This window comes from Nerophis lumbriciformis, linkage group LG04 (genome assembly GCF_033978685.3).
Source record: "Nerophis lumbriciformis linkage group LG04, RoL_Nlum_v2.1, whole genome shotgun sequence".
Lineage (NCBI taxonomy): Eukaryota > Metazoa > Chordata > Actinopteri > Syngnathiformes > Syngnathidae > Nerophis > Nerophis lumbriciformis.
The window spans coordinates 29,329,529-29,392,500 of NC_084551.2; the positions used below are offsets into that span (position 1 = coordinate 29,329,529).

General features: G+C 39.4%; 1 protein-coding gene across 1 annotated transcript; it reads left to right on the forward strand.

Annotated features, from left to right (window-relative positions):
- The first annotated feature begins 31,633 nt into the window (after positions 1-31,633).
- On the forward strand, positions 31,634-51,645 carry oprd1b (opioid receptor, delta 1b). Its single transcript, XM_061951794.1, has 3 exons — positions 31,634-32,030; positions 40,872-41,227; positions 47,506-51,645. The coding sequence occupies exons 1-3, from the start codon at positions 31,789-31,791 to the stop codon at positions 48,033-48,035; spliced, it is 1,128 nt and encodes a 375-aa protein (XP_061807778.1). The 5' UTR covers positions 31,634-31,788; the 3' UTR covers positions 48,036-51,645.
- The last annotated feature ends 11,327 nt before the right edge of the window (positions 51,646-62,972 follow it).

Here is a 62,972-nt window from a genome sequence, read left to right on the forward strand (position 1 = left end):
CTGAACTAACACCGTAAACCGGAAGTGCCCAAACTGATGACGCGCAGTATTTTCCCATCGCCACAAGGTGTCAGTAATAGTCCACAATCAAACGGGCATAACAAAAACTGTTTTATTTTAGATATGTAATCCTCCATGTTAAAAGTTCAGGCGAGAGGGAAAAATAAACGATCGCTGCTAACTGTTGCTGCTTGTTGTCACTTATTCTGCAGCCGAGTAGTTGCAAGACTGATATCTGGGATCACTACTGCCCACTACCACCAGGAGGCGGGATTACTGCGAGCCTCAGCCAGTGCGTCTTCGCAGCAGTTTTATGATTGCTCAGCACAAGAAATACGTTACACACATACAGTTGTTGACAAAATACACTGTACATTATATACCTCAGCTAACTAAACTATATAAATGCATAATATAATTCATATAGCCAGGGGCGCTGAAAAGGGGGGGTAAAGGAGACGGATTCTAGGGGCCCATGATGGAGGGGGGCCCAGAGAGGCCCCTAATGATGATGAAATTATAATACAGAAAAAATAATGACACTGTGTTGGGGGCCCTGTAAAGATTCTTTTCATGGGGCCCAAAATCCCTAGCGGCGCCCCTGCATATAGCAATACGGTCTCACTGCACAGCAGGCCAGCATGTTAGCCGAGTCATTGCGCAATCCATGGCGAGGCTCAACTGGCTGCTGATCCCCGCAAGTCTCTTAGTATTTGAACGACAAATGTGAAAATTCAGCGATTTTTAATAAAAAATAATCTAAAACTGGTGAAGTCTAATGGAAAATAACTTTATAGTATAATCACTGGATACATATAACAATTTAATTAATTGTTTTTCTTTTTACATTTTTTTTCTTTCCATGATGGCACGTGAGGCACCGCCTCACCTGCCTCCCCTGACTGCACGTCACTGACATATATGTAATGATAACTTGAAATTAGAGATGTCCGATGAATGTTTTAAAATGTAATATCGGAAATTATCGGTATCGTTTTTTTATTATCGGTATCGGGTTTTTTTTATTTTGGTTTTTTTTTATTAAATCAACATAAAAACACAAGATACACTTACAATTAGTACACCAACCCAAAAAACCTCCCTCCCCCATTTACACTCATTCACACTCATTCACACTAAAGGGTTGTTTCTTTCTGTTATTAATATTCTGGTTCCTACATTATATATCAATATATATCAATACAGTCTGCAAGGGATACAGTCCGTAAGCACACATGATTGTGCGTGCTGCTGGTCCACTAATAGTTCTAACCTTTAACAGTTAATTTTACTCATTTTCATTAATTACTAGTTTCTATGTAACTGTTTTTATATTGTTTTACTTTCTTTTTTATTCAAGAAAATGTTTTTAATTTATTTATCTTATTTTATTTTAACAATTTTTTTAAAAAGGACCTTATCTTCACCATACCTGGTTGTACAAATTAGGCATAATAATGTGTTAATTCCACGACTATATATATAGGTATCGGTTGATATTGGTATCGGTAATTAAGAGTTGGACAATATCGGAATATCGGATATTGGCAAAAAGCCATTATCGGACATCCCTACTTGAAATACAAAAGAAAGCAGATAAATGGAGGGGAAGAAATAGAAGCCAACTATATTAACCTTGTAGATTGTTATAGTAATAGGTTTAGCTTTGTCAGTGTGCCATGTGTTAATATATGTTTGATGAAACGTGATTATATGCATGAGTGTATGTATGCATATGTACTTGTATATGTACAGTATGTGTATATGTATGTTTGTACAGTGAATGTATATGTACATGTATGTGTATATGTATGTTTGTGCAGTGAATATGCGTGTGGATGTACGAACTTTGAGTGTGTGTGTATGTATGTACTGCATTTGTGTATGTATGTGGGAGCGTAGGTACCTATGTATGTATGTATGTATGAATAACTGTGTGTATGTGAGTATATATGTGTATTTGTATGTACAATATATTTGAGTTGTGAAAATATTCTATTCGCTGAGTATTTCCCCATTGGTAACGTATACTATATATTTCTGCTGCACACAACTGCATGCTACAATGGAGAGTGTAATTTATTTCCACATGTCAAACCATGTGTGCAGATTATTAGGAAGGGAACAGCTTTTTCTTTCAAGAGTAAAAACTAACAATGTGCTTAAAAGGATGCAGTGTTGTTTTTATGTGTAGGCTCCTGACACTGCAATTAATGGCTCTGCCTTGTTGACACTGCCCACTCCCACACGTACGCCAGCCCACACACACTCTCGCAGCAAAGCCATTCCGGTTCAACACAATTCCGACTCCCAAAATGAATCAGATTCCTAGACGCACAAATATCGCACAAGAGCACAATAAACTAAACACCGCCTGCTGGTTTTGTCTGTTCTATTTTCTTACCACTTCCTCTTTTTTTTTAGTTTGTTCATCTAAGTCAAGCAGTAGCAAATATCGATCAGGCATAAATACGTGTCTTGCATTTATGAGGAACACAAATAAATGATTCAGGTAAACGGTCCACTGGGGATGGCTGAGCTGCTACATTGCCAATAAATCAGGTTTTGGTGTCACACCACTTCTATTCAAAGTGGACTATATTTGCATTAGTCCACTGCAGCCTGAGACAACATGTGTCTCTCCCATATGGGCTCTGGATGAGACCATCAATGGCGCATGATCCTCCCATCTGGAGGAAACCAAGTGGGTTGTCCTTAGAAGCCAATGATAAAACGTCCCAGATGGGAACCACCCGGGTGAGCTGGCCTGGTCAATAAAGTGAAAATCCACCAGGGGAGCATTAGTGACAGTCTAGGATCAACTACTCAAGCCAATCAAGGCGCAATATGTCAGTCTGTGATAGTGCAGTGTCCTGAAATGAATAGCCTGTCACACGCAAAGGTTGAGCAAGCAGTTTTTAAAAAATTGTTTTACTTTCTCTAGCAGAGTTTCTCTGAGCTTATACGGCCTACGTGGAGGACGAAAATGTCAAGACATGCATGGCTTTTCTCTGACCTTTTGAAAGTTCTGAAGCACATGTCAGACTGTTTAAAAAACATCAAATGAAACTGCTGGTGAGAAGCCCAATGTTCTCCTTTCTTGTCAGAAATGCACCAGAGAGATTGTAATACATTACAAAACTTTAAAAAAACATTTCCGTTTTCTTACATTACATCATTCTAATTCTGAATATAATATTAATATGCCAGTCAAGACACTTTTATTTTTTTTAACTTTTGAAGCACCTTTCTTCACAGATTGCCCCATATGTTTTTGAAGAGTCAAATGTCAACGCGGTCCCCCTCCAGTCCTGTAGGTGGTGATAAGGCACATTAAAAGTAGTTGATAACTGCACACAAAATGCAGAAAAAAGCATCCAAATGTATATGTTATGGTCTCACAGGATTGCTGTTGACGTGTCCCCAGGATGCAGAGACTGCTGACGATGTGCAGGTAAGACAGTCCGCTTATTAGGTACCAGCATGCTTTAAGTCATACAGGTCAAGCGGGAACTAAGCTCAATAATCGGGAATACAATATATTAGACATATAGTCTATTCAGTAACATAATTGTAAAGCTGCTAGAGGAATTAAGAGGCTGATTAAAACAAATTCAATTTACGCTTTTTGGTGTCCTTTTTTTTTAATGACATTTGTTTTTCTCACATAAAAAAAAACTTTACGCATGCATTTTTTTGCGTCTTTAGTGGAGTAATTAAGTGCAGTCTCTCTCCAATAAGTGCAATATTGGCTGTAAAAAAAAATAAAAATAAAAAGTGGTGTCAATGTACACCATTTTAGCCCAGTACTGAGCTTGACTGGGCTAAAATGCCCATAAAAAAGTAATGCATGTTTTCTGCTTGCTTGGAAACATAGCAAACACCAAAAGTAGGGGCATGATAGCATGAGAGTGTCTCCTTGGTGATGCCTCGTATAGTAAACGCAAAATCCTCATTTAAATAAGGCGGTCTGCGCCACTTTTCAATCACACATGCAGTGTTAGTAAACCGCACGCAATTCGCCTACAAATAGTACACACTATTTTATAGATTGCACACGCCAAATACCATGTGGTGTTTGGATCTTAGTAAATCAGGCCCTATGTCTTTGAGGAAAATGTTTGGCTACAATATAAACTAAAATAGTACAGTTGTTTAATAAATACGGCTTTAAATCTGTCACGATTACAGCATTTGAAGCGATGCTAAAATAGCAGTTATCTTAATTGGCTTTTAAAGGGACGAAGCAGTGATGCTGCTGACCACTCACCACGTAATAAAAGTTTAGCAGAAACAAAGTATAATTAAAGCTGCAAGCAGCAATGGACGGGACCGATTATTTACGCTGATGTTTCCTGCTTTCACCCATTTAACATAACTTTACCTGCTCATTACCTATCTTCTCTGCATCCTGGGGTCACACTGGTGCTTCCTGCCTTTACCCATTCAACATATCTTTACCTGCGCATTACCTACCTTCTCTGTATCCGGGAGGTTTTTTTTGATTGAGACTTTTATTAGTAGGTTGCACAGTGAAGTACATATTCCGTACAATTGACCACTAAATGGTAACACCCAAATAAGTTTTTCAACTTGTTTAAGTTGGGGTCCACTTAAATTGATTCATGATACAGATATATACTATCAGATATACATACTATAATCATAATACAGTCATCACACAAGATCATCACATTGAATTATTTACATTATTTGCAAGTCTAGCTGGTGTTTCCTGCCTTTACCCATTCAACATATCTTTACCTGCACATTACCTACCTTCCCTGCATACCTTCCTGCCTTTACCCATTCAACCTATTTTCACCCGCACAATACCTACCTTCTCTGCATTGCCTCACCCACACCTGGGCTTCCTTCTTTCACCCATTCAACATAGCTTCACCCGCACATTACCTACCTTCTCTGCATAGTGGGGTCACGCTGGTGCTTCCTGCCTTTACCCATTCAACATATCTTCACCCACACATTACTTACTTGCTCTGCATCCTCGGGTCACGCTGGTGCTTCCTGCCATCACCCAGTCAACATATCTTTACCTGCAAATTACCTACCTTTTCTGCATCCTGGGGTAAAACTGGTGCGTCCTTCTTTGACCCAGTCAACATATCTTTACCTGCACATTACCTACCTTCTCTGTGTCCTGGAGTCAAACTGGTGCTTCCTTCTTTCACTCAGTCAACATATCTTTACCCGCACAGTACCTACCTTCTCTGCATTGTGTGGTCACGCTGGTGCTTCCTGCTTTTAAGCGGCCATCTTGAGACGACAGCAGCGCAGTAGCATCAGCGCAGCGGTTCTTTGAGGGCTCATAAAATCCAAACCATAGCAGTAATTAAAACTCTTTCATCAACTTTTAATCAAAAGGGTTCAATCTCTCTCCTGTGCTAATTTGAAGCCGACACGACAAACGCGCTTTGAGTTTTGGGGTTTGGTTTTTTGATTAGATCACAATTTTCGCCAGTCCTGATGTGTGTGTCAAATTTGGTGAGTTTTGAAGCATGTTAAGGCGGTCAAATTACAGCTCAAAGAGGCGGCGGAATAATAATAATAAAACGCTAGAAATACAATAGTCTTCTGTCCCAAAGGGACGGCGACCGTGTGGGTGATCAGTTGCTGAAGTCACCAGTCGCCTGATCATGACACCTACTCCTAGTCACTGTGGCCGTAAACAACCGCGTAGTGTTTATGCCAGGGGCGGACTACAAAGGCATGACCAATCCAAGTGAGTGAGTCTGTTATTCACATGTTCAAAACGAGTTTCCAACATGGTTGGAATATTACGTCGATTCCATTCAAAATCTGTGCTTGGTTGTCAGTGTTGCTTTTTTATGTTTCTGTAAGCCATGCACATTTTAATTACTCAAATTCCCCTTTGGACAGGGCCAGCATGCTGTAAATTGTGAACATACAAGAAAACTTGTCTTTTAGTAGTAAGTAAACAAACAAAGGCTCCTAATTAGTCTGCTGATGTATGCAGTAACATATTGTGTCATTTATTATTCTATTATTTTGTCAAAATTATTAAGGACAAGTGGTAGAAAATAAATTATTAATCTACTTGTTCATTTACTGTTAAAATCTGCTTACTTTCTTTTTTAACATGTTCTATCTACACTTCTGTTAAAAATGTAATAATCACTTATTCTTCTGTTGTTTGATACTTTACATTAGTTGTGGATGATACCACAAATTTGGGTATCAATCCGATACCAAGTAGTTGCAGGATCATACATTGGTCATATTCAAATTCCTCACATGTCCAAGGACATATTTCCTGAGTTTAGAAACATAATATGAATTTTTTTAAAACAAAAGAAAATGTTGTGATGCCAATAAATAGACGTAATCATAGTAGTATCGACTAGATATGCACCTGTAATTGGTATTATTACAGTGGATGTCAGGTGTAGATCTACCAATGGCGTTTGTTTACATTTTGATGCCGGTGAGCTACGGTGTGTAGTGGAGCATGTTTAGCTATTCCTCGTCCTGCAGGGATGATACTTGTAAGAAAATTACTTTATTTGTCGCCATTGAGGTGAGGATTAGTGATTTAGAAGTAGCTAAAACCTGCCGACGGCGGATGGACTTCAGCCGCTAGTTAGCTAGCCATGTCTTAAATCACCTCTTCCTGAGGGCGTTTCAGTGTTACCTTTATCGTCAGTTTTTAAGCCAAAATGCGTCCATTCTCCCTTTTCTATCTACACACCTTGTCTGCTTGTAAGTATTCCGTGATCGTGTGCTACTGAACATGCTCCTCTGTTCGTAAACCAGCAATGACTCGACGTGACTTCGACGCGGGCGCGGGGGCGGTGGGGGGTGGGGGGTGGGTGGGGGACCGGTACGTTTCAGAGGCGGTATAGTACTGAAAATGCTTCATTAGTATCGCGGTACTATATTAATACCGGTATACCGTACAACCCTAGTCAGTACTGAATCAACTTTCCATTTGCACTTGCACAATGCTAACAGCACTTGAAAAAACTACCCGAGATCCGTTGTCAAAGACTTTTCAGGGACTTTGAGTCATTCTGGGCTGCAGACGGGTTAATTGCATTTTTTTTAAATTAATAATGATGGATTAATTTGATTAACCGCGTTCATTTTGACAGCCCTATAGTCACAATACAATGTTCCAAATATTCAGTATACATATGAAGTACAAATTGAACCCTAAGCACATGTCTTGTCAGTCCTCAGGGTTCGGTTCTTGGCCCTGCACTCTTTAGTATTTACATGCTGCCGCTAGGTGACATCATATGCAAATACGGTGTTAGCTTTCACTGTTATGCTGATAACACCCAACTCTACATGCCCCTATAGCTGACCAACACGCCGGATTGTAGTCAGCTGGAGGCATGTCTTAATGAAATTAAACAATGGATGTCCGCTAACTTCTTGCAACTCAACGCCAAGAAAACGGAAATGCTGATTATCGGTCCTGCTAAACACCGACATTTATTTAATAATACTACCTTAACATTTGACAACCAAACAATTACACAAGGCGACTCAGTAAAGAATCTGGGTATTATCTTCGACCCAACTCTCTCGTTTGAGTCACACATTAAGAGTGTTAATAAAACGGCCTTCTTTCATCTTCGTAATATCGCTAAAATTCGTTCTATTTTATCCACTAGCGACGCTGAGATCATTATTCATGCGTTCGTTACGTCTCGTCTCGACTACTGTAACGTATTATTTTCGGGTATCCCTATGTCTAGCATTAAAAGATTACAATTGGTACAAAATGCGGCTGCTAGACTTTTGACAAGAACAAGAAAGTTTGATCATATTACGCCTATACTGGCTCACCTGCACTGGCTTCCTGTGCACTTAAGATGCGACTTTAAGGTTTTACTACTTACGTATAAAATACTACACGGTCTAGCTCCAGCCTATCTTGCTGATTGTATTGTACCATATGTCCCGGCAAGAAATCTGCGTTCAAAGAACTCCGCCTTATTAGTGGTTCCCAGAGCCCAATAAAAGTCTGCGGGCTGTAGAGCGTTTTCTATTCGGGCTCCAGTACTATGGAATGCCCTCCTGGTAACAGTAAGAGATGCTACCTCAGTAGAAGCATTTAAATCCCATCTTAAAACTCATTTGTATACTCTAGCCTTTAAATACCCCCCTTTTTTTAGACCAGTTGATCTGCCATTTCTTTTCTTTTCTCCTCTGCTCCCCTCTCCCTTGTGGAGGGGGGGGGGGGCACAGGTCCGGTGGCCATGGATGAAGTGCTGGCTGTCCAGAGTCGGGACCTGGGGTGGACCGCTTGCTTGTGCATCGGTTGGGAACATCTCTGCGCTGCTGACCCGTCTCCGCTCGGGATGGATTCCTGCTGGCCCCACTTTGGACTGGACTCTTACTATTATGTTGGATCCACTATGGACTGGACTCTCACAATATTATGTCAGACCCACTCGACATCCATTGCATTCGGTCTCCCCTAGAGGGAGGGGGGGGGGGGGGGTTACCCACATATGCGGTCCTCTCCAAGGTTTCTCATAGTCATTCACATCGACGTCCCACTGGGGTGAGTTTTTCCTTGCCCTTATGTGGGCTCTGTACCGAGGATGTCGTTGTGGCTTGTGCAGCCCTTTGAGACACTTGTGATTTAGGGATATATAAATAAACATTGATTGATTGATTGATTGTCACAAATCTGACTCCATGCAAATAGCAACTCCATTTTTACCAGTCTGCATTGTGTTTCCTCGCTCTAGTGAAGTCGGCGTAATGCTTCCCTAGCTTTCCTTTGCTCTGATGAGTGATGTGTGTAATCATATTGCCTGTACAGACTAATCATGAGTGATTTTCCCCAATGGCAGACAAACAGTCATAACACAACAATACTTTCCTTCTATTGCCTCCCATTTGTTCAAACCTATTTTTGGCATGGAAAAAATCCTTTTATCAGGGAGCACTGTGCTACAAAACATACACACACATAGTCCTTCACTTGGGGTGTGACCAGCCAAACTGTACACACTCGCCTCCATGTGACGGAAATCAAAGTTTTATCTGGGCTGCCGTGTAGATGGTTTCATGTCTGCTGTCCCATTTGGACTATTGTGGCTGAGATTGAGTGTTGTGATCAGTCCAGTGTCAGCGTGTGGGTTTAACTGTCAGCTCTCTAATGTACCGCCAAGCACTGTGGAGATGTTGGAGGCTGAATTCAATGAGACGCGTGTGACGAGAGGCGTCTGTTTGATAACCCTGCTGACCTGCCCGCCCCCACAACAAAGCTGCCTTTTCCCTCATCGAGCATACAATAAAAGGCACACTCTTCACTATGCAGGAAATGTTGCCTTTTGCTGTGCAGTCTGTGCGTGCACGTCTGGCACTTTTCGGCACCTGTGGCAAAGTTATTATCTGAGCCATTACTCCTATTAATAAAAGGTGCACACAAAGAAAGGCTTGCGAGCTAGAAAAAAAACGGAGCAGAGAGGCTGGCAGAGAGCAGCGCGAGAGACAAAACGCATAAGCAAACAGAACAATGGCTGCATGTGACGGGAACAGAAAGAAATGAATCACAGGGCAAAGAACAAAGGTAGGGAGCCGTTTAATACAGCAGTCGAAAAACAAGGAAGATTTGAAAAAATAACACGGTAAAAAAAACGTGCAAAATTGCAGGACAGGGCAGACATTTCTTTAAATTGACCTCCCATACACTTCAGGACTGGGCTCAGATATGACTCATAAACAATCATGTCTGTGTACATAGCTTGTGTCCTTATTGTATCTTTTTGCATAAAGACATGTAGGAGTGTAACAATTGATGGATGTATAAAAAAAGATTCATTTTCTATTCCTAAATTTTGAGTTAATCGATCTGTGCTTGGCAAGTTGGCAACATCCATCCATCCATCCATTTTCTACCGCTTATTCCCTTCGGGGTCGCGGGGTGCACTGGAGCCTATCTCAGCTACAATCGGGCGGAAGGCGGTGTACACCCTGGACAAGTCGCCACCTCATCGCAGGGCCAACACAGATAGACAGACAACATTCACACTCACATTCACACACTAGGGCCAATTTAGTGTTGCCAATCAACCTATCCCCAGGTGCATGTTTTTAGAGGTGGGAGGAAGCCGGAGAACCCGGAGGGAACCCATGCAGTCACAGGGAGAACATGCAAACTCCACACAGAAAGATCCTGAGCCCGGGATTGAACTCACGACTACTCAGGACGTTCGTATTGTGAGGCAGACGCACTAACCCCTCTGCCACCGTGCTGCCCAGTTGGCAACATATCGATTTCATTATAGGAAAAAGAAAACATTGGATTTAAGAGGGGAAGACTTTAGATGAAGATTGGCACTTTTGAGGAAAAGAACATTAATCGTTATCTAACTCTGTCTGTGGCGTCATAAAAAACAAACATGGCAAATACCTGTGGTGGTCAAGATAGGTCATACCACATGGAAACCCCACAAGAAAGATCATTAATTATAACACAAAAACCTTTCAGCTACAGCACAGTTGTTAAAGCCACAAAGGCTAAAAACGACACATCATAATAATATAAAGCCACAACTTAACTTAAAACAGAAAGGATGCAACGGACAAAACGGAAGTGACAGCGGAGCAAGGCACATACCACGAAAGGGTAAAACCCTATCAGTATATTAGTATTATTGAAAAAGTATCAATCAATCAATCAAAATTTACTTATATAGCCCTAAATCACAAGTGTCTCAAAGGGCTGCACAAGCCACAACGACATTCTCAGCTCAGATCCCACATCAGGGCAAGAAAAAACTCAACCCAATGGGATACAATGAGAAATCTTGGAGGGGACCGCAGATGTGGGGACACCACCACCACAACCCAATATTATTTCAACATTCTTGGCTGGCGTTAGATTCATTCTGCTTCAGTACGGTGCAGACTAGCAGTGATACTCTTACATACCAAGTTGGCAACACACTCGGTTAAGTTTGTTTGTTTTTTCTTCAATTCAATGAATATCAACCATTTCTTCTCAACACTGTCCTTCATACTCCAGACATTTCTTCCTTCCCATGGTTGGAGAAAGTAATGTCAATCTCTAACTATAAGCCAATGCTAATGCACCAACTAATGGCGAAGATACTACTCAGGACATTTGTATTGTGAGGCAAATGCACTAACCCCTGTACCACCGTGCTGCCCTGGCGAAGATGCTTGCAACTCAAAATGTTGCTTGTAACTTAAAGCATAACAATTAGCCAAGAGACACATCTTATCTCAAAACCCTCACAAGTTGGGGCACTCTTAAAGGGAACTGCAGTTTTTTGGCATTTTGCCTATCGTTCACAATCATTGTGAAAGACATCCCGACAGATGTATTTTTTGTATTTTATGCATTTTAACTCGTAAATCAACGTAAGTAAAAGTCCGCTTACAGCGCAGCCAATGGGAGGTCCTCTATTCCTCCCATAAAACCCAATAAAAAAACATCCAAAAACCACCAACAATATTCCATTTACATTTTCTGACTTGAATATTAACCAAGTATTAGTGATATAGTTATTATAAGCGCTAACTCAAACTATTAATAATGACGCCGTGATCACTAGCGTATATGCTAATGTTGACATCATCAAGTGGTAACCTGTTTCCTCGCTTCCTTGCTTGTGAAAGTTCATTGTAGATCATAAATCATGCCTCTCACCTGGATAGTAGAAGGATGAGAATATAATCCGACAAGTTGGCACACTTTGACAGCCAATTTAGACCAGGCAAATGCGAGAGCGACACAAAGGATTATGAGTCATTCTTCATCTACAACAAGATTCTATCAGTCAGCATCCTAATGACAGCAGACATTGTACAACAAGTGATGTTTTATTATGTTTGTTGGCTCTCATAAAGTCTGCAGTGAGTTGTAATCAGTGATGTTGAAGAAAAGCGAACGTGATGCAATTTTTTTAATTAATGTTTAAAATGTTCAAAATACGTAAATATTAAATGTTATTATAAATCTTCCCGTTACTAAATTACATATATGTTTGCGTCATGTATATAAAACCTTAATGGAGGTGTTTGTGGTTTTTTAAGGGCTTTATAGACAGAATAGATTGGTTCTCCTAGGCTCCATTGTGGGTAGATTTTTTTTATCACATTTATTTAGTATTTAGAATACATTAAAAAAAAACAACAACATGTGTGTTCTTGTCTTACATAAGGATTGCGAATGATAGGCAAAATTCCCCCAAAAAGTGCAGTTCCCCTTTAAGTTGAGGTACCACTGTACCATTCTTTAAAATAAGTCAAATGAAATGTTATCACATTAACCATCAGAAAAGCCTAAAAAACATTCCTAAAAGAGCACAATTAAAACTCTTAAGTGTCACAACCATGTCTTCTAATAATTGCTCGTTATCGTTGAAGCCAAAAGGAACTATCTTCAGCTGGAACAATGAAAATAACACATCATGCTCTCTGTTCTTCAGCCTTTTGTTTGTTTTTGGTCTGTGTGGTTGTTTATACATTACAGTATGTGGATTTAATAAAGGTCATGTTGTACCATGCACATAGATGCGCACCTACATCTGAGAGTCAAAGTTCTCTCTGCTCAAATGAACAATTACTTGGAAGAAAAAGTCTGAAACATATACATTCATACTCCATACATACAGACAAATTATCTACATTTCATCCATCCATCCATCCATTTTCTACCACTTATTCCCTTTGGGGTCGCGGGGGGCGCTGGAGCCTATCTCAGCTACAATCGGGCGGAAGGCGGGGTACACCCTGGACAAGTCGCCACCTCATCGCAGGGCCAACACAGATAGACAGACAACATTCACACTCACATTCACACACTTGGGCCAATTTAGTGTTGCCAATCAACCTATCCCCAGGTGCATGTCTTTGGAAGTGGGAGGAAGCCGGAGTACCCGGAGGGAACCCACGCAGTCACGGGGAGAACATGCAAACTCCACACAGAAAGATCCCGAGCCCGGGATTGAACCCAAGACTACTCAGGACCTTCGTATTGTGAGGCAGATGCACTAACCCCTCTTCCACCGTGCTGCCCTATCTACATTTCAATTACTTTTCAATCAGGGGTAAATTTGAGATCAGTCTCTTTTACATATTTTAGGGAACCAACCCATACTTCCTGAAACTTCACAGGACAGCCATTCAATGTCAGCCTAATATTTTCCAGTTTAAGAAAATAAAGATCATCTATATAACAGTGTGTGTGACAAAGAGGTATTGCTGCCTTCCAATTTAACACAATGAAGACACAAAGCTAGCTAGCTGCTAAGCTAGCGAAGCTCAACTTGTCCCGGTCCGAAGCTACAGTGCTGTTCGCCGCTCAAAAGTAAACTAGCTGCTAAGCTAGCGAAGCTAAACTAGTCCCGATCCAAAGCCACTGCGCTGCGAAGGCGTCAGCTCCCTCACGCCACTGCTACTCTTCGCCTATTGCGCCGAAGACAACAAGAACTGGACTCTGTGAAAGAAACAACGTGAGTATGACTCCCGTGTTCTTCGTGCACCGTTCCCATGGATAGGTTGGCCCTTCTAGAAGGCTGTGTCCGCCAGTTAGAGCACAGTAATTTCGTAACTTTAGATGCCGTGGACACGTTTGCTAGCGTTAGCTGTAGCAAGCTGACTAGCCCAGTTTGTAGCAGCTCTAAGCGGCCTACAAGCCACGGTGAACCGGTTGAGATGCATAATAGATTTAGCTCTTTAGCTAGTTCTACACCCCAGAATACCGGACACCACACTTTAGTTATAGGGGACTCCATTACCCGGAACCTACAGCTTAGTAAACCAGCCATAATTAAGTGTATTCCCGGAGCCATAGCACCCGACATTGAAGCTAATCTTAGGGAACTGAATCGCAACAGGCATAGTAAAAACGTACGACAGGCTAATCGCACCACTAGCTACGCAAACATAGTTGTACACATCGGCTCCAATGACCCTAGGATGAGACAGTCAAAGATTACAAAGAGGAACATAGCTAGGACTTGTAATCTCGCTAGAAAGATGTCTCGAAATCGAGTACTTGTCTCTGGACCCCTGCCTGCAAGAGCCAATGATGAGAGGTATAGCAGAATAGTCTTGCTTAACAAGTGGCTGGCTAGTTTTTGTTGAGAACAGGGAGTAATGTTTATTGATAATTTGTCTCTTTCTGGGGCAAACCGGGCTTGCTGAGGAGGGACAGCCTTCACCCTAATTGGGAAGGCGCCATTACTCTTGCTAGCAATATAGATTACTGATTGAATCACACTTGACTACTGTAGAGCAAGCTCGGACACAGGCAACTACAGTGCCTGTTAGCCTGGATGAGGAGTCAGGAAGCGAGATCTAACCAGCGCCAGGCTGGAAAATTCCTGCACACATAGCATTTCTCGTAGAATAATACTTAACTCACATAATGTTTTTTCTGTAGTGACTGTGCCAGAGGTGGATATGCATTCTACTGAGGTGGCAAATTATGACGCGTTAAATCTATCGCAGCACTAAGCAAATAATCTCAAGATCCCCATCATATCAATTGCTAGATGTGATCGAAATTATTAAATGCGCACTAGGTAAAATAGACGTAATGTTATTCATATCAGTACTACGGATACCATCAAAAAATGCCTCAAAACAGCCCACTGGGGGGCACGATGGGCTTTTTAAACATCAGATCATTGTCTCCCAAAGCACTATTAGTTAATGAGATCATTAGAGACAACAATCTTAATGTCATTGGTCTCAGTGAAACTTGGCTAAAACCAGATGCATTTTTTTAGCTTAACGAGGCATCTCCTTCTAACTATACGAGTGCACATATTGTCCGTCCCCCTAAAAGGGGTGGAGGGGTCGCACTAATATCCAATGAAAACCTCAAACTTAGCCTGAGGTCTGTCACACCGCTACCTCTCCATCTGGCTGTTATCTATCACCCCCCTTGGCCCTATTCAGACTTTAGCAGTGAATACAATAGATCTCGTCCTTGTCCAGGATGTCACCACCTCCAAAGTTATGGCACTCCCATACACTAAAATAATGTCCAATCACTACCTTAAAAAAATTGAAGTTCTGACTAGAGATGTTCGATAATATCAGCCTGCCGATATTATCGGCCGATAAATGCTTTAAAATGTAATATCGAAAATTATCGGTATCGTTTTTTTTTATTATCGGTATCGGTTATTTATTTTTAAATTTTTAATTAAATCAACATAAAAAACACAAGATACACTTACAATTAGTGCACCCACTCAAAAAACCTCCCTCCCCTCATTCACACAAAAGGGTTGTTTCTTTCTGTTATTAATATTCTGGTTCTTACATTATATATCAATGTAAGAACCATTGCATTCGGTCTCCCCTGGGGGGGGGGGGTTACCCACATATGCGGTCCTCTCCAAGGTTTCTCATAGTCATTCACATTGACGTCCCCCTTGGGTGAGTTTTTCCTTGCCCTTATGTGGGCTCTGTACCGAGGATGTCGTTGTGGCTTGTGCAGCCCTTTGAGACACTTGTGATTTAGGGCTATATAAATAAACATTGATTGATTGATTGATTGATATCAATACAGTCTGCAAGGGATACAGTCCGTAAGCACACATAGTTGTGCATGCTGCTGGTCCACTAATAGTACTAACCTTTAACAGTTAATTTTACTCATTTTCATTAATTACTAGTTTCTATGTAACTGTTTTTATATTGTTTTACTTTCTTTTTTATTCAAGAAAATATTTTTAATTTCCATCCATCCATCCATTTTCTACCGCTTATTCCCTTTGGGGTCGCGGGGGCGCTGGAGCCTATCTCAGCTACAATCGGGCGGAAGGCGGGGTACACCCTGGACAAGTCGCCACCTCATCGCAGGGCCAACACAGATAGACAGACAACATTCACACTCACATCCACACACTAGGGCCAATTTAGTGTTGCCAATCAACTTATCCCCAGGTGCATGTCTTTGGAAGTGGGAGGAAGCCGGAGTACCCGGAGGGAACCCACGCAGTCACGGGGAGAACATGCAAACTCCACACAGAAAGATCCCGAGCCCGGGATTGAACCCAAGACTACCCAGGACCTTCGTATTGTGAGGCAGATGCACTAACCCCTCTTCCACCGTGAAGCCTATTTTAAATTTATTTATCTTATTTTATTTCAATAATATTTTAAAAAATGACCTTATCTTCACCATACCTGGTTGTCCAAATTAGGCATAATAATGTGTTAATTCCACGACTGTATACATCAGTATCGGTTGAAATCGGTATCGGTAATTAAAGAGTTGGATAATATCGGAATATCGGATATCGGCAAAAAGCCATTATCGGACATCCCTAGTTTTGACTCATTGTCAATAAGCTACTAATAACCAATGCTTTAGCAGTCGCAACATTAATACTGCCACAACTACGACACTTGCTGGCCTACTGCCCTTGGTGATGGCACCCTTCCCGAATTATGTGGGCTCTATCGATAACCTCACTAACAACTTTAACGATGTCCTCCGCAACGCCATTGATAGTATAGCACCGCTAAATCTAAAAAAGGCCCACAAAATGCGTACCCCCTGGTTCACAGAAGAAACCAATGCTCTTAAACTATCATGTAGAAAGCTGGAAAGCAAATGGCGTGCGACTAAACTTCAGGTTTTCCAACAAGCATGGAGTGATAGTTTAATAACCTATAAACATGCGCTTACCTTAGCTAAAACTAATTATTACTCCAATCTCATCCGCCTCAATAAAAACGATCCTAAATATTTGTTCCATACAGTAGCATCGCTAACTCGACAAGGGACTTCTCCCAGTAGCTACACCCACTCGGCTGATGACGTTATGAAATTCTTTACTAAGAAAATTGAACGCAATAGAAAGGACATTAAAGATAGCGCGTCACAGCTCCAACTGGGTTCTATTAACGCAGATACAAATGTATGTACGACAGATATTGCTCTCCAAAATAATCTCTCTCTTTTTGAGGAAGTAACATTGGAGGAACTCCTGCGACTTGTAAATGGGACAAAACACACAACATGTTTACTTGACCCAATTCCTGGGAAACTTATCAAGGAGCTGTTTGTAATATTAATATTTAGCACTCATGATCCTAATAACGTATCACTTTCCTCTGGTACTGTTCCTCTAGCATTAAAAAAGTGGTTATTCATCCTCTGCTTAAAAGACATCAACTCGATCCTGAACTCATGGTAAACTACCGGCAGGAGTCCCACCTTCCATTTATCTCGAAAATCTTCGAAGAAACTGTTGCACAGCAGCTAAATTAACTCTTAGTTTCTAACAATCTCTGTGAACCCTTTCAGTCCGGTTTCAGGGCAAATCACTCTACTGAGACAGTACTCGCAAAAGCGACTAATGATCTATTGTTAACTATGGATGCTGATGCGTCATCAGTGTTGTTGCTACTTGATCTCAGCTTTCGATACCGTCATCCATAACATTCTATTAGCACGTATCAAAACATATATTGGTATGTCAGACTTAGCCTTTTCTTGGTTTAACTCCTATCTTACTGACAGGATACAGTGCGTCTCCCATAACAATGTGACCTCGGAGTATGTTAAGGTAACTTGTGGAGTTCCATAGGGTTCGGTTCTTGGCCATGCACTCTTCAGCATCTATATGATGCCGCTAAGCAAATACGGTGTTAGCTTTCACTGTTATGCTGATGACACCCAACTTTACATGCCCCTAAAGCTGACCAACATGCCAGATTGAAGACATCTGGAGGCGTGTCTTAATGAAATGAAACAATGGATGACCACCAACGTTTTGCATCTTAACGCTAAAAGTACGGAAATGTTGATTATCGGTCCTGCTAGACACCAGCCCTTATTTAATAATACCACCTTAACATTTGACAACAAAACAATTATACAAAGCGACTCGGTAAAGAATCTCGGTATCTTCGACCCAGCTCTCTCATTTGACTCACACATTAAGAGTGTTACTAAAACAGCCTTCTTTCATCTCCGTAATATAGCTAAAATGTGTCCCATTTTGTCCACCGCAGACGCTGAGATCATTATTCATGCGTTCATTACGTCTTGTCTCGATTACTGTCATGTATTATTTTCAGATCTTCCTATGTCTGGCATTAAAAGATTACAGTTGGTACAAAATGCGGCTGCTAGACTTTTGACAAGAACAAGAAAGTTTAAACATATTACGCCTATTGGCTCACTTGACTGGCTTCCTGTGCACTTAAGATGTGACTTTAAGGTTTTACTACTTACGTATCAAATACTATAAAATCTAGCTCGACCCTATCTTGCTGACTGTATTGTACCATATGTCCCGGCCAGAAATCTGCGTTCAAAGAACTCCGGCTTATTAGTGATTCCCAGAGCTCCAAAAAAGTCTGGAGGCTATATAGCCTTTTCTATTCGGGCTCCAGTATTCTGGAATGCCTTAGAGTACTGGAGGCATTATGGAGGCAAATGCTTCTACTCAGTAGAAGCATTTAGGTACCATCTTAAAACTCATTTGTATACTATAGCTTTTAAATAGCCCCCTTTTTAGACCAGTTGATCTCCTGTCTCTCTTTTCTGCTCTGCCCCTGCTCTCCTGCGTGGAGAGGTTATCAGGTGGCCACGGATCAGCCTCCACGGATGACGCACTAGCTGTTCAAAGTCGGGACCCACGATGGACCACTCTTCTTTGCATCAGTTGGTGATGTCTCTGCGCTGCTGACTTGTCTCCATTCAAGATAATCCCCTGCTGGTCTCCCAATGGACTGGACTTGCACATGTAGTCGGGACCTGGGGTGACCACTCCTTATGTATCAGTCAGTGATGTCTCTGTGCCCCAACGTGTCTACATGCAAGAGGTTCCCCTGCTGGCCCCATTATGGACTGGACTCTCACATTATTAACAATATCCACTCGGCATCCATTGCACCAGTCACCCAGGGAGGGGATCCCCACATCTGTGGTCCCTTCCAAGGTTTCTTGTTGTTCCCATTGGGTTGAGTTGTTTCTTGCCCTGTGTGATCTGTGCCGAGGATGTCATTGTGGCCTGTGCAGCCGTTTGAGACATTTGTGATTAAGGGCTATGTAAGTGAACTTTGATTGATTGATGGATACACTGGGAACCAGTTCTAAACAAGAACAGCTTTTCAATTCCCATCTCTACTAGTGAACATCATAAATGGGGCAAACAGCTCCTTTGGATGAAGTATGAAGGAAGGCATTGTTTAATAAATATCTTGCCAATCCTCTATGATTTGAGTTCATATTTTTGGGACTTATGCTGATCCCAAATAGCAATAGGGGGGGGAACCAACAAAATAATTCATAAACTTCAAATCATAATGAACTATGATGATTGCTGGTCTATTACCGGCATTGAGAACCTTGTTAAATATTTCATCAGCCTTGCAAGTGACAAGTAATTTAATTACTCCTGTGGGTTAGTCAGGTAATTTTAAAAGAAGTGACTGCTGCGTGACATTGTATGCACTAATGGCTACACTAACACAGGCCACAGGCAACGGTCATGCACCCATGACTTTTAATGGCAGCAGGAAGGGGAATGGTTCTATGACGAAGTGCTTAATTGCGATGGTACAACATTTAGGGATTAGTGAAGTGATAATAACGGACACAGGAGTGCTCGATGGTGGCTTATTGATAGGTGCAAGCAAGCATGTTGTTGGACAAATATGCACAATTTGAAAACGTGAGTTATATGCAAGGTATTGTGCTGGTCTTTCAAGGAGGGAAAACTCATTTCTGGCCTACCTGAGAGTGTTTTGGGAGAATGGAGGGACTCCATACAGCACCTGTTGCTTGTTGGGGACAGTAACTTCAGAGCGAAGGAAGTCAGATTCTACAAACACAAATAAAGTCTCCAATAACACCAGAAATAGATGCCAGATGTGCCGCTGGTCGTTTGAAACAAAGATAAAGTCAGTAAGAGTATTGGAAAAGTCTTCAGATCAACTCAGAATAACGGAATGTTTACACATTTAAGTTTAGCGTCGCAGATTTGACAGGCGTAAGCTGTGGTGTTAGCATTTCATGTTAGCGTTGTCGACCCACATCAATCATGTCAAAGCTTTATTATTGATGTCAAAGCTAAAGTGTGTCTAAAGAGTTTATCTCCACTTTGACAGGATAATTGTTGATAGCTGATAGTTTGGTAGCCCTCTCAAGAGTTGCGCAGAATGCCCGATGCTACTTCCAGCGTTTGTCAATCGACACCGCTTACAATTAGTGTCACCAATGTGAAGATGTGTTATTGATGAGGAAAGAGTTGAAGATGAAATCCATCAAAAAGTTGTTCTGCCAAAAGTTAACTTGAGATTGTCGCGGTGAAGCTTGAGCAGCGCCAACATTAGCCAACTATAAATGTTAGCAGAGTAACTCTTAACCCTAGAACGGGTTTAGGGTTAAATATGGTTTAAAAAAAAGTTTAAAATCTGCGATGGGGTGAAGCGGCGAAATTCAAAGCATGATGTAGCAAGGGAATCAATCAATCAATCATCAGTCAAATCAATGTTTAGTCATATAGCCCTTAATCACAAATGTCTCTAAGGGTTGCACAAACCACATCGGCATCCTAGGCTCTGATCCCACATGTACTGCTTTAGCCCTGTGCTATTCCTCCGTGGAGTATGCATTTTTTTTTTTTTTTTTTTTTTTTTTTTTTTTATGTCCTGTCCAGCTTCTCAGGCAAATCATATAGTTGATGTAGATGCCCATGTCGGCTGTTCAGATTTACTTTACAAAAGAGAAGTGTAGGATACTTCTCTTGTTGCCTTATTTGTATTTGACTTTATTAAATGTATTTATATTATCATTTAGTGCAGCCGGGCCGGAGCAGGAGGGGATAGAAAGAGAAAAAAAAAGAAGACAGAGGGGGAAATTGTGGGGACAAGAGGGGGATTAGACAGAGAGACAAAAACAACAACAGCAAACAACAACAACAATAGAGCAACATCAGCAAATATGACATGTACAAATATGATGGTAAAAGTAATAGCAAATAAGCAGTTAGCGAAAAATAAAAAATAATACAGAAATAACCATGAGCATTATTACACTACAAATGGATCAATACAAATACCAATAGAAATAGCGCTATTGATAATGAACAATACCAATAATTTACCTTTATTATCAACAATACAGTTGTTCAAATGCAACAATACATATACGTAATGATAACTTGAGATACAAAAGAATGCAGAAAAATGGAGGGGGAGAAAGAGAAGCAACCTACATTAACCTTGTAGATTGTTATAGTCACAATAGGTTAAGCTTTGTCAGTGTGCCATGTGTTACACCCAGTTTACCCTCGGGCAACAACGTTAATATATGTTTGATGCAACGTGATTATGTGCATGAGTGTAAGTATGCATATGTACTTGTATATGTACAGAATGTGTATATGTGTTTGTACAATGAATGTATATGTACAGAATGTGAATATGTGTTTGTACAGTGAATGTATATGTACAGTATGTGTATGTGTATGTTTGTATATTGAATGTGCGTGTGGATGTACGAACATTAGGTAGGTAAATATGTACTGTATTTGTGTATGTATGTGGGAGCGTAGGTACCTATGTACGTATGTGAGCATATGTGAATTTGCATGTACAATACATTCGACTCCCAGAGTGCGTGGGAGCCAGAGCACGGCCCCATCACCCCCGAGAGCCCAACCCACAAACAGGAGGCGTGGTGCCCAGGGAACCAGGGACCACCGCCCCCACGCAGCCAAGCCGGCCAGCGACAGGAACCCCAGAGCCCGACCCACCGTACCGCCCACAAGGGCCAGCAGCAGGCCGCAGACAGACGCACCCGGCAGAGGACAGGGCACGAGAAAAGCAGGGGACAGCCAGACCCCAAGCCAGCGAGAGACCACACCCCACACGGGCAGAAAGGCGAGACGCCCCGCCCGAGGGACCCAGAGACTCCCCGCAACCGGACGGGAAGACCGCCCCCGCCCCACCGGCAACCGGGCCCCCACGAGCCCACCCCCCACCCCCGGAGAGCGCGGCGAGGCCAGCCCCCGGCCACCCCACCCAAACCGGCCGCCGCAGGACCACCCAGGCACAGGGCCACGGGAACCACCCACCCCACCCGCAGGGACCCCAACGATGGAGATGGAACAACCAGCAACCGCCCCGCCGAGCCCCCCCCCTGAGGGAGGGGAAAATTAAAAAATAATATTAATAAAATATATTAAAAAATAAATAAATTAATTAATTAATTAATTAATTAATTTAAAAAAAAAAGAATTAAAAGAAGATCACAGACATGCTGACAAACAAGGTCACTACCCCAGCAACTGGCCGACTCGCAGCACCTCGGAATACCTTGCAGCACCAAGCTACCACAATAGACGCAGGGACTAGGCCCAACAGGCCCCAACCAAGACGGGCACCCGGAAGGGATGGACAGCGGGACCCAGGAGCTCCAGACACGCAGTTCGGATGCAGTAGCCTGAGGCGTCGACCCCCGTCTGACAGGCAGGCCCAGAGCGTACCCCCAGAAATATACATACATACATGCATATATACATACACATACACACATACACGTATACATGTCATGTCTGGGAGAGATCAACCCATGCCAAGAAACTAGACCCAGCACTGAACAACATCTGCCGCTTGATCACTGGTTGCTTGAAGCCTACCAACCTGAACAACCTACATCTCCTCGCTGGCATTGCCCCTGCAGACGTAAGACGGGAAGTTGCCAGCCGAATAGAGTTTACAAAAGCTACCAGTGATGAACGACACCTCCTCCATGGACGTGAACCCTCAGCCTAACGTCTGAAGTCAAGGAGAAGCTTCCTCAGCAATGTCCATCCCCTAACAACATCTTGGGAAGAAACCAAACTCCAGCTATGGACACAAAGACTAGAGAAAGACCTGCCCTGCTATTGACATGGGAATCCCCCCTTCTGAATACCTGGCCCCCGGGTCGGAAACACCATGGGTCCAGTGGAAAACACTAAACCGCCTGAGAACAGGAACGGGGCGATCAATAGCTGCTATGGCCAAATGGGGCTACAAAACCGGCCCAACCACCTGCGAATGTGGACAAGAGGACCATACGATACAGCACTGCCTTGTCTGTCCTTTGCTACCCAACCAGTGCAGCTTAAAAGATCTTGCAGAGTTCAACGACAATGCAAAAGGCTGTGTTTAGAAATAGGAAACTGTCAAATAACCACATGCTTCAAAGACACGAAAAGAAGAAGAATCCCACATGAGGGCAATAGTAAAATTAACCCAATGGGACAACGGGAAACCTTGGAAGACAACAATCCAGTCCATAGGGTGGACAGAAGTGGATCTCCTAGTAAGTAGACAAGTCAGCAGCGTAGAGATGTCACCAATTGATGCATAGATCAGTGGTCCGACCCGGGTCCCGACTTGCTAGCGCCTGCTCCGTGGAAACTGATCCACGGCCACCTGATAACCTTTCCACGCAGGAGAGGGGGTCAGAGAGACGGCAGATCCACTGGTCCAAAAAGGGGTATATTTAAAGCCTAGGGTGTATAAATTAGTTTTGGGATGGGACTTAAATGCTTCTACTGAGGTAGCATCGCTAATTGTTACCTGTAGGGCATTTCAGAGTAATGGAGCCCAATTAGAATACGCTCTATAGCCTGCAGACTTTTATTTTTTTAGCTCTGGGAATTCTAAGAAGGGAAGACTGTATAAGAAAGATGAAGTGCTTGATAGGGATGGGTGATATGACCTAAAATCTATCAAGATATATATTGAAGCCTCTTGCAATAACAATATATGGGTCATTCTACTGAATTGGTTGAAAGTGAGGTTGTAAATATTTACATTTACATTTTGTAAGTTGCATTCTTGAAACTGTGCCCCTCTATATATTTTACAATATATGAAGTACACATTTCTATAAAAATATTTGTCAACTTGTATTTTGTATTTTCAAAATTTTGGGAATGTTTGTTCTCTACCCAAATGTGTCCCTACCTTCATATATGGTTATAAAATATTATGTTACTCTGTTAATATCATGCTTACTTACCTTGTGTAAAGATATGTTTTTTAATAATTATTGAGGTTTTTCACAATAAAATCCATAATAATTTTTTAACAAATATTCTTATTCAATATATGAAATTCTTCAAAATCGACATGCAATCTTTCTTTTTAAAATGCATTACATAGATCAGATTTATATATCAGTTAATGATTTATGAAATTGAACATACATTTAACCAATCAGTATCATAATATTTTAGTTGATAATTCAATATATTTTCTTTTCTTTGTAAACACAGAGTGTTTCGATAGTGACCCCTATTTTGTCTGCAAGGTTGCATCATATTACCTCAACCGTATTTGCTTAATATAAACTTATAGCATGCTTGATGTTGGAAATATTGCAAACACTTATGTTTTGTGGTCAATAAAATAATTTATTTTGGATAAAATTGTTAATACAAGTTGTATCCAAGTATTCAGCGGCAGCACAGTGGCGCAGTGGTTAGCGCTCGTGCCTCACAGAGAAAAGGTCTTCGGTTGCATTCTTGAGCTTGGGGTCTTTCTGTGTGTAGTTTGCATGTTTTTCCGCGACTGTGTGGGTTCTCTCCAAGTACTCCGGCTTCCTCCCACCTCCAAAACATACACCTGGGGATGGGCCACTCCCACCTCCAATGACATGAACTTAGGGATAGGTGTATTGGCACAACTAGATGGTCCCCAGTGTGTAAATGTGAGTGTGAATGATGTCTGTCTATCTGTGTTGGCCCTAATATTACATCCTTTTTTTGGTGAAGGGACAGCCCTTTGCTTTAATTTGGTAGAATGCCCCATATATTACAATATATTATTTGGCATTTAAATGATAATAGAAACATTTGAAAGCAGGTTACAAAGGCTCCTAATTTAGCTCCTGACATATTGTTTCATTTCCGGTTGCATTCTTTTGTTAAAACTATTATTAATATGCATGATAATCCATTATTAATATCTGGTTACTTGCTGATGTAACATGGTTCTATCTGCACTTCTGTTCAAATGTAATAAACAGTTTTTCTTCTTGTTTGTGTACATTAGTTTTAGGCGATACTAGAAATTGTGATATCAATCCATTACCACGTAGTTACTAGTTACAGGGGACGTATGATTCATACTAGGGATGTCACGGTATGAAGATTTATTTTCACGGTTATTGTGACCAGAATTATCACGGTTATCATTATTATCGCAGTATTTTTAAATGTGCTCAAAATGTTAAAAAAGTACTGAATACTGAAATCTTTTAACTAAGTTTTATGTAAAAAAACAAAAACAAATAACACGTTCAAAATGATATACTTTGTAGAAGAAACGTTGACTGTTACATGTACCTCAAGTAGAAATATGAAAGCAACATAGGCATTAAGTAATATGGCAGAAACTAAGTAACAAAATTAAATACAAATAAATGCAAAAAATGTGCAAGATGGCACATGATGACCATAAGATGTAACTGCACTTTTGGTCCTAGTATACAACAATAGAGTTCATATATGAGAGATCTAGTCTTACACATATCACAGAACACCTTTCAACTATTTGAAAGTTTGGCAATGAAATATGACAGCACTGCAGTGAGGCCTTTTGCCATTTTTGACAAAGGAGCATACGGCAGCTGCTTCTGGAAGGCATCAGGTAGTGTATGTGTGATGTTGGTAGATGATGATGTACTGTAGCTGTCGCATCGAACTTGCGCATTGCACTCCCACTCTGTAAAAAAGTGAAAAGCAAATGTATTATTATTTTTATTAAATTCTAATTATTATTGTAATCATCTGACTGACACACACAGTGACACACAAACTGTATGCTACACTTCTAAAAACAAAACACGTTGCAGTGTTTCTGCTAAGATTTGTTTTTAACACTAAGTTTTAAAAGTAACAGCGATCATTAACAGCACAAAACACATAAAGAGAAGTACATTTTGCAGTATGTGTTGTGTGCACACAATGATTGTCTCACCGATAGCGCCCAATAACAAGTAGCTGTATGTAACACTGTGTAACTATAAGAATGTTTGACAGACAAACGACATGTTCATTTTCAAACACTTTCCATCATGCATTCAGCTAGAAGTTGACGTACCTTGCACTCGACATGGAGTTGGCGCAACATGTTTGTAGTGTTGCCTCCCTTCGCGGAAAATTTTTCCCTGCATTTTCTGGTGATGGGCTGACTATCCTCAATTATTTTACCCTCAGCATGCTTTACCAATCTATATACGTCAAGACTTCAAAATGCGTCCGTTTACTACGAGGGCAACATCTAAAAAGAGAGGTCCGTGTGTTGTTTTCCACCATTGTGGCATGTGCTATCTTTGGAGGCGCGGCTGCTGCTGTGTTTCCAGGAAGTGAGCAATGTCATCTAAAATGCATTAATAAATGACGGTTTTTCGATAATTACAAAAAAAAACGGTATTACTAACCGTCTGGAATTTTACCGTTTACCGTTACATCCCTAAGACATACCGATGCTGATACTGATAGTTTACTTGTTCAAGATTATTGAATGGTACAATTTTTGATTACAACTATAATCAGACAAAAACACTGAAGTAAAATTAAGTAGAATTGCTGTACCCTGGAGGGACAATACATCCTAGCACGGAGGCTACATTGCGTTAAGGACACAGCGTTCGTTCGTTTTTCGCTGTCAAATTGGACATGCCACAAATTTGTCAAAGCTGGAATGTGTCATCAACAGTGTTGGGACTAACGCGTTACAAAGTAACGCATTACTGTAACGCCGTTAGTTTCGGCGGTAACTAGTAATCTAACGCGTTAATTTTTATATTCAGTAACTCAGTTACCGTTACTACATGATGCGTTACTGCGTTATTTTACGTTACTTCTGATGTAGTATCGGCTAGAAACAGAAGCGCTGCGGTGTTGTTCTTCTGAATCTTCCTCTGTCACAAGCCGGAGAGAAGAAAAGAGGCGCGGTCTTGCGCAGGTACTGACACAAGCAGTGGAGGAATGGAAGATAAAGATATCCCAGTCACATGTGATAATACCAAAAATCAAATAATTACAGTGAATGAGGCAGGACTGGGACCACAAATAGGTGCTTTGCACATGTAGTGAATTTGGCATCACAGAAGGGAATCTCAGTCAATAGGATGGAGCGCCTCCTTGGGAGGATCAGGAAGGAGGTTTCCTACTTCCACCTAAGCACAACAGCTGCTCATGTGCTTAAGACAAAGCAAAAAATGCTAAAGCTGCCTACTCATAAGCTCATACATGATGTCCCAACGAGGTGGAACTCCACTTATGATATATTGGAGCAGCAGGCAGCTATATACTCTGCATTGACCCACAACACCCTGAAGACAAATGTCACCCTGTCTGATGATGATGTGAGAGTGGCAGATGAGGTCCTCCAGGTGCTTAAACCCCTCAAAAGTGTTACATCTCTACTGAGCACTGAAACTTCACCATCTGTGTCAATGATCCTGCCACTGAAAACAAGGATTCTACAATCCATGGTTCCAAGTGTGGAAGACAGCAGCATCACTCCAGATGTCAGGCTTTATTTCACTACCTATGTTTCAAGGAAGATGATGTGCCTTCTTATGTTGCACTTTAACTTGTTTTTTATTAATGGTCATTGGTCCAAGTTTAAAGAAAGGAGGAATGCCTTTTTATGTTGCACTGTTTTTCATTAATTATGTTAAAAGGAAAATAAAAATGCATGTCAAGTTGATCAACAGATTGTATTATTCTTCAGTGCAATAACAGTACTGAAATGAAGGCTAAAAGGGCATTAATGGGAACTTTTAAAAAAAGAAGAAAAAAAGGAGGAACTAAATAGTTACTTTTCACAGTAACGCATTACTTTTTAGTGTAAGTAACTGAGTTAGTAACTGAGTTACTTTTGAAATAAAGTAACTAGTAACTGTAACTAGTTACTGGTTTTCAGTAACTAACCCAACACTGGTCATCAACATGCATTATCACAACATAACGAGAACATTAAAAACCTTATCGTCAGCCAAATTTATATCATTCATATCGTATATATCGCGCAGCCCTAGTGAGTTGTTGACAAAAATTATTTCCAGGGTTTCATGGGCCACAAAAAATGTTGTGGGCTTTGACTTTGGTGCATGTATAGTGTAACAGTGGGGCTGCACGATCAAGTGACACCGAATCGACATCGAGATTTTAATTGGTGTGATTACCTAACAGCAAGAGGCTGAGGTTTTATTTATTTTTTTCCATCATCAACGCATTTGAGTGACAGACATGTTCGTTTATTTGTCTCTCACTTTAAACAGGGAGAAAGACGTCTCACTCTATGCAAAGCTCTCAGCACCCGAGCGCATGTATTTAACAGTAGAATTAACTGAAGGCTTCTTTTCAGTTATTAACAATTTTTGTCTCGGTGGCTAGAGAGCGACTCAGTAAGACCACACACACAGGAAGCACAGACAGAGAGTCTCGCTACTCGCCAGTGAGAAGTTCCGCAAAGTAACAAAAATTAGGAGGAAAAACATATATTTACAAAGCCAAATGTCACGTTTGGGAACATTTCAGCTTCAAATTGAATGGCAATATGAGCCCATCAACACGAACGAATGAGAGAGAAAGCCATGATCACGTGATGGCAACAAACAAAAATGACAACGTCCGACCTCGTTTTTACAACTGGAGGTGGGGGGAAAAAGCACTTTAAGATCTTCAATATTTATTTTAGTTAAGTTTCTGATTTTAAAAAATGAGTCCATTTTAAATGTTTTGTTTGTTGATTTATTTTGGATAAAGTTATTTACCTTCCAATTACAGTACAATGGTAAACAATTCTACAATAATGAGAAATAAAAGTGTGTATCCTTTTAAATGGTTACTTGCAATATTATTATATATTATGATTACATTATACGATAAACACTATATTTTTTTATTAATTATTTCTTCAGTTTTTTCTGCACTTTTTTTTTTTTTGCCTATCCATTTGCACTTTATTTTAAATTTTGCCTGTCGTTCACAATCCTTTTTAGCTTTCTAACATATAAGGTGGTTAGCAATGCAGGTAATGAGAGCAATCAATTCTACCTCTAAATCACCTTTGAAATGTATTTAAAAAACTGTCAACAATACTTATTTTACGTTCCGAAACCCTTATGATAAACAAACTGTAGCGATATTGTTATTGTAAGAGCGAACACCGAGGAACTATTTTTCTATCGTAGTAACACATTGCCACGCTATGGTATTAGCCGCAAAAGCTAACTACGGCAAGAGATAAGATAGCTTCTACAACCAAACAAATCACGGTTCACTTTGTAATGCACAACACTGCAATACGCCACCAATTTGTGCTGACTGAAAAAAAATAACAATCATATTACAGTATTTAGGAGGAGGGAGGGGGGGGGGTGTTACCCACATATGCGGTCCTCTCCAAGGTTTCTCATAGTCATTCACATCGACGTCCCACTGGGGTGAGTTTTTCCTTGCCCTTATGTGGGCTCTGTACCAAGGATGTCGTTGTGGCTTGTGCAGCCCTTTGAGACACTTGTGATTTAGGGCTATATAAATAAACATTGATTGATTGATTGATTGATTTGTAAAATATTAACCCACATTTCATGTTTTGTTTGTACACAGCTGACCCAGACAGGGTATGTACTGTAGTTGTAATAACACGCACGGTGTGCTGCATGTATAATGATCAATATTAAGGTGACTCATTCGATGGACAGTTGTTCGTCTGGTCCAGATGGGCGGGGACATTTCCTGTTGATTTTGGGTAAGCACTCCATTTATATCAAAATAGCTTTGCTTCATGTTACATATTTAAAGCGTCAAAATCGCCTTCACCTCACTCTTGCTACAACGGTGACTCCCATTAGCCACATCTTTCAGGCGTAAAAAAAAACATGTGTTCTTCTCTCTCATTATGATTGTGAATGATTCCCCCCAAAAAAGCGCAGTTCCCCTTTAAAAACATGATGTAGACCAGGGGTAGGGAACATATGGCTGTAGAGCCATATGTGGCTCTTTTGATGACTGCATCTGGTTCTCAGATAAATCTTAGCTGACATTGCTTAACACGATAAGTAATGAATAATTCAGCTGGTAATCACAGTGTTAAAAATAAAGTTCAAAATATAAAACATTCTCATGCATTTAAATCCATCCATCCGTTTTCTACCGCACCCATACTTGCCAACCCTCCCGGATTTTCCGGGATACTCCCGAAATTCAGCGCCTCTCCCGTAAACCTCCCGGGACAAATTTTCTCCCGAAAATCTCCCGAAATTCAGGCGTAGCTGGAGGCCACGCCCCCTCCAGCTCCATGCGGACCTGAGTGACGTGTCGACAGCGGCCAACCTGTTCTCACGTCCGCTTTCCCACAATATAAACAGCGTGCCTGCCCAATCACGTTATAACTGTAGAATGATGGAGGGCGAGTTCTTGGTTTCTTATGTGGGTTTATTGTTAGGCAGTTTCATTAACGTCCTCCCAGCGCGGTAACAACACACAACAACAGCAGTCACGTTTTCGTCTACCGTAAAGCAGTTCGTCTGCTGTAAACAGCAATGTTGTGACACTCTTAAAGAGGACAATACTGCCATCTACTGTACATGCATATGTGACAATAACATCTAGGGCTTTTAGAGAGTGCAGTGCACAACTGCTATACTATACATATATATATATATAGCTAGAATTCACTGGAAGCCAAGTATTTCATATATATATATATATATATATATATATATATATATATATATATATATATTTATATATATATATATATATATATATATATATATATATATATATATATATATATATATATATATATATATATATATCAATCACTCAATGTTTATTTGTATAGCCCTAAATCACAAGTGTCTCAAAGGGCTGCACAAGCCACAACGACATCCTCGGTACAAAGCCCACATAAGGGCAAGGAAAAACTCACCCCAGTGGGACGTCGATGTGAATGACTATGAGAAACCTTGGAGAGGACCGCATATGTGGGTAACCCCCTATATTTATATGAAATACTTGACTTGGTGAATTCTAGCTGTAAATATACTCCTCCCCTATTAACCACGCCCCCCCGGACCACGCCCCTCCTCCCCACCCCCCACCTCCTGAAATCGGAGGTCTCACAAGGTTGGCAAGTATGACTGCACCTGTTCAAGAAGTCGCATTAATGGTAAGAAGTATTTTATTTATTAGCGGTTAGCTTCAGAATAACAATGTTATTAAAAATAATAAGAGACTATACTCTAAAAATGTTGGTCTTACTTAAAAATGCACGCATCTAGTTGTATTCAGTGTTAAAAAATATTATATGGCTCTCACGGAAATACATTTTAAAATATTTGGCTTTCATGGCTCTCTCAGCCTAAAAGGTTCCCGACCCCTGATGTAGACTAAGTCTGTCTGCATATAGCCAACTATTTTTTTATTCGATGATCAAATATTGTTCTAATGTGTGGCACTTTGAGACATCAATATGTTGATTGATAGTCTATAAGTAAAATGTCTTTCTTCACTCTATTTTTGCAGAGAAAGAGAGAGAGAGGTGAGTAAGGGTAGTGAGTGAGTGAGTGAGTGAGTGAGTAAAGCGAGAGAGAGAAAGAAAGAAGAGCTCTTCCACACTGTGTGATTATTTTGTCGTCAGTCTCTGCTCGACACCGTGCAGGTGCCTTGAAAACAAAATCTCTTTTTTGCCTAAAAAAAAAAAAATTAAACAAAAAAAAAATATTAATAAAAATTCACCTCCTTTTTTTCCGGAATGGAGTTCCCCACTTTTCCTCCGGGTGACATGTACGTGTCGTTACCTCCCTTCAACGCCACCGTCTCGGATGCGCTCCTGCTGGGGTCGCCAAGCGGGAGCAACGGAACCGACACGCCCGTGGCTCGGGAGTCTCGGGACACGGCGAGAGTCATCATTGCCGTTAGCATCACCGCCCTCTACTCGCTCATCTGCGTGGTGGGACTGCTGGGCAACATCCTCGTCATGTACGGCGTGGTCAGGTAGGAAGACAACGAACCTTACACTCACGTTGGGGATGGGAACTCTCATAGAAGATAAAGTTGTGTTGAAGCTCATTTTGTGTGTGGATAGCTTATTAAATAAATAAGGGTAGTAGGAGTGCCAACTCCAGTTAATTATTTATTTTTTTGGTCTTTTTTGTTAATTGTGTGAATGCTCCTAAGCATTCACACATATGGTCGTCTACACCAAAATTCATCTATTTATTATTCAACTTCTCCTTCTCCAGATTTTGGCGCGTTCTACCATCCACATTTTTCACCCGATTCAAACCGTTCCAACTTCAAAACTGTTCAGCATATTCGGGAATGGCGGGCTTTCCCTTGACAAATTCCAAAAATTCCCAGATTTCCCAGAATTCCAGGGTTTCCGAGACATTTTTCCCATTCAAAATGGATTGGCACCTTTTTCAAACTTCCAACATTTCCACATTTTTCAACCGATTCATACCATTCCACCTTCAACACATCCCACCATCCTGGACATTTAAACTACCCTTTTTTATCATTTAAAAAAAAATCCAGGATTTTCCAGAATTTCTGGTTTTCCAAAGCCTTATTTCCACCATGTTTTCTGGCAACTACTCCTTCCACATTTTTCAACGCATTTCAACCATTCCACCGTCAAAACATTACTCTTAATAAGACAAAAAACAAAGTTGTTTTTTGTACTGGAAAAATGTACGGTTTTCCCAAAATTCCAGGAATTCCATAATACAATTTCTCAATTCAACATGTGACTACTTCAACATTTCTCGACCGATTTGAAAAATTCCAACACCAACCATTTCAACTCATTCAAACCATTCAAGTTTTTTACCATTTTCCAAATAATTCTCTATGTTCCCAAAATTCCCTAATACTATTTACTACTTAAACATTTCTTACCCGATTTAAACAATTCCAACACCAACCAATTCAGCTCATTCAGGACATTCATGCTCCTAATCATTTTCTAAATAATCCCACTTTTCCCAAAATTCCCACATTTCCAGGAATTTCCCATTGAAACTAATGGGACATTTTTCCAAGTTGCACAATTTCCACATTTTTCAACCTTTTCAAACCATTCATACATTAACCCATTCCTGCAACTGGACATTCAAACTAACACTTTCCCAAGTTCCAAACCAAATTCCGGTTTTCCTCGAAATTCAAACTCTTCAACTTTCAAACCATTCCAACATTCAAACTATTCTTACATTCATACTACATTCTGTCAGCATTTCACTTCAACTTCAGCATTGGAGTATTCACACGCAATTCCTTCAATTTCACCTAGTGTTTTTATTAAACGTCTTCCCCAGATTTTGGCGCGCTCTACCTTCCACATTTTTCACCCAATTCAAAGCGCTCCAACTTCAAAACTGTTCAGCCTATTCGGGAATGGCGGGCTTTCCCTTTACAAATTCCCAAAATTCCCAGATTCTTTCTACATTTTTCAACGCATTTCAAATCATTCAAACATTAACCCATTCCTGCAACTGGACATTCAAACTAACACTTTCCCAAGTTCCAAACCAAATTCCGGTTTTCCTCGAAATTCAAACTCTTCAAATTTCAAACCATTCCAACATTCAAACTATTCTTACATTCATACTACATTCTGTCAGCATTTCACTTCAACTTCAGCATTGGAGTATTCACACGCAATTCCTTCAATTCCACCTAGTGTTTTTATTAAACGTCTTCCCCAGATTTTGGCGCGCTCTACCTTCCACATTTTTCACCCAATTCAAAGCGTTCCAACTTCAAAACTGTTCAGCCTATTCGGGAATGGCGGGCTTTCCCTTTACAAATTCCCAAAATTCCCAGATTATTTCTACATTTTTCAACGCATTTCAAACCATTCAAACATTAACCCATTCCTGCAACTGGACATTCAAACTAACACTTTCCCAAGTTCCAAACCAAATTCCGGTTTTCCTCAAAATTCAAACTCTTCAACTTTCAAACCATTCCAACATTAAAACCATTCCAACATTCAAACTATTCTTACATTCATACTACATTCTGTCAGCATTTCACTTCAACTTCAGCATTGGAGTATTCACACGCAATTCCTTCAGAAATTGCCTCACCTAGTGTTATTATTAAACTTCTTCTTCTCCAGATTTTGGCGCGCTCTACCTTCCACATTTTTCACCCAATTCAAACCGTTCCAACTTCAAAACTGTTCAGCCTATTCGGGAATGGTGGGCTTTCCCTTGACAAATTCCAAAAATTCCCAGATTTCCCAGATTTTCCGGGACATTTTTCCCACTCAAAATGAATTGGCCATTTTCAAACTTCCACCATTTCCACATTTTTCAAACCATTCAAACCATTCCACGTTCAACACATTTCACCATCCTGGAAATTCAAACTACTCTTTTTCCAAGTTCAAAAAAATTCCAGGATTTTCCAGAATTCCTGGTTTTCCAAAGCCCTATTTCCACCCTTTTTTCTGGCGACTACTCTTTCCACATTTTTCAACGCATTTCAACCGTTCTACCATCAAAACATTCCTTTTAATTAGGACAAAAATTAAGTTGTTTTTTGAACTGGAAAAATTCCAGGAATTCCGTAATGCCATTTCTCAATTCAACATGTTACTACTTCCACATTTCTTGACCGATTTTAAAAATTCCAACACCAACCATTAAAACTCATTCAGAACATTCAAGTTTTTTACCATTTTCAAAAGTTCCTGCTTTTCCCGAAATTCCCAATTTTTGGGGAAATTACCATTGAAGTCAATAGGACATTTTTCAAAGTTCCACAACTCTCACATTTTTCATCTGACTCGAACTGTTCCAACTTAAAAATATTCAGCCTGTTTAGGAATGGTGTACTATACTTCAACAATTCTAAAAAAAAATTCCAGGATTTCAGTTCAACTTCAGCATTGGAGCATTCACACGCAATTCCTTCAGGAATTGCCTCATCTAGTTGTTTATACTATTCGGCTCAAACCAGAATTTAATTAAACACTACGTGTTCATGTTAAACAACTTAGACATGAGTGTTTTGAGGACACAACATAATTATAATAAAGACAATAAGAGAGCATAATTGTTAAATGACACTTTGAAAAAGTTAGCTAGCATTATATGCTACTGATAAGTTAGCACGTACCTTGTCGACGAAACAGCCACTTGTCGCTTCCCCGTTAGACGAAAAACAACTTTAAATCAACCCAATTGCTCTTTTTTTAAAGAAAAATATAACTGGGATAAAAATATTTATATATTTGGAGTCTGAAAACCAGATGCTAGGCGGATAATGTTAACTAGCTAGCTACCTACAGCAAAGCTGAGGCATGATTGGCATTTTTAGGAATGTGAGAACCTTTTGAGGAAAAAAAGAGGTACATTGAGAAAAAAAAGAGGAACATTTCTATCAGCAAACCTAAAAGAACATTTTGAAAATCAAGACTACATTTCCTGCAATTCAGTTATTTCTAGAATATAATTTACCTTTAGATTTATTCTCATCTACCAACCTCTTTTGTCTTTTTGACACTCACATGTCCCATGTAATGTATCACAAAAAAAGTTTTTTTAGCAGTTAATTTACTAACATTAGTTTAATTGAAAATGTAATGTAATGTAATTGCATTGCAACTCAGAAAATGTTTAACATTTGACAACGCAATCCTGTAGCCACGCCCTCTATACCTATAATAAACTTCCGGCGTTGTGACCTCTGTTTACAATCCGTCACGTCAAAAATATACCTTCTGGTGGCTACTAATACTCAAAAACTACAACTGGTTCGGAACTAAGAGTGTTCGGATTATACAAAACCAGTGAAGTTGGCACGTTGTGTAATTCGTAAATAAAAACAGAATACATTGATTTGCAAATCCTTTTCAATTTATATTCAATTGAATAGATTGCAAAGACAAGATATTTAATGTTTGAACTCAGAAACTAAATTATTTTTTTGCAAATAATCATTAACTTTGAATTTAATAGCAGCAACACAGTGCAAAAAAGTTGGCACAGGGGCATTTTTACCACTGTGTTACATGGCCTTTCATTTTAACAACACTCAGTTAATGTTTGGGAACTAAGGAGACCATTTTTTTAAGCTTTTCAGGTGGAATTTGTTCCCATTCTTGCTTGATGTACAGCTTAAGTTGTTCAACAGTCCGGGGTCTCCGTTGTCGTATTTTACGCTTCATAATGTGCCACACATTTTCAATGGGAGACAGGTCTGGACTACAGGCAGGCCATTCTAGTACCCGCACACTTTTAGTATTAAGCCACACTGTTGTAACACGTGGCTTGGTATTGTCTTGCTGAAATAAGCAGGGGCGTCCATGATAACGTTGCTTGGATGGCAATAAATGTTGTTCCAAAACCTGTATGTACCTTTCAGCATTAATGGTGCCCTTATAGATGTGTAAGTTACCCATGCCTTGGGCACTAATACACCCCCATACCATCACAGATGCTGGCTTTTGAACTTTGCGCCTAGAACAATCCGGATGGTTCTTTTCCTCTATGGTCCGGAGCACACGATGTCCACAGTTTCCAAAAACCATTTGAAATGTGTACTCATCAGACCACAGAACACTTTTCCACTTTGCATCAGTCCCTCTTAGATGAGCTCAGGCCCAGCGAAGCCGGCGGCGTTTCTGGGTGTTGTTGATAAATGGCTTTCGCTTTGCATAGTAGAGTTTTAACTTGCACTTACAGATGTAGAGACAAACTGTAGTTACTGATAGTGGTTTTCTGAAGTGTTCCTGAGCCCATGTGGTGATATCTTTTACACACTGATGTCGCTTGTTGATGCAGTACCGCCTGAGGGATCGAAGATCACGGGCTTAGCTGCTTACCTGCAGTGATTTCTCCAGATTCTTTGAAACTTTTGATGATCTTACGGACCGTAGATGGTGAAATCCCTAAATTGCTTGCAATAGCTCATTGAGAAATGTTGTTCTTAAACTGTTCGACAATTCATTTGTTCACAAACTTTGTGAACAACGCATTTGTTCACAAAGTGGTGTCCCTTGCTCCATCCATGTTTGTGAATGACTGAGCATTTCATGGAAGCTGCTTTTATACCCAATCATGGCACCCACCTGTTCCCAATTAGCCTGTTCTCTTGTGGGATGTTCCAAATAAGTGTTTGATGAGCATTCCTCAACTTTCTCAGTCGTTTTTGCTACTTGTGCCAGCTTTTTTGAAACATGTTGCAGGCATCACATTCCAAATGAGCTAATATTTGAAAAAAATACCAAAGTTTTCCAGTTCGAACATTAATTATTTTGTCTTTGCAGTCTATTCAATTGAATATAGGTTGAAAAAGATTTTCAAATCAATGTATTCTGTTTTTATTTACGATTTACACAACGTGCCAACTTTTCTAGGTTTTGGGGTTTGTAATTAGATATGATTAGCAGCAAAGTAGACAGCCGTCAACCTTGTGGCTTGGAGAGCGATTGGAGGCAACAAAAAGTAAGCTAGCTTGATGATGGTGACTCGCCAGCTTGTTTCCCTGCTCCTGATCGTCTCCTGTCCAGCAACTCAGTGCAGCGTTTAGGCAAGAGGAACAGCGAGTATTACCTGCGGTTGAGACGAGTGTTCAACAAACTTTGTAAGATCGTATTTGTATTGATATTTCATTAAAACACAGAAATCATATTTAGACGCAAAAAATTATGTTGCAAAAATGTCACATGATTAAAAAAAAAATCTCATAGTGAAATCGTACAACATATGTCCCTTTTTTAGAGGGAAAGCCAAGTCAAATGGAACAAATGTAATAGACTCTATGGACAAGCTTCTTACTCCGGCTTCCTCCCACTTCCAAAGACATGCACCTGTGGATAGGTTGATTGGCAACACTAAATGGTCCCTAGTGTGTGAATGTGAGTGTGAATGTTGTCTGTCTGTGTTGGCCCTGTGATGAGGTGGAGACTTGTCCAGGGTGTACCCCGCCTTCCGCCCGAGTGCAGCTGGGATAGGCTCCAGAACCCCCTGCAACCCCGAGAGGGACAAACGGCAGAAAATGGGGGCTGGGGCCTATCCCAGCTGCACTCGGGCAGAAGGCAGAGTAGACCCTGGACAAGTTATACATGGTAATATTAAATTAATATAGCTGTGAAACTTCAGTAATAAGGTTGCTTGAATCAAATTAAGAATATCTAAGGTACAAAATTATTTGTCACACATAGCAGCAAACATTCACTCAACACAGATGTCATAACTTCATCAAAGCTCACCTTCATGCATTTACACACAGCACCAGCATTTTGGAACAATGATGAGGTTATAGAAGAAAGCTAAAAATGTGATACATCTATTTGGGACAGCGTTGCAAAAAGTTATGTACAAGTTTCACTTTCGCATTTTAGTGCACACAACTGTGGAGCATTCAAGGTCCCTCAATTAAAGTTAGAAACGGAGGCATTTCAAGTTTTTATTTATAGAGGGAGACTTAACTCCCTTGAGATGCTCTGATAATAATTTTATTATGATTTGTATTAAGCACCAATGATAATCCTATGGGTATCAGCTAATTTTACACTGTGAAGTAAAGGAACATTTCACAGGTATATAATATTCTTTTAGTGAATAATGACAGGTTATATAATCATCTAAATTTATTTTTGCATTTGTTGGTATCAGGCACTTTTTTGTAAATAAAAAAAAATCCTTGTTTTTTTAATCAAAATCTAAAATTATTTAGTGGGTTTTATCAAGATATGTCGTACATATATAAACCCCATCTTTAATAAGACAAAAACCTAAATAAGGTTTTTACATGTGTTTTAAAAAACTGTTTTTAGATAATAAGCTTGGGTGGCTAGTGTAAAAAAAAAAACTTTTAAAGGCATTGTAAATCGTAAGTTGCAATTTTATTTTAATTTTTCATGAATATTCAGATCCTTTGTTTTTAATTTCCTTTTTTATGTCAAATTGTAATATAATGGTGGTGCTATGGTCTAAGTGTTGCATAGATTATGTTTTAAAGCCACTTTCTGACAGTCTCTTCAGGATGCACCGTTTTATGGGCGGTCTTATTTACCTGCTTCCACTTTGACTGCGTCTTCTCCCCGTCATCCATGTTGTAGTTTTTAACGTTTCCATAGCTAGTCTACTGACAGATATGAGTTAGAATACGCTAATTTATATTCGAAATGGCAACAGCGGAGGATGCATGTGCATGTACGAGCAGTCTGCCCCACAACAAGAGAATAGAGAAACAGAAGGAGCTTAATGACTACAGCGTCGGACTAAAATGGCAGACTCGCGCAAAGCTCTTCTGGTAGATCTCTACCATATATGCAAATATCCGCTGACGTCACAAATGGGAACATGTCACAACAGGTCTCAAAAGGCCATGAGATTTTGCAATGCATTGTGGGGCTTGGTAGACATACTTGTTGGATAAAGGCTTTGTTTACAATGAGAAAGGGAACAAGAAACCGGATTAAAATGGATCTTACAAAATAAAAAAACAAGCGATCGTACCAAGACAAACTGTACCCTATTCCAAAGGTTTGCTACCTGGAAAGAATAATAAAATAATGGTAACATTGACTCATGATTTATGAGTCTGTCTGATGGACGAGAGATTTGAATCAACTAGAAATGCCATCAAACTTGTCTATATTTTGTCAACAGAGTCCGTTTTAATGCTGGTGAAGAATTTCAGAATGCAAAGTTTGTTACGGCACATTGTCCTTTGTTCAAATTGTGCGTAATATATTGTTTTAATCTCTTTAGTGTCTGAGATGCGTGAGGTTACCCGACAAAACAAGCCCATTGTTACTTTTAAAAATGTGATCACTGCGCTACATCTCCGAAAATAATACTTAGCTTAGCCATCTCTAAACGTTAACACACAACATGCTTTTTTCTGTATGTTGTTTGTAGCTGAACCGCAGTGCGCTAAAGCTAATGCTTAACAGGCAGCAGCTAACAAATGCTACATGTAAAACAGAACAAAACATGCTTTTGATTCAAACTTTCCAGTCTGAATATGCTGTGAACTCACCAACATGTACCAGGTGATGGCTTTAATAGGGATGTTTGTCGTTTTGTACGGCTGATATATTCCACATATTTGTTGCCTGTTTCTTTGCTCACTAACCGAGTTCCTTAACTTTCCTTTGGCGTTGGAAATTAGGAAAATCTCACCAAACGAACATGACCGTTGTTGCATTCATTGATGCCACACATCCGCAACATATTTGGAACTTGCTGAAGAAAAAACAAAACTTTAGGACGGAGTCTTGCATTGAACCCAATGTAAAGATGCTATTCCGATTTTTCGGGAATTATGCAAATCCCAAATACACAAAAATGCGTACCAATAGGTAATAAAAGTTAATTTTGCATAATAGCTCCTCTTTAGACCAATTCAATGCAATAATTGCCCATACTAGGGCTTTAGTGCACACACAAAAAAGAGCTAGTGTGTGATTTAAAGCCAAGCCTTGCACTAAAACCTATTTTTTCCACACAAGCAATGACTATTATAAAGTCGATGTATTTATTTGCACGGCTGTTTACACACTCATCCATCACTCTATTGATTTGTTTGTTCAAGTGTTGCAGCTCAAATGACCAGGAAGATTAAACGTCAGCTGTATCTAATGTCACAAGGCAGCTGGTCCCAAAAAGTAGGAAAAACACTGAATGGGATATCATAATTTTTCAAGTGCAGTTTAGTGGAGGTTGCAGAAGAGAAAGGCTGTTTTTATTCTCATTGCTTTGAGACAGGAAATGAGACTCAATCAATAGTTTGGTTTCTAACCCTTTTACGTTTTACCAGCAATCATGAGTCAACCGCAGCGTCTCCAACCAAGTGCTTGCATCGCTCTAGGTACACCAAGATGAAGACGGCCACCAACATCTACATCTTCAACCTTGCTCTCGCGGACGCCTTGGCCACCAGCACCTTACCCTTCCAGAGCGCCAATTACCTCATGAGCACGTGGCCTTTCGGACAGCTGCTGTGCAAAGTGGTCATCGCCATCGACTACTACAACATGTTCACCAGCATCTTCACGCTCACCATGATGAGCGTGGACCGCTACGTGGCCGTGTGTCACCCCGTGAGGGCCCTTGACTTCCGCACGCCGGCCAAGGCCAAGATCATCAACATTTGCATCTGGATGCTGTCCTCCGTCGTAGCTGTCCCTGTGATGGTCATGGCTGTTGCCAAGGTGACAGACAAAGGTGAGTGGGATATTACATCGTATCCCATGATTTTTTCACATGACTGTAAATAAGATTTGTGACGCCCCCTATGGGTTGTGCTAATGTAATAGATGGCAGGTAGTGAGGTGGTGAGATAGTACATGTGCAAACCTCACTTCCTGACAGATATACTCAAAGTTTTATAATCATTTGACAAATTAAATAATTAGTTTATAAATTTCACCGGTGCCCTTGTGAAGTTGTTTTGCTTGACGCCGGCCATGTTTTTTAACTAATTATGCCCAAATTTTACATACATGTGCTTGTTGTGATTGAGCAAATCACCCTAATGTTAAAGTGGGTGATCTGTAGAGGGCATTGAGCTACATGTGAAATTTTAAAATAATTGTATTTTGTGCCTTAATGACAGCACCCTCATGTCGTGTATCCATCCATCCATTTTCTACCGCTTGTCCCTTTCGGGGTCGCGTAATTGTCAGAAAAATAACACCACAGGCAACACAGTATAGGTGTATTTTTTGAGACACTTTTACCTTTCTGTGTGTGGTGGTGCGAGATAATAATATCATTAGTTTAAATGTACAGTCGTGTGGAAAAAAATGATATGGGTGTGTATTATATACATGTACCATGAAGTGGTTTAAAGGCTAAATTTGGTTCCAATCAGGCTATTCAGACAATATTTAATGCTCTTGCTGTAGTTTATTTTAGTTTATAGTTTATTTTTTTCACAGCTGTTCTTTTTATTTACGGTGGGTATATTATTTGGATAGCCGCACAGTTGTATAAAGTGCATTATCAATCTGCGTATTTCCATAATGCTATAGTACCTTAACTTGCGAGCTTAATTGGTTCTGTGACGAAGCTCTTAACTTGTATCTCAAATCAATGTCTCTCTTTGAAATGAATTGATAGTAATTTACTTGTACTGCTTACAGCTTATGAAAACCTTAAATTGAAAATCTCAGAAAATGGTCATCAAAGTTGTATTAAATAGAGGCTTGACATATGTCACTTTGCATGTAATGAGGTAACATCACATATTAGTTTCATATTTGAAGTTGAATTACTGACATAAATTGACTTTTACACGATATTCTAATTTCATGAGTTCCACCTGTAAGATATGATGACTGAGGGAAAATGTGGTTGGAGGAAAAGATGCAACTTTTTTCGTACTACAATTGAACATTCACGTACTACAATTGAACATTCACCTACCGATGGAGCATCTAGGTGGTAAATAATTGTAAGATTTTGGCCACAAACATAGTCACAGCTCGGTGACATTCGTTGTTCCTGGTGGAACGCTTTCACCGCGGCAGACGTGAACTGGAGCTATTACTGCCCGCCTCTAAACCAGTCAGAATATGTCTCCTCATGCTCATCTAAATGAGAAAGCATTTATCTCAGTTTAACAGGTAATAGTGCTAACATTATAGGTGGTATTATTACATGCTGTATTTACGTCAGATGACTGCTGCTGCCTGGGATGAGATCAACAACATGCAAAATTCATTGCATGTTGTATGTTCAAATGTTTCAGTGTATTGCTCTTTTGTCCTCCTCTTAATCAAATAACAACCTTGGAATTATTAAAAATAGCGCTGTTGCTGTCTTTTTTAGTAAAATGTTGGCAAACTTTGTTGCGCTTTTTCCACCCGGGAACACGCCTTGTTGCTGAAGTCATTTCGCAAAGTGTAATGTTAAAGAATTGTTAAAGGTGCCATATGTAATAATTTAATGTCAAGTCATCATTAAATGGCCCTGATATGTCAAAAGGCATTAATAAATCATGTTCTTTTCGAATATCTTTATAACTGATAACAGTAGTTTAGCCGGGATATGCTCATTTTCAAATTAGATTTACAGCCCAGAAATCTTGTTATTGTTTTAATTTTGATGCCCCGCCCTCCACCGTTTGACCAATGAGAAAGTCTGTGAATGTGTCACATCCTTCCTCTCGCTACTGCCACTGGTAAAGTTACTAAACATGTCATACCTTAGTAAATCTAAAAGGCGTCGTTACGATTCTCAACTTATTCAGGACACAGCCAGGAACAAAACAAGGATTTGTATCGGGAATGTCTTTGAAAGATGGGGACTATTGAAGGCGGAGAAGATTTTTTCATCTGACGCCAAATTTGTTAGTTTCCTCCTTGATAGGTAAGTAAGGCATTTACGTTTTCTTATTACTTGTAAAAAATGGAAATTGACATTTCATATGTAAACTATATTGTCGAATACAGTCTATGATCTTGTCTAACAAAGCTAGTGTGTTCGTGCAACGAATGCTTAGTATGCCAGCCCGGTCAATGACACATCGACATACAGGCTAACAGGGGAAATATATGCCTGTTAGCCTGTATTTTGATGTGTCATCCAACTGACAGGGCAAAATATATTTTCAACAAATAAAACCAATGTGGATATGGGTCGTGTCAGAACCTATTTTGTTCTCAATATGCTGAGTCGCTGAGGAAATGGGTTCCAACATTAGCACGGCTAATTGCGGTTTCTGGTATTGTATGTGCATCAAACACATGAGGTGGTATTTGCTTGGCACAATATAATGCATTACATGTAATGATTTTCTACTTTGTGTATTGACATGGTAGTAGGCTATATGATTTATGCGTAACGTGGTTTTTGCGTAACGTGGGTTGGCTCATAGAATTGCACTCTGCACTGATATATGATAATGTGCATAAATGGAAGAGAATGCAGTGTTGGATGCAACACGGAGTTACGCTGAATGAAATGTAGCGGTAATTATAGTGTTGGCCTTGGCTTGCCATCAAAGTAGGCCCATGCGATATATAATATATTATTATTAGGGCTGCAACTAACGATTAATTTGATAATCGATTAATCTGTCGATTATTACTTCGATTAATAATCGGATAAAAGAGACAAACTACATTTATATCCTTTCCAGTATTTTATTGGGAAAAAACAGCATACTGGCACCATACTTATTTTGATTATTGTTTCTCAGCTGTGTGTACATGTTGCAGTTTATAAATAAAGGTTTATAAAAAAAATAAAAAATTGTCTCTGCGCATGCGCATAGCATAGATCCAACGAATCGATGACTAAATTAATCGCCAACTAATTATTATATATAATTATTTCGATGGTGGTCCGTGGGGTCAAACTGGACATTTTAGCAGGGTAATGCCAGCAATCTGTCTGGACTCCCGACGAAAATATTGCTGCGTAACTTTACACATACATTTGGCTAATCAACATTTGTAAAATGTGGCATAATTACTGAGTAAACCATCTTGCAAAAAGCATAAACAAGAGAAACCTACAGCATAGGACTCGTTGATTGCCATTTGAAGTTCCTTGGAGTAGGATTCGGATTCGGCTGCGTATCTGGCAACCTCAGTCATGGAGAGTGAGAGGGGACTACAGAATTTTGACCGTGATTGCAGTACCATTTCTGGCCACATTACTACATATGGCTCCTTTGAGAGAACTGCGAGAAGAAATGGCAAGTGATTCCAAGAAATTGATACACTGTGAACCGGTTCTGAACAAGAACTGGTTTTTGATTCCCATCCTTAAGTTCCACACACTCTTATGTGGACCAGATTTTACCAATTTTTTTTGGTCACACTCACTAAACGATTAATCAAAGCAAAATATTATAAATCAAAGCTTTTTTCTCTTAAAAGTATTTGATTAAACCAATACATTTTAAAATAATCAAATAATTATATCTAGCCTGTCATGACATGGACTATGGCGGGTTTGTTTTCCCGAGATGCAATAAAAGTTGGAGCGGACATGGCATGAAGGTAAGGACATATTTATTTGTACTATAACAAAAAGAACAAACTAAAGGTGCGCACAAGGCGGAGGTACAAACTTGACTATGAAACAAAAACTTACACTTAACGTAGACTAAGGACATGACACAAAAGAACTGCTAAACGTGACATGAATAAATAAAAACTTACTTGGAACAAGCATGAAAATGATCATGGAACAATGGCATGTAATCAACGCATGAGTGACAAGGGTAACAGCAGAAAATGTCGCCAGGGCGACCAACAGAAAAAGACAGGCTTAAATAACAGTGACATGATTGGTGACAGGTGTGTGAGTCCAAACGTGAAACAAGTGCATGACATGACAGGTGAAAACTAATGGGTTGCTATGGTGACAAAACAAACAAAAGTGCACAAAGAGTCCAAAAACAAAACCGAACATGACTAAAACAAAACATGATCACACAGACATGACATAACCCATGTACAGTTTACAACCTTGTTAAATAATACATACAGTAAACCTTAGGCTTAGGTCAGGCTGATTAGTAAAATAAATACTAACCAAATATGCTGCATAAGAAGGGACTTATAAATAACTACATTAATAATCCATATGTTTCTTAACTAAACTGTCAAAAAAATGTATGTGCAAATGATAATGCTGCTTCACCACTTTAGTCATAATGTTTGCTCTGAAGAAACTTCTCAATGACTTTAGCTCCAGACTTCTTCTGGTTGTTTGGGATTGTCAGGGTGGAGGACAGAGTAAAACAACTTGCGCTGAGCCTAGTCTATAAAATCCGCTACACCTCCCTGATACCGAAGTACGTCAAACTACTTCCTTAACCGCCATAACCACAACACCAGGGGGAGCTCCACTAACCATGTTAAACCCAGATTGCGAACTAACAAAGGTCTTAACTCATTCTCTTTCTATGCCACATCAATGTGGAATGCGCTCCCAACAGGTATAAAAGAAAGTGCATCTCTATCCTCCTTCAAAATCGCAATAAAAGTTCACCTCCAGGCAGCTACAACCTTAAACTAACACCCTCCCCGGATTGTTAATAATCAAATGTAAACAATCAAATGCAGATACTTTTTCTTATGCCTTCTGATCGATATCGAGATCTCTCTCTCTCTCTCTCTCTCTCTCTCTCTCTCACCCCGGATTGTAAATAATGTAAATAATTCAATGTGATTATCTTGTGTGATGACTGTATTATGATGATAGTATATATCTGATTGTATATATCTGTATCATCAATCAATTTACCGGTAAGTGGACCCCGACTTAAACAAGTTGAAAAACTTATTCGGGTGTTACCATTTAGTGGTCAATTGTACGGAATATGTACTTCACTGTGCAACCTACTAATAAAAGTCTCAATCAATCAATCAATCAATCAAAGTCATTACAGATATGTGGCGGGAAGTTGTATTACAACTGAGGCCTGCTGGAGTGTTAGTATACGGTAACAAATATGTTTTGGCAGCCCTTTAGGGGGTGCTCGCGGCCAAACTATAAGCTTGTGGTTAAGAAACACTGATTTACAGCTTTGAATCCCAACCACTGTGCTGTGGGGCATTAGTGTGTCACGAGAAATCATCCCGTTTAACTTCATTGCTCCAAAATATATGTATTGATCACTAAGGGTACTCAGAAAAATAAATTCACGTCCGAATTGCGATTGTTATTTATTTTGTTTGTTTGATTTATTATTTTCAAGGATCAATTAAAAAAAAAGTTTTTAGGCCGTTTTCACACTTACTCGCTGCGCGTGTACATCACACGTCAGCAGCCAAGAGGAGCTTTTGTAACCTCATTATGATTTGTGTACTAAATAATATATTGTGAGATTCGTGTTGAATCAAAAATTGATTCTTAAACGAATTGTTACCCCAGGGATCGGAATCGAATTGTGAGTTTCTGTAAGAATCCCATCCCTACTGATTAATCACAATTAAATAGCACTCATTTTCATTCTTTAATCATCATTTTTCATTTTGCATGAGCAAAAGGAAATATATACAGTATATGCATTAACGTGTTTATCCACCACCTTTAACATGAACACACATTTATCCACATTAATGTAGACCCATTATTCGTTATTTTAATGTGGTATTTTGAGATGCAAGTGCTTCTGTAAACAAATGTTCTTCCACTAGATAACAGAAGGTATATAATTAACCTATAAATAGCGTCATTTACAATGCGCACTTCAACATCTTTGTTGGGATGTTGGGAAAGACTGATTAAGAGTAGTGTAATGAACACACTAAAGGTAAACAAGTACAACTATAATAGAATAAACTGACATGATATGACTAAGTATCTAATAGTCAGAAGACAATTAACATAACTTTTTTTTTTTTCAGTTTTGTTGTGAGATAATTCTGTTGAGTTGAGAAAGTAATGAGTCTGCAGCAGACAACACGGAGCAGCGTTATTAAAGTGAAATGATCCTCACCACATGAGCCTCATTCAATTGCCGTGGTTTTTCTCCCCAGGCAATGTGGATTGCAGAATCATTTTTCCCAAACCAGAGTGGTACTGGGACACCATGACCAAAATCTGCGTGTTCATCTTCGCCTTTCTGGTGCCCGTCTTGGTCATCACCATCTGCTACGGTCTGATGATCCTGCGCCTCAAGAGTGTCCGTCTCCTCTCCGGGTCCAAAGAGAAGGACAGGAACCTGAGACGAATCACTCGGATGGTCCTGGTGGTCGTGGCGGCCTTCATCGTTTGCTGGACTCCCATACATATCTTCATCATTGTCAGGACCATGGTGAAAATTGACCACAACAACCTCCTGGTGATGGCAAGCTGGCATCTGTGCATCGCTCTGGGCTACACCAACAGCAGCCTCAACCCGGTCCTGTACGCCTTTCTGGATGAGAACTTCAAGAGGTGCTTCAGGGACTTCTGCTTGCCCTATCGCACCCGCATGGAGCATAACAGCTTCTCCAGGGGCCGCAACAGCACCAGGGAGCCAATGTCCGTTTGTGCCCCCGCTGCAACGGACAAACCACCCGCATGACTAGGCGTGGACCAACTAGGGATCCAGGAGGACCTTCAGACGGAAGTCACACAATTCTCCACCACAGGAGTGTGAGCGTACATGTTGGCGTTTATTCCACCCTTTCTTGTAGCTCTAGACAGTACGGAGACTGTTCAATGGTTGTCTTTGGGAGATGTACAAAATGCCAAAGTGTGCCTGTAGAGCCTAAAATTATGAATATAAATGTACGTAACATAGATGAGTGACAAATTGAAGGAAAGAAACGTGAATGTATACTTGACCTTATAAGAGTCAACAGGAATATTGTTTAAAAAAATATTGACAGTATATGTTACAAACTCAAAATAATGCTTACATAAACTATATTTTAAAAGTTAAAGTGTGTAATACCACTAGTTTCTATGGTAATACCAGAAGTTAGTATGTTAGCTTTAAACTAGCTTTAAGTCATAAAAACAACCATGCAAATGTCACTCGCACAAACCCCTTTCAACGGTTTAAAAGCTATGTTATTATGTTATTGCTTCCCCAATGCTTAAGTAATTACCGTTAAAAAAATAACGTCTACCTCCGCACTGGAATATCTGCTGATGCTACATTAAAATCCCTACTAAAAAGGATCAAAAGCTGTGAGGTGGTGGAACAGTCCTACTACTATTATCAAAATGTGCTACACACTACACGCACACAACATGACGTCAAAGTGATTCATTAAAAAATAAACAACCTTCAGCTTGCAAGCACGTGCCGTAGTTTCCAGGCAAAATGCGCGCCTAAATATAGGCCACACCCTCGTAATTTTTGAACACGTTTTATTTTGTAAATTTATATTGTTTGCACAAGTCTATCAGCCGCAGGTGTACACGTCAACATATATATTTTGTTTTCATTGACAAATTTAACAAACTAACACAGCATAAAGTGAGTAGCATACCAGAAAAAGTTACTGAGCGCGATCTTCATCCTTCTCTTCCGCTCTCCGGCGAGCATCATTTAGTGGCGGAGGGATTATGTTCCGTGCGGTGGCTGTTTCCTGTTTCGATGGCCGGGTCATTCGTCTTCGTTTTGGGACTACGTCTTGTGCATTTCATTGTGTCTTCTCCAGGATGATGGTGAGTCCATAACGCACTAAACGTCTGACTAAATGATTTGTATGAGTGCGTTTGATTTTATTTGTGATTTAATGACAGCGCCGTCAATTTATTGGCGACGTGTGAAGCTCGTGAAAAATACATAAATTAGCTGCAGCATTGGGAAAAAAGAAGCAGCTTAACGTTCGGAAATGACGCTGTATTTTCCCGCAGTCACTTGTTGCTAGACAGAATCTGTGGTACAATATTACACAACACAAAAACAGAACTAAAAGATAAACAGACAAGCTGAACAACACATTCTCAATTGAATCAATGTCAGAAAAGTTCAGATTTTTTTTTCCACCACAGCGCCATCTGCTGGTTGTAAACATTAGGTCTTAATGTGGCCGCCGTTACAAAACTGACTTTTACGCTTGTGTTCCTTTCATTTGTCACCTATCTGTACATTGTTACACTTCACTGGCGCATTCTACGTCACACTGCTAACGCAGCGCCACATAAAACGGAGTTGAGGCTATTCATTATATTCGAAAAATATTCACTTGTTGCTAGGAAGAAACAAACACTATGAGACTAAGAATTTATCATGACTTTTTCGCTTGTGAGATAATCCTTTCATTTGTCAACTAGACGGTATGCTAACATTGTTGCAGTGATTTATTGTTTTTTTTTTTTTTATTGCACTTCACTTGGGCGCTGTGAAGTTGAAGTTACCTTGGAGGACGACAATGTTCAGTGTCAGCTTTAGACGTTTTTGTGGACTTCAAGGCCATGTGTGGAGAACAGCGGCAGACTCGCGGCGTCGTGCCTAAACACTCTTGATGTTGGGGAATGTGTTGCACCACATTTAACACCATGGCTATCACCTTTTTAATCGGCTCGTATTCACTTGTAAATAGCGGACATGTGGACAAAAGTATTGGGACACCCGGCCTTTGCAACTGAGAGGACTTTCCATACAAGACTTTTTGGGTCCATTCGATCAAAAGTAGCTTCTTCTTTTTTTTTTTAGTTCTGCTCTGATGGGCTCCTCCACGCTGAACTCATCCAAGCATGTGTTGATGGTTTAAGTGTTTCTAGGATTGTCGTCTTAGGTTTTATTTGCGGCTTAATGAGTATCCAGTAACATGAATGTGCTAATGTGTTTCAGGGGAAATTGCATTCAATTTGCTGGAAGTCCCTTCTGGTGACGGTAAATGGAGACGTAATGACAGATGAAGGGCACATTAATATTCATCTCGATTTATGTGCCGGTGTGTGCGGCTTTCTGAGAGAAGCCATAAAAGACGAGTAGAGACGACGGACGCTTCCAAGTAATCTACCATGGCTGTCAACTTGTTTTTACTTCCTGTTGTCGGACTGCTCTTTTCTCTGCACCACTCAAACATTCAAGCAGGAAGCTTTAAAGGAGGAATGACCAATGGTGAGGTTACACCTGGTGAGGAATATTTGTATTTCTTGATCACTGGATATTTATACCATAAAACATTTTAAATGGCAGTATTCATCTATATAACACCTGTAAATAATGTATTGTTTTCTTAATGTAATTTGTTAGGCTACAATGTGCTGTCAGGCTGTTGTGTTTACAGTATATGCTTGATATACGTGTATTTTCACCATGCTCAGTATTATTATTATAATTATAGATGTTACCGTGCTAATGTTAGCATCCTTACCTTTTATACAAGCATTTTAGCTTGTTTCGTTTTATTAAACCTAATGAATATGGATTTTGTTACCGTACTTGCCGCCATCTTAAAAGTATGTTAGCATGCTAGCATTTAGGCTAATTGTGTACATTTTGACCTAATAATCAAGGATTTCATTACTTGGCGCCATGTTAAATGGAAACCATTTATAGATTCTGTTACTTGAGTTTGAGTTTTTTGTAACCTATGCTAACTCTTCTAACTAAACCAACTTTTAGCATTTCAACATTCATACTCCATTTCAGTACAGCTTCTGCTCGAAACCTCTAAAACCATTTTAACCTTTAAACTATAACAACCTTTAAACCATTTCTACATTTCACTAGAATTTCAGTTTAGCATCAGCTCCTCCACATTCAAACCAGTTCAAGATTCAAACTATTCTTACACTCATTCTACATACATCCATCCATTTTCTACCGCTTATTCCCTTTGGGGTCGCGGGGGGCGCTGGAGCCTATTGCATAAGCATTTCAATTCAGCTCTCAGGAATTGCTTCATTTCATTATTATAGTCAAGCTCAAATGAAAAATAAAGGAAAAAAAGAATAAAGAAGTCAGAATAGAGTGCAATTCAATCAGAATTAATATGTAACATATGATTTTTTTTTTCATACTTTTCAATATCAAATTTAACTTGTAATTTTATGAAGAAAATATTGGCATAAAGTTGTTTTGTCCAGGAAAAATTGTAATATTACATGCATAAGCAGTCTTAGGGTACAATGTCTCAAAGGGCTGCACAAGCCACATCCTCGGCTCAGAGCCCACATCAGGGCAAGAAAAAACTCAACCCAATGGGATGACAATGAGAAACCTTGGAAGGGACCGCAGATGTATGTATGTATATATATATATATATATATATATATATATATATATATACATTCCACCTCTTTACTCATTCACTTGATATTAAAATTGTTGTCTTTAAAAAAAGTATATATATATATATATATATATATATATATATATATATATATATATATATATATATATACATACATATATTCATACATATATGGTGGAATGAAGGCCACTCTGAAAAGGTAAAATTAAAAAAAGGAAAATGAGGATTAAAAAAGCCCTTTGACTAGAAATGAATTACGTTTTTGTACAGGAATTTTAAAAATACAGGTAAATATTAAAAAATATAATATTACATATATGTGTAGTATCTACGTTGAACTGAAATTTAAAAAATTATGACTAGAATAAGTAATTTAACAAAAATAAAGTCGTAATATTACGAGATATTTTGGTGATGCCATAAGAATAAACATGGAATATTTTTAGTAAGTGTCTGTCCATGCATTTTCTGTATCAGTTATCCTCATTAGGGTCTGAATACATAATTATTTGTTTTAAGAAAAAAATATTAAGTGCGTCGGGACAACACTAAATTGTTAAGTTACAATTTGAAAAAAGCTATTTTACCAGAATAAGTTAAATAGTAAAAATGGTTTAGTCGCACATGAATAAAGTTGTAATATTACGAGGGAAAAGTAAGAAGTTATGGTAAAATGTTACATATAGTACTGCATTGGTATATAGAACTATTAATATGAGATGAGTCAAACATGTGTGCTTTTACAAGAGTATGTTTACATTTAAAAAATAAACAGAAAATAGGTAATACCTATTGTAAGTCCCTCTTTTATCGCGGTTCTTTGGTTCCGGTAATGGCCGCGATAAATTAATTTCTGCTTAGTATAGGAATAATTCATTAGAAATCCAATGTTTTCATATCTAGAACAGTGATTCTCAAACGTTGGTACAGGCACCATATTGTGGTCCCCCAAATAATCACTTAAATAGTCAAACACAGTGTTACTGTTCAAACTCGGTGTAATGTTACACTGGCCAAAAATAATGAATATACGTGTTAAATAAAACCTTTGACTTGTTTTAATGATTACTTAGGCATACTACGCTACCATGTTATAATGTTGGTCATAAAGTCGGTACTTGGAGAGACAAGTGTTTTCTGAGGTGGTACTTGGTGGAAAAAGTTTTTGATCTACTGATCTAGAGCATAAAAAACTGTTTCCGACCTTCTAAATATGTTTTTCAACATTATAAGAGCAATCTAGGCATGAAATTATAGTCATATTTACACTCTTTTAATCTAATACAGTAATGCTGCTTGAGGCTGAGCCATTCAGTGGCCACAATACTGTTTGGTCTCCTCTACTGGCTGTAGTATTGATATTTTTACTATATTTAGCCATTTTAGGCTTGAAAATGCTTAATTTGGGCCAACAACAATATAGCATACGCTTTTAGAAAATACAAATGCGATGTGGTTAAGCCGCAATACAGGTGAGAGTAAAAAGATGTGAGTATCATGACAAAGTCCATTCATGTCAGCAATTCAACCTCAAATGTGAAAATAATATATGTCATAAACTCATTCCATGCAAAGTGATCATCTTGATGGTCACGGCATACAGTTTTTGAAACATTTTCTGAGATTTTCAATTCGAGGTTTTCATGAACTGTAAGCCTTAATCATCAAAATTATATCGAAAGAAGACTAGAAATATCTTGAGTTACCGTATTTTTCGGAGTATAAGTCGCACCGGAGTATAAGTCGCACCTGCCGAAAATGCATAATAAAGAAGGAAAAAACATATATAAGTTGCACTGGAGCCCGGCCAAACTATGAAAAAAACTGCGACTTATAGTCCGAAAAATACGGTACATGTCGTGAGCCTCTATGTCATATGTTAGTTTGTAAATCAAATTGCTGGAATAAACTAACCCTTGCACGATATCCATTCACATTTTTTGGAGTTTCACCTGTAAATGGAGCAGGATGTGGCGACTGGCGAGGGATTGTATAACGAAATATTGCCTTCGACTTCTGCTTGATGAGAGTATTAACCCTATTTCTCCTAACATGATTAAATTCAGATTATGCTATTTTTCTTCTCTAATACTCAGAAGCATAGATCTTGCGGTGTACTTCTGTTGATTACTGCAATGCTTTTAGCCTAATGACAATGTGTACCAGTATGCCTTAGTCAGCATTTTTATTTTTTTCTTTAATGAAAACCTTTTTGTACGAGAAAAACAATTAGATTGAGAGGCATGTGAGTGCTCCTATAGTGAGCGTTGCATGCCAGTAAGCAAGTCAAGAAGTAACGGTCTTTGTACTTGCAGTAGTATGACAGATATCACTGATCACATGTAAATAATTGCCAGTCTGCAGACTTACACCCGTATCAGTGGGTATGATGAGGGATGGACTCGCGATTACGATGGCGTTGTGACCTTTAAGGGGAAGCGAAGAGGTGGTGAAAGCCAGCGGTGTACAGCAGGGTGAACTGTGACACATTTAAAGTGGAAATGTCAGCCTCCAAATGAAAGCACAAATAAGTCATACAGAACGTCAAGGAGAGTTAGCGGACACTAAAATGGCTTATAGGGCTTGATGATTTCTACTTTTGTAGCCTGGAAATACATCCTGAAGACTGAAGACAATGCATGCTCATTTTTAACATATTTACCTTAAATGATTTGCTGATTTTACCTCTGGGGTATACACAATTTAATAGCACTTAAGTCCTCTGAATTAAAATGGTATATTAAAAAAATGTGGGTTTATTTATTTATTTTTTGGCTCAAATCTCTAAACCAACATCAGTCCCGAATAAAATTAGCTGACATATCATGTTTCTTTTCAACCCTTTGAATGCCCATTTAAACTATGGCAGATTTGTTGTACTATGAAAAAAATGCATACATGAGTAATCATCCACATAGTACATGTAAAAGGGCTGAGGCACTAAATATATTGCACAAAACCCAAAACCAGTGAAGTCGGCACGTTGTGTAATTCGTAAATAAAAACATAATACAATGATTTGTAAATGCTTTTTAACTTATATTCAATTGATTAGACTGGGATCCAAGGTTCCGGGCATTCAATGTTGGTTTTCAGCCTTGCCGCTTATGTGCAGTTATTTCTCCAGATTCTCTGAACCTTTTGATGATATTACAGACCGTAGATGGCGAACTCCCTAAATTCCTTGCAATAGCTCGTTGAGAAATGTTGTTCTTAAATTGTTGGACAATTTGCTCACGCATGTGTTCACAAAGTGGTGACCCTCGCCCCATCCTTGTTTGTGAATGACTGAGCATTTCATGGAATCTTCTTTTATACCCAATCATGGCACTCACCTGTTCCCAATTAGCTTGTTCACCTGTGGGATGTTCCAAATAGGTGTTTGATGAGCATTCCTCAACTTTCTCAGTCTTTTTTGCCACTTGTGCCAGCTTTTTTAAACATGTTGCAAGTATCAAATTCCAAATGAGCTAATATTTGCAAAAAATAACAACGTTTTACAGTTCGAACGTTAAGTATCTTGTCTTTGCAGTCTATTCAATTGAATATAGGTTGAAAAGGATTTGCAAATCATTGTATTCTGTTTTTATTTACGATTTACACAACGTGCCAACTTCACTGGTTTTGGGATTTGTATATAAGATGAATAATACATTTATTTTCAATGCTTTGGTGAATTTTTTGCTGCGTCAGATTCCACACCTAATTGCAGTTTAGTATTGCAGAGGCAAAAAAAGTGCCCACTGACTATCATAGCTACATTTTTTAAATACTGTACATTACACAATATAATCATGCATTTTCTAATTTCAGGATTTCATTTTCATTTTCAATTTATCGTATTTACTCTTTGGAAATAGGTGGGAGAATTTTGGTCAAGTGTTTCTCACAGGACTTTGTGGTAGCTTTTTAATATTTACTGAATGCGTTTGCTGTTTTCATTTAGGACTGAAGTTGATTAACGAGGTTGTTTGCAACATTTACACAGATGTTTAGAGGATGCTAACTTTCCAATGTATTTTAAGCGTTATATCCCGCCCTCTTCGGCCTTCTCGGACGTAATGATGTACTACGTACGTATGTAAAACATGCACGCGCATTAGCTTTGGCTGTTGTTTGCTAATTATAGCGATTTGGATAGCTAGTGTTAGCTGTTATTGAATGTACAAACCCCGTTTCCGTATGAGTTGGGAAATTGTGTTAGATGTAAATATAAACGGAATACAATGATTTGCAAATCATTTTCAACCCATATTCAGTTGAATATGCTACAAAGACAACATATTTTATGTTCAAACTGATAAACTTTTTTTTTTTTGCAAATAATCATTAACTTTAGAATTTGATGCCAGCAACACGTGACAAAGAAGTTGGGAAAGGTGGCAATAAATACTGATAAAGTTGAGGAATGCTCATCAAACACTTATTTGGAACATCCCACAGGTGAACAGGCAAATTGGGAACAGGTGGGTGCCATGATTGGGTATAAAAGTAGATTCCATGAAATGCTCAGTCATTCACAAACAAGGATGGGGCGAGGGTCACCACTTTGTCAACAAATGCGTGAGCAAATTGTTGAACAGTTTAAGAAAAACCTTTCTCAACCAGCTATTGCAAGGAATTTAGGGATTTCACCATCTACGGTTCGTAATATCATCAAAGGGTTCAGAGAATCTGGAGAAATCACTGCACGTAAGCAGTTAAGCCCGTGACCTTCGATCCCTCAGGCTGTACTGCATCAACAAGCGACATCAGTGTGTAAAGGATATCACTACATGGGCTCAGGAACACTTCAGAAACCCACTGTCAGTAACTACAGTTGGTCGCTACATCTGTAAGTGCAAGTTAAAACTCTCCTATGCAAGGCGAAAACCGTTTATCAACAACACCCAGAAACGCCGTCGGCTTTGCTGGGCCTGAGCTCATCTAAGATGGACTGATGCAAAGTGGAAAAGTCATCTGTGGTCTGACGAGTCTACATTTCAAATTGTTTTTGGAAACTGTGGACGTCGTGTCCTCCGGACCAAAGAGGAAAAGTACCATCTGGATTGTTATAGGCACAAAGTTCAAAAGCCAGCATCTGTGATGGTATGGGGGCGTATTAGTGCCCAAGGCATGGGTAACTTACACATCTGTGAAGGCACTATTAATGCTGAAAGGTACATACAGGTTTTGGAGCAACTTATGTTGCCATCCAAGCAACATTATCATGGACGCCCCTGCTTAATTCAGCAAGACAATGTGCTACAAGCCACGTGTTACAACAGCGTGGCTTCGTAGTAAAAGAGTGCGGGTACTAGACTGGTTTGCTTGTAGTTTAGACCTGTCTCCCATTGAAAATGTGTGGCGCATTATGAAGCCTAAAATACCACAACGGAGACCCCGGGACTGTTGAACAACTTAAGCTGTACATCAAGCAAGAATGGGAAAGAATTCCACCTGAAAAGCTTCCAAAAATTGGTCTCCTCAGTTCCCAAACGTTTACTGAGTGTTGTTAAAAGGAAAGGCCATGTAACACAGTGGTAAAAATGCCCCTGTGCCAACTATTTTGCAATGTGTTGCTGCCATTAAATTCTAAGTTAATGATTATTTACAAAACAAAATTAACTTTCTCAGTTCGAACATTAAATATCTTGTCTTTGCAGTCTATTCAATTGAATATAAGTTGAAAAGGATTTGCAAATCATTGTATTCTGTTTTTATTTACGCTTTACACAACGTGACAACTTCACTGGTTTTGGGTTTTGTACATTCTATCATAACAACAACATGACTGCAAATTGTTAGTTGCTCCTCTTGGACTGCTTTTGTTCGTGTGCATGCGTTACCTGCACGCACGTGTTGACGAGACCGGGTGAGTGACCGTCACAAACACAGATTGTTTTATTCGGGCGGTAAAACATTTATTTACATAAACTTAGTGATTGTGAAAACAGACATAATGTGTCCTGTTAAACCACTAATGGTAACACAAGCTAGCCGGTGGTGTTCTTGTTATATTTTTGCTTTAAAAAAAATGTAACTGAGTAAGTTGCAAACAGCCCCTCTACGAGATTTGAGCAAAACATGTTTATACACTCTCAACTCTTGAGGATTTTTTTCGTCCTGGTGGCACATAACTGCACTAAAATTATTTCCCATAGTATTGTTGATATAAGAAATAATTTTAGATAGACGTATAAAAATTAGAGATGTCCGATAATGGCTTTTTGCCGATATCCGATATTCCGATATTGTCCAACTCTTTAATTACCGATACCGATATCAACCGATACCGATATCAACCGATATATACAGTCGTGGAATTTTCACATATTATTATGCCTAATTTGTACAACCAGATATAGTGAAGATAAGGTACTTTTTAAAAAAAAATCATAAAATAAAATAAGATGAATAAATTAAAAACATTTTCTTGAATAAAAAAGAAAGTAAAACAATATAAAAACAGTTACATAGAAACTAGTAATTAATGAAAATTAGTCAAATTAACTGTTAAAGGTTAGTACTATTAGTGGACCAGCAGCACACACAATCATTTGTGCTTACGGACTGTATCCCTTGCAGACTGTATTGATATAAATTGATATATAATGTAGGAACCAGAATATTAATAACAGAAAGAAACAACCCTTTTGTGTGAATGAGTGTAAATGGGGGAGGGAGGTATTTTGGTTTGGTGCACTAATTGTCAGTGTATCTTGTGTTTTTTATGTTGATTTAATAAAAAAATAAAAATAAAAAACGATACTGATAATAAAACAACCGATTCCGATAATTTCCGATATTACATTTTAACGCATTTATCGACCGATAATATCGGCAAATTAAACATCCATTTGGAACAAAATAACCAAAATTATGGCTAAAACAGGGCAAAAATTTACCTGAAAGGACACAAAAAGTTGTAAATAAACTATATTATATTCAACTACTTTGTTTTGGGGGCCACATTTTCATAAATCTAAGGACCATTCACTATTAGTCTTATTTTGTATATTCCAGACAAACCAGTGTCCTCTACAGTAGACATTTCATTTTAGTCTATTGATTATGTCAGAGCTACAGGATCGCTCTGCTGCTGTTAAATACCTTCTGCAAAGAAGCTAGTAGAAGATCATCTCTATGACAGCACTCGTGTTTTTAAGAATCTGCTGAAAAAGTATGTGAGTTTTTAGCTGACCTGACGAACCACCAGTTGAATAGCCCAAATGATGAAAAAGAGAGATGGTACCCTGAGGAATACCACTAGTATAACTAAAGAAGTTGAACAAATGATTACTAACTGCATCTGAAATAAACAATATACAGCTACACCTTAGTTACACAAATCCCATTACGAAAAAAAAATGCCAAAAAGGAGAGGACTTAAAGGGGTGCCTTGAGGACCGCCTTAGTTATGTGTGTATGTCACAAGCTTTGACCCATGTGTTTTATGTCTGCTAGCAAGATTAAAATATTAATGCAAGGATCTGTGGTCCAAGTTCCTCTTTACAACAGGAGCTCTCTAGTGTTTTTAGGAATTTGCTGCAAAAATGTTTGTCTCCCAAGTTTTGAACTGAACTCGGTGGGCCCCAGGGCCGCCAGTTGAATATCTGTTTTTCCAGGTTATTAAAAAAAAGGAGCACAATGTGCACATGTTCGTTATGTAAACATGTCAGCTTCTTAAAAGACCAACACTACTATATTGTATGAGTCGCTTGCATATTTTGAAATTGATTTTCTTTCTGACTGGCTCGCACATTCACAAGCTGAAATATTCATCTGCTGGAGGACGCATAATGCGTCTCCCGATGGCGTAATTAGAAAGCATCATTCATGTTGGATTGCTTTCTGGCTCTTGTGGATGTTTAAATTATAATTTCACTCAATGACTTGGAACTGAGGGATCTCTCACAAAGGAAAAGCTGCTCAGCAAAACGTCACGATCGTCAAAATCCATCCACACTGAATAGTGGACCCGACGTTACTATGAGGGGGCTATTTTTCATCTCACACAGAGGAGGACATAAATCAGGCATCTCATTATTTATACATGGTTGTATAACTACAGTATGTGTGCAATGTGTGGAAAAATGACTACGGGTATTGAGTTTCTGTTTGAGTAAAAAAAATGCATAAAATCCTACTTATTCCAATGGTACTTCAGTTTGTCATCTGCTCTAAAAGGTTCCATTTAAATAAAATTGTACAAAACTCACTTGTCCAGGGTGTACACCGCCGTACGCCCAAATGCAGCTGAGATAGGCTCCAGCACCCCCCACGACCCAGAAAGGAACAAACGGTAGAAAATGGATGGATGGATGGATGGATGTACAAAACTCAAAGCAGTGTCTCGAATAAGAAATAAGGTAAACATCATGAATACATTCCAAACACATAAAACATTTTATAGAGAAGAGTTATAGTTTTCAATACGGTAAACAATGTGACATAAATAGAAATTATGAATGGAATGTGTCATTTTCCATTAGTTCCGGTTCTGTGCTCTTATTTTGTCTTTTCCTGTTTGTGTGTTAAAATGCATTTTCTTGACTGTGTATGAGGAGACAGCACGTGCAGCTGTTTGTAATCACTAATCAGTAAGTGCAGCGATGACGTTACTATTGCAAGTGTCAGCTGTATGTTCATCTTCTTTCCCCGTTACTTGCTGTTTATTCTTCTACTTTGGGTTTTGTGTGTGAAGTCGCTTAAAAAGGCTTTTTTCTGCACGTGGCCTCTTGTCTTTGCATCCTGTGTGTCCAACCCCTGCAGATCATGGGCATCATGGAACTAAGCTTGTGTGCGCACAAAAACCTGGCGTACGCCTTTTTCACAGATGTATCAAGGCTGACGTTGACATGGAAATGTGCGCTGCCTCACGACAACTTCATGCTTCATGTATACGCACATTTCTAAAGGCAGTGGATATTTTGGCGGCACACAGATTTGGTCGTTTGGGCTTTGCCAACATTAGATTTCAACAATGTAAAAACGATCGAGGCAAGGACACAAAATTCACTTTTTCGCCAGTGAATTTAATGTTTCAAAGTGATAATATTTGTGAGGACATACAGTAGAATCTCCATGCAGGAACTTAATTGGTTCTTCATCATGGTTCGGCAATCGAAACATTTGTATAGTGAAGCAGAGTTTCCCATAAAAGTCAATGAATACATGATATTTGGTTAAAGCCTTGACTTCATATTTTAGTTAAAATATACATACATACATACATACACACACACTTCTATATACATACATCAATTTTAATACCTAGATATATATATATATATACATAAACACACACACACACACACACACACACACACACACACATATATATATATATATATATACATATATATATATATACACATATATATATACATATACATATATATATAGATATATATATACACATATATATACATACATATATATACACATACACATGCATACATACATACATACATACATACATACATACATACATACATACATATATATATACACCTGTATATACATATATACATACATCTCTACACATATATACACATCCATCCATTTTCAACCGCTTGACCCTTTCGGGGTCGCGGGGGGTGCTGGAGCCTATCTCTTCTGCAATCGGGCGGAAGGCGGTGTACACCCTGAACAAGTCGCCACCTCCTCGCAGGGCCAACACAGATAGACAGACAACATTCACACTCACATTCACACACTGGGGACGATTTAGTGTTGCCAATCAACCTATCCCCAGGTGCATGTTTTTTTGGAGGTGGGAGGAAGCCGGAGTGGGTTGCGGATCAGCAAAATAATCCTGGACAGAGTCAACACAAAAATCAAGGACAAAACACCACTCAACCAATGGAGAAATACAGCAGCAGTAATCAAATGGTTCAACAACATCCAAGACAAACAACAGCACAACTTTATCTCCTTTGATATCGAAGAATTTTACCCTTCCATCACGCAAGACCTACTGACTCAAGCACTAGGCTTCGCCTCAGACTACGACTCAATCACAGGCAACGAAAGAAACATCATCATCCACGCAAAAAACTCCATTCTCATCCACAACAGTACACCATGGCAAAAAAAGAACAATGCAACATTTGACGTCACTATGGGAAGTTTTGACGGAGCAGAAACGTGTGAACTCGTTGGGAGTTTCCTCCTCTCCCAGCTTGCCAGCCTCAATCTGAACCTTGGTATTTACCGTGATGACGGACTGGCAGTGTGTCGCGCCTCGCCAAGGAGCAGCGAGAATACCAAGAAGCGCATATGCCAAATTTTCAAAGAGAAGGGACTACGGATCATGATTGAAGCCAACAAGCAAACCGTCAACTTCCTTGACGTCACTTTCAACCTGAGAAATAACAGCTACCAACCATTCACGAAACCCAACACAACACTCCAATACGTGCACCATGACAGCAACCACCCACCCACCACCACGAAAAGAATACCTACCGGAATTAATAAAAGGCTATCGATGCTGTCATCTAGCAAAGCTGAATTTGACCAAGCAACCCCCCCGTACCAAAAAGCCCTTGATGAAAGCGGATACAATTTCACCCTCACCTATGAACCCACGCCAGGAAACCAACAGAAAAAGAACAGAAAACGAAACGACATCATCTGGTACAACCCCCCATACAGCAAAAACGTCTCAACTAACATTGGACACAAATTCCTCAATCTGATTGACAAACACTTTCCCAAAGACAACACCCTAAGAAAAGTATTCAACAAGAACAACATTAAATTGAGCTACAGCTGCATGAACAATATACGACAAATCATCTCAAACCACAACAAAACAATTGCAAATGAGCCGTCGGCCCCCGGAGAGAGCGACTCCAAAACCAACAAAGGTTGCAACTGTCGAAAGAAACCTGATTGCCCTCTCAACGGGGGGTGCTTACAAACATCAGTTGTCTACCAATCTAAGGTAACACGCAAGGACATTAACACATCCGACACATATGTAGGATTAACTGAAGGAGAGTTCAAAACCAGATGCGCTCCTTGTCATTTTTCAGCTTGGTGAGGAGTGGGTTGCGGATCAGTCAAATTCAAGCCAATCCGCAACCCACTCCTCACCAAGCTGAAAAATGACAAGGAGCGCATCAAGAAAGTAAACAACCTCATCATAGCTGCCGATAAAACCACAAACTTCTACAGAATGGACATACCAGAACATCACACCTTACTGGACAGAAGCATCACCAAATCATACAAAAAAGCACAACCCAGCACCTTACAGAACATCCACCTGGAAAATAAAAGGATCGCGGCTGAACTGGACATTGAGGACA

What these genes read in the sequence shown, in the direction of transcription:
- oprd1b (XM_061951794.1), top strand. Translation starts at nt 31,789, where the DNA reads ATGGAGTTCCCCACTTTTCCTCCGGGTGACATGTACGTGTCGTTACCT. An exon ending in GTCATGTACGGCGTGGTCAG is followed by an intron (nt 32,031 to 40,871) that starts GTAGGAAGACAA and finishes GCATCGCTCTAG; the next exon opens with GTACACCAAGATGAAGACGG. An exon ending in TGCCAAGGTGACAGACAAAG is followed by an intron (nt 41,228 to 47,505) that starts GTGAGTGGGATA and finishes TTTTCTCCCCAG; the next exon opens with GCAATGTGGATTGCAGAATC.